The sequence below is a fragment of the Andrographis paniculata genome, unplaced genomic scaffold, assembly GCF_009805555.1.
Source record: "Andrographis paniculata isolate CXL003 unplaced genomic scaffold, ASM980555v1 Contig80END, whole genome shotgun sequence".
Lineage (NCBI taxonomy): Eukaryota > Viridiplantae > Streptophyta > Magnoliopsida > Lamiales > Acanthaceae > Andrographis > Andrographis paniculata.
This window is the reverse complement of record NW_026137618.1, coordinates 3,820,900-3,882,599: the sequence shown is the minus strand read 5'-3', so window position 1 is coordinate 3,882,599 and position 61,700 is coordinate 3,820,900. Positions and strand designations below refer to the sequence as shown.

Genomic DNA, 61,700 nt, shown 5'->3' with positions numbered 1-61,700 from the left:
CCAACAGCGGATGTGGCATTCCTCCAAGCCGGTGATCGCCTTGCCATAAAAAAAATCCTCATTTCAACCATGCCCATCTTCAAGACAACATAGTAACGAAACTCGCTAATCCCAATCCACATTCCAGACCTCGTATGGTCATGTCACCGGCAAGTATGGTGAGCAGTGGCGCCGGCAAGGATTGGACAAGGCGATTCTTTTCTCCATCCAAGTCTTCAACCTTCAAGACGCTGTCCTCTCGGGGTTTGAGACCTGGAGGTGGGTGCGTTCCTTTTGCCCTCCGGCCCCATTGACCCAATACTGCTGGTGACCGAAGATGAGCACGTTGCCTTCCTGCGCATCTTCGAAATGCATTATTTATACACAATTGGATGTTGCCATTCACTTGGCCGACGGCCGAATTTTGTCCGTCGAAAACCTTTTCTTGGCCAACCTTATTGAAGGCCTCGCGAAAGTCAGTGTCGGTCTGTCCGGTAAGGCCAAGCTAGACACTGTCTGCTCGGGTACCTTTTGGTTTCTAACTCTGGTTCCGTCTCTACTTCTCTTCCATCTTTTTTGGCCGTGCCTCCATCTTCCCGGACCCCGGCTGACTTTTTGATCTTTCTACTCTTCAACTTTGTCACAACCGTAAACACTTTCTTCCTCCTTAAGCCACCATTCATCGCATCATCTAGACCGACCCGACTGACATCTTATACCATCTTTACTGAAATTACAACATCTATGCCACCGGACCATTTTGGCCTATTCGTTCAGACAATTTTCTATATCCCATTCCTTCTCCACTTTCACATCCGACCTACAAATTCTCTTGAGACGCCGCCCTTAAGCCCCAAACGCTCTTCCCTAGTAAAAAACTGGAAAAAGATAGGAAAGTTTACACCGCTTACCATTACCAGCCCCAATATCTTGCCCTTCAACTTAGTTGTCGCCAGGGCTTCCCGGGCCCTGTTTCTCCACCTCACTTCATCTCAACAACCTCTAAGGCCTGGCCTGATCATACCAGATCAAACCTTACATCGATCAGCTCTCCGTCTACATCACATCCTACTCCATCCCAGTAGACCAAAATTTTTGTCCCGTTAAGATGCGTCGTGTGCTTCAAACATCATCAACTGGTATACCCCCTTTCTTCACTACCTCAAATATCGATTCTTTGTACAAGTCTAATGGTATTCTTGTGACAGGTTCTGCCGATTCTCTTTCTGGTCCGACTAATCCTGGGCTGAATTTGGATGCTGCGGCATCAACCACTAGACAATCTTCCAAACAAGTTTCCAAACAAATAACAGGATAGCCTGTCGACTTTCCTATCGAACCGGCCCTTGAAACTGCTGAACGAATAATCACCCCTGCTGATCCGACCGATGACTGGGTCGCAGCACTGACACCTCCGATTGCTTTCTCCGTCCATTACTGAAACCGGAACTTTGTATGCTGCGGGCAGTCTTGAGGTACTTATTTTTACTCTTCCAGGACCTCAATGCCGCAGAGCGGGGCGCCTCACGACTCCTCTACCGACACAGCCGCCAATGAACATGTTGGAAAAAGTTTATTAGCGAGATATGGCGAAATCTAAAAACACAAATTAGATAGGATGCGAAATCAAATCCGAGCATCGCTTAGAGGCCGATTTCCTGAAGTGAATTCAGTCCTGCCTCCCATAATAAAACGAATCAAAACAGAATAACAGATGCAAACCAAACTAGAAAACTTTTAGAAAAAAATTTGCAGAGAATTTTCCGATTGTATTTAATCACTTGAAGAGAAAAAATTGCTTATGCACGTTGCATTCAGTTAACAGAATACTTTTATCCTATTATTTATTTTTTCAAGTCAAAATAAATTAATCAAAACACCTTAACAATTTCTTAAAACTTTTAACTCAAAATTGAACCAGAATCCAGACCCACAAACAACAAATATCAAACTTTTATATATTTTATTCAAAAGTATTATAACAAAATATAAAAAAATAAATTAAAACAAACTCATAAAAATATTTTCAATATAAATATATTATCAGAAATTATTGTTATTATTTTTAACGTATCAATAAAATATTATTAAAATATTAATCTAGTATGGATCGGATCGGATCGGATCCGATAGATCCAACCCAGACCCAATTAGAACACACAAATCACAATATTCGACTCATACCTGACTTGATATTTGAATAATTGAATTCCACCCCAAATAAATATATTGAGTCTGGCTCGAATCTCAGGTCTACCGGGACTCATTCCCATCCCTACTGCGCAGGAAAGACAGGTGTTGACATAAATTGGATCATTATCTAACATATCCTTCTCCCAAAGAGAAAGCAAGAGAGGGCAAGGTTTACACTTTACACATAAGTATATGCAGTTGTTAGACTTGACATTTTTGAATGAAAAATGAGTTATGAGTCTAGTATAGTTGGATGAAAAATAACTAAATAAGATATGAAAAGCGATCGAGCAAGAAAGAGAGAGATAACATATCCATGTTGTCTTGAAATATATTACATGCATGCATGTTCATTCTTGGAGTTTTATTTGTTTACTTAAGAATTTACAAATTAAAATATTTAAATTTTACCTTGTCACATTCATCGAATACCCTCTCGATGTTGTGTAAATGTATGTGTACATAATTCATGTGATATTTGCTGTTTTTATGTGTTTGTTTGCGATTTTTTATTTACAAAATCAATATCGATATTATCGTAATTATACAAAATTGATTTCATTGTTATAAATAGAAAAATAATAAGGGAAGAATCCGAACTTACTAAAATATGTTTATTAAATTTTCTCTACTATAAATATTTACTTGGCATCTCTGCATCACAATAAGCTATTGATTTATTATTATTATTTTTAATTTTTTAAGCTCTTTGATACAGGTCATCTTGATTGCATGTTATGAAGAAAAAAAAAAAAACTTTTATATAATACCTTATGTATCTTATATATTTTTTAAATATATATATATTTAAACTTTTAAATATTTACATATTTCCAACTTCATATACAATATTAGGGCTATAATTTTTCAAAAAAGTCCTTTTTTTCGTTTATAAGTTGTGCTTTGTGCTATCAAATTACTAATTTTTATTTTTTTATTTTTTATTTTATAAGTTTGTTGGCATCTTTGTGTTTCATTTTTCCATTATTCAATATATTGTGAAGTTTAAAATATAACATGTTATAAGTCCACTATTGATTTTTTTCCCCCCTGAAAATAAGGGCATAATTAAAGTGCATTTATTTGTGCTAAATTTTTCTATTTTTGTTTTAATTTATAATGAAGCTTTTAAAAATAAAAAATGGTGATATAAAATTTGAATGGAAAAAAAATATTATGTAGTAAAAATTATAAAGAAAAAATTATCAATGCAGCTCAAAGTAAAAAGTAACACTATCACAGTGTCATAATGTTAGTGAACATAAGATTTTCTAACAAATATTTTGAAAAATGATATATATACAAAATTAATTAGCCATTAATAAGAATAATAGTTTTATTTTTATGATTAAGTTTGCATTAACTAAAAGTAGGATTATGCCTTCATTTTAATTTTCCAAAAAATAAAAAATGTAGAATGTTTAAACTAGTATAAATATTCGGATATTCATCCATTAAAAAACACAAACAAATATTACCCATGCGTGTTTCTTTTGTTTGCATTTTTCTTGTCTAAAATATTGCAAATCTACCCTGTTTGCCTATCATTGACATCATCAGTATGTCTGGAGATCAATCTGGATCTTTGCGGAGAAAGCTCGGTGGTTGCAGTATCCCAATGGAAAAGATAGAAAAAAAGAACAACCTTCAAGTGACTTTCTCTAAGCGTCGAGCAGGGCTTTTCAAAAAAGCAAGTGAGCTTTGCACTTTGACCGGTGCAGAGGCCGGTGTCGTAGTGTTTTCTCCCGCTGACAATGCTCATTCGTTTGGACATCCTAATATCAACTCAATTACCGATAAGTTACTCTCCCCGAAGAACATCGACATAGGTAATCAATGGAGGGAAGGCCGTGATTTGGCCAGGATACGGCAAAGCGAGCTAGATTCTCTGGCCCGAGTCGAGGCAAGGCTAGCTGCTGAGAAAGTACGGGGTGGAGCTGGAGAAGTTTAGGAAGGAAAGTATGACACCCTTTGGAGGTCCGGGTCTTGAGGGACTTGGATATGAGCAACTACAATTATTGAGTGAAGCTATAACTAATTTTGGAAAGGATTTATAGAATGTGACTGGAAAAATGCCGGTTGCTCCTCCAGCACCTAATGTGAGCTCGAGTTATCCATTTGGAGTGGGGTATAATCAATTGTTCGGACAGAGTAGCAGTGGGAACGGAAGTGGCAATATTAGTGGCTACGGCAACAACAAAGACAAAGGCAAAGGCAAAGTCAAAGGCTACAACTAAGAGAATATCAGTTGGTTGGTAAATGTGTTGATGCTTGTGGTGGGGTTGATGCGGCCTGCATGGTTGTGATAATTAATCATGAGTGAAATTTAATTTTATGTTCAATTTAAAAATAATGAGTTTATGTATCCATGTTGAAGATAGTTAACATTAATAAATTATTGGTGTTTGTTTGTGTTTTTTATTATGTTGTTGCAATTTATAATATTTCTTTAAATATTATCATACTTCACATTAATTATTATCTTAACAAAATTTAACAACCAACACCTCATTTTTACTAGAAACAACACATTATATCAGACCCTCACTTTTATCTTAAAATTTTAAATAATTTAGAGCAATTAAAAACATGAACACAAAATAAAAATGCATCTAAATAAACGTGGAGTTCACATTGATGGAATCTTATTTCATGAAATGATTTTTGGAAATTTGTTCTCTATATTTGAAGCTATGGAATACAACCAATATGTATATATGAATAATTTTCTGTTTTTAAATGCATGCCCTTTCATCAAATCGGAGATAGTAGTGTATACTGAAAAACATATTATAAGTAATTGAGCTGATTGTAAGTTGGGCTCTTTTTTTTATTATATATATATAATTATAAGATTTGACGAAATGGGAAAATAGTGAGTTCGTTATACGAGAAATTTGAAAAATTATGCAATTTGTACCGTACTAAAGTGTTAAATTGTTATGTAGATTTATTAAAATAGTTATATATTATATATATATATATTCTGATGTAAATATGGTATTCCGTATAAGACATTGTTGAATTCCTGCTTGAGATTATTTCTAGACAAAATTGGTCTAAACCACAACCAATTCATTGAACTACATATTAAATACATCAAGCAATGGTTCAATAACAAATCTGAAATGATAATAATAATACATCAATGTACAGATAAAACACTAAGACAACGAAAATTTGTTATTAGACTTCAGAGTCTCGTTATTTCAACAATTTGATCAAGTTTAGATACTTAAAAATAGGAGTATTACTTTATGTAACTATTTAGCCTTAGTTATTAACGCAAAGTCTTAAGTAAACAAACATACTTCCTCCGTCCCATATCTATCTATTCATTTGTCTTTTGCACGGAATTTTAAATATAATTGTATTATATTAGGATGTAGTAGAAATAAAAGTAAAAAGACTAAACTAACCTTATTAGTATTGTATGATATAAAGATGTATTTGTAATGTTAGGTGGATAGTACAATTATTAAAAAAGAAAATGGATATTTGTTATCAGATGAACCAAAATGAAAAAATAGATAGATTGTTAAGGGACGGAGGGAGTACGGCGTTTAAGTTTCAGAAAAGACATACATATGCATGTACATTGTTATGTTTTATGGTAATGAAATTCCGAAACAAAGAAATTTAAAGTTACCCGGTTCACTACTAGAAAAAGGATGATACTTACGGAAATTTGTTGTGGGTTTTAATTTCATGACAATTAAAAATCACCGATAGCTATTTTGTGACAAAATTATATCACAAATTTTTATTATTACTAGTTTGTGTGTAATATATGAGTAAAAATTACAAATAACTTTCGGTGATTATCTCAAGTGGCGGATTAATGAAATTTTCCAATACATTTCTATTTTGTGTCTTTTGGCTATTTTGCCACGGAATTTTTTCGTGATTAATTTAAGTTGAGGTACAACGTACAAGTAACAAAAAGATTCCCATTATTGGAAATTGTTACAACTATTGACATTGATAATTTCGGTGATTTTTAAAGTCACAACATAAGTAACAAAAACATCCGCAATATCTTCATTAGCATGAAATACAAAACAACTATTTATATGAACAACAAAAGTAATAAAATCATCTTTAATATCTTTATTTTGTTTCTTAAGGATACAATAATTCAATAATTATTGTGACTAATTATTATTTTTTAATATCATGACATAATTGTACCAAAATATTCAAAATATTTTAGTTCTACGTATATTTTCATAAAAAAATATGTCTACCTATAGTTACATTATAAATAACTTTATTTAAGTTTTATGCTATTTAATATATATTAATTTAATTTATTCCAGATATTAATATGACCAAATATTTAACTATTTATAGTTATCATATAAATAATAAAATTAAATGTATTGGTAATTCTGAAAATTTATATGAAATATATATTAAAAGAATGAATGTCTTAGAAAAAACTAAAAAATAAAATAATTGATGGACAAATTAATGAAATTCAAGAAGTCACATGCAAAATAAACAAATATGTTAAAAAAAAATTATAATTTTAGATATTAAATAGACAAGATCAAATTTGTTTGATGAAAAATTATTAGTATATATTAAATAAATTAAATATGTATATATTGTTAATAAACAAATTTGTGACCAATAATATGTATATATCTAAAATGTAAAAACACACAAAAATAAGTACTTTAAAGGAGATAGCTATGTTGGCGTGATAGATAATTAATAACTCAAAAATAAGTACTTTGAAGTGGCTTCATTCGAAATCTTCTCAAACAAATTATCATCTAAACCTTGATGAATGATTGTAAGAGTACATTGATCTTTCTTACATAGGTTCTCCCCTCATTCTTCTCATTTTGATTGAGAGTTCCTTCATTCTCTGGAACCGTGTAGCCATTCTCAACACTCTCCCAAACACCGTGTGCACCAAGTTTAGCTTTCATACAAATTTCCCAAAGTTTCATAATTGTGTTTAGTGAGTTGGGGGTATTGGAAAGAAAGAGCATTTTAAATTTTTTCCATACTACCGAGAAGCCCGATATGTCTCTGATAATACTTCGTAGGAGGAAAATGAGAAAGAAAACGAAAAAAAACCTAACAAAGCATGAAGACCTTTGATGGAGAGAAGAAAAGATTATTAGAATGAAACTCACTTTGATTGATGATTGCTTATACAATTAAAATGCCTATTTATACACAAACCGAGAAGGCTGAAAAAGATAAAGGAACAAAATTTCTCCTCAACAATGCAAGCTAATGTCTAGCCATGATTTTCTTCTAGAGATTTTGGGAGAAAAATGGTATAGGAAAAAATTAGATATGAAAAACGAGCAAGTAAGAGAGAGAGAACATATCCATGTTGTTTTTAAATATACTATATGCATGTTCATTATTGGAGTTTTTATTCGTTTACTTAATTGAATTTTAAAATTATTTACACTTTATCTTGTCACATTCGTCAAACACCCTCTAGATTTTGTATAAATGCATTTGTACATAAATCAATTATATATTCCATTTTCACGTGTTTGTTTGCGACTTTTTATTTATAATATCTATGTCGATATTCTCGTAAATATATGAAATTAAATTAATTGTTATAAATAGGAAAAATAATACAGAAAAATACGAGCTTAATAAATATGTTTATGAACTTTTCTCCACTATAAATATTACTATATATTTATTTGGGATCACTACATCACAATAAGCTACTGTTATTTTTCCCTCTTCCTTTGATTGACGACTTCTTGGTTGCATGTTACGAAGAAAATGCATCTTTAGTTGTGTTCTTGTGTGATTTTATCACATATTTTTACTATTAAAATTCTTTTTTTCTCCAAAATATCAGATCAAATTATTATTATTTTTTTTATTATACTACAAATTTATTTTACATTCGAAACATCACATCAACCTCTATTTGTATCATATCAAACAACTATTTAAATTCAACTTTTTACTATTCAAAAGTCGAAACCCAAAAATTAAAACCCACAAACAAACACACCCTTTATGTTTTTTAAGTATATATATATGAACTTGTAATTATTTGAAACATACTTCCAAGCTTCAAATACAATATTAGGGCTATAATTTAATCAGAAAAATCTTTTGTGGTTTATAACATGTGCTTTGTGCTCTCTCAAATTACTAAATTCAATTTCTTATTCTTGAAAGTTTGGTGCATATCCTTGTTTTCGTTTTTGTATTATTCAATAAATTGTGAAGTGCCTATATTTGTGCCCAATTTTCACTAAAAATGAGGGCAGGATTAAAGTGAGTTTATTTGTGCCCAATTTTCTATTTTTTTTAAAAAATTTATTTTTGAAGTTCTAAAAAAAATAAAATTAGTTATTTTGTGTATAATTAGAATGGAAATAAATACGATGTAGTAAAAAATTTAAAGGAAAAAATTATCAATTAACCAGGTCAAAATAAAAAGTAACACTATCACAGTGTCATAATGTTACTAGAACACTAAGATTTTCTATCAAATATTTGGAAAAATCATATATCCAAAATTAATTAGCCATTAATAAAAATTATAATTTTATTTATATGATAAAGTTTGCATCACCTAAAAGTAGAATTAGGCCTTCAATTTAATTTTCCTAAAATAAAAAATGTAGAATCTCTAAACTAGTATAAATATTAGGATATTCATCCATTAAAAAACACCCACCAATATTACTAATACATGTTTCTTTAGTTTGCATTTTTCTTTGCTTAAAATTTTCCAATCTACCTTCTTTCGTATCATTTACATCATGAGTATGTCTAGAGATCAATCTGGATCTTCACAGCGAAAGCTCGGCCGTCGCAGTATCCCAATAGAAAAAATAGAAAAGAAGAGCAACCTTCAAGTGACTTTCTCTAAGCGTCGAGCAGGGCTGTTCAACAAAGCAAGCGAGCTTTGCACCTTGACAGGTGCAGAGGCCGGTGTTATATTGTATTCGCCTGCTGACAATGCTCATTCGTTTGGACATCCCAATATCAACTCAATTGCTGATAAGTTCCTCTCCCCAGAGAACATGAACATAGGTGATCAATGGAAGGAGGGTCGTGATTTGGCCGAGATACGACAAAGTGAGCTAGATGCTCTGGCCCGAGTCGAGGCAAGGCTAGCTGCTGAGAAAGTACGGGGAGAAGAGCTGGAGAAGTTTAGGAGGGAGAGTATGATACCCCTTGGAGGCTCGGGTCTGGAGGGACTCGGATATGAGCAACTACAATTGTTGAAAGAAAATATAACAAAGTTTAGAAATGATGTGAACAATATTTCTGGGGAAATGCATGTTGCACCACCAGCGCCATTAGGAGTGGGGCCAAGGACCAGGGTGCCTATTAATCTATTATCCGGACAAAGTGGTAGTGGCAACGGCAGCGGCAGCAGCAGTGGCAACCAAAATAACAAAGGCAAAGGCAAGGTGTACAACCAAGACTATCATAATGGTTGGTAAATGTGTCCATGCTGGTGGTGGGATTGATGTTGCCGTATATGGTTGTGATTATTAATTATCAATGAAATTTTATTTTATTTTCAATTTAAGAATAATGAGTTTTGTATATTTTGAAGACTGTTGACATTAATAAATTGTTAGTGTTTGTTTGTGTTTTTTATTATATTGTTGCAATTTATAATTTTTTTTTTAATATAATCATTTCTTAACATCGTTTGTTATCTTCAAATATAAAATTCCACGCTTACATTCTATTAAAATATAACTATAATTGTTGTTAGCACTAATTTCATTTTACATGTGTTCGAGGAGACCTGAAAAGTTTCGCATGATCAAGAAAGAATAAACTCCGCATAACTAGTTACAACTATTCAGGGTTTTTGGTTGATTTTGACATAGAAAATGAGAGTTGTTTCTGGTTGTACTTTCATTTTAATTTTTGATATATTCAATTCCAAAGAATTTCTATTTTATTTCAAAATTTAACATCCAACGCCTCATTTTATTAGAAACAGGACATTACATTAGACCATCACTTTCATCTTAATTAAAAGTTTAAAAAATTTAGAACCAAAAACATGAAAAAAAAAGTGTCTAAACACACGCAAAGAGAATCACCTTGATGGAATCTCATTTCATGAAATGATTTTGGGAATCTTGTTCTCTTGCTCTAAAACTACAAAATTTTTCCAATATTTATATCTGAATAATTTTCTGTTTTGAAATTGCATATCCTTTCATCAAATCGGAGATAGTAGTGTAAACGTCTCGATAATTCCTTAGAGTATTGAGCATATATATATATATCTAAAGGGATATATCTATAAAAATATTCTGAATAAACTTTCAAACACTGAAAAATATTTTATTGTGCATATATAACAATAATTGAGCTGATTGTAAGTTGAATTATTATTTTTTTTATAAGATTCAACAATATGGAAAATATTAGGTTATACGAAAATTTTTAAAAATCATTCAATTTGTACTGTACTAAAGTTCTTAAATCATTGTGTAGAAATCGTTAAATTTGTTCTTGGATGTTCTTTTCAAAAAGAAGTTTTTAGCATAATATATATATTTAGATTAACCTATATTTAGATTGAATACTTAAAATATACACACAAATGAGCATAGTATACCCATGTTATTTTAAAACAACTTACACTTATGTTGATCTATTCTAGTATTTTAACAAAATTTTTACTATTCATTTAATTTTTTTTCTTCAAATATATGAAATTGACAACTATTTTTAATTTTTTATATTACTCTAAAAATTAATGTTATAGTTAAAATATCACATAATATATATTTTTATCATATCAAACAAAAAATTCAAATTCAAAAATTTACTATCCAAAATCAAAACCCAATAGGTTAGAAGTTGGAATCCTCCATGGCTCTTCCACTTTTGATGCCCAACAGTTTCCCCAGCTAAATGTGCAAATGCTAGAGGTGTTCTCTCACCTAGATCAGGCTGAGTGGTTCCCGACTAAAGACACCAACAAATGGAAGAGGTAAATCATACCTTGACGGAGGATTAGGCCAATGCAAGCTACTTGCATGTTGAAGTAATCGTCTAGGTGTTGTCCTTGTTGCCTTAGGTTTTTCGTGCGTTAGTAATTTATGTTATGTTTTTTCTTGGTTCGTGCATCTTCGCTACCTGTCCTATATTTGAAACTCTATTTCTTAGTTTCTACCATCACGTTGTGTGGTTTACTTTCCCATGTTTTACTGACATGTTAATTGATTATGTGCCAAATTTTATGGGGTTTGTTTGGTTTTGATTTAAGCATGAGATTTAGTTTAAATGGTATCTTGATGTAATGTTTTATCCGAGAAAATAGTATAATTTTATTGGGAAACATGAGTGCTAAATAATGGTGATCTTTATTTGGAATATAGTACAAACACACCAGATGCTTTCAATTAAATGTTTGTGAAAGTTGAGTGTAATGCTTCTTATTACTTCTCCTTTCTTTTTAAACCCACTGTCTTTACGGATAAATTTTGTGTTTTATGTACTTGGTCTGATCAATACTCCAATAGTGTGGAGTATGGTATCTAGGTTCGGGGCAGCCTTGTGTACTACTGTGCAATAGGGATGGCAATGGGTCAGGTCTAGCCAAACCCGAAAGCCGACCATAATACACATTGTTAAACCTATCATTAAAATCAGATCCGAATACATTTGGACCCAACCGATGTATACCCGATAAGATTCAATAGACCCGAAATACCATAATAATTCTTAAAAATTTAGCTAAAAATTGGACATGAAGTGAGACGAACATGTGGCATATATCAAAATTTAAGTATTATATTAAAACATATTATAACAAAAAAAAAAAACAAAAAAAATATTTTCAATATAATTATATTATTAGAAATTTTATTATTTTTTTACATATCAATGAAATTTCATTAATATATTAATTGGGTCGGTAGGATCCAAATGAGGTCCATCAGACCCAATTAGGACACACAAATCACAATATCCGACTCATACCCGTCATGATACTTGAATAATTGGACCCGACCCGAAATTGATAAGTCGAGTCTGGGTCGAATCGCGGGTCTGCCGGGACCCATTCCCATCCCTACTGTGCGGGAAGGCCATGTGTTGACAAAAATTGGACCATCTATTAGTATATAACATATCTTGCTCCCGAAGAGAGTGCAATAGAGGGCAAAGTTTACAATTTCACATAAGTAGATGCAATCGTTAGACTTGACATTTTGAATGAAAAATGAGTTATGAGTCTCATATCTTTCGATGAAAAAAGATAAAGTGAAAAATTAGATATGAAAAGCTAGCAAGCAAGAGAGATAGAGAGAGAGCATAGCCATGTTGTTTTGAAAGATATTACATGCATGTTAGTTCTTGGAGTTTTATTTGTTTACTTAATTGAATTTACAAATCATAATATTTAAAATTTACCTTCTCACATTCATCAGACACCTTCTAGATTTTGGATAAATATATTTGTACACAAATAAATTGATATTTTCTGTTTTTACGTGTTTGTTTCCAATTTTTTATTTAAATATCAATGTCGATATTCTCGAAATTATATGATTTAAATTCATTGTTATAAATAGCAAAATAACAAGGGAAGAATCCGAGCTTAATAAATATGTTTATGAACTTTTCTTCACTATAAATATTATTATATATTTACTTGGCAGCGCTGCATCACAATAAGCTATTGTTTTTGTTTTTGTTTTTCTTGTGTGTTTTGATTGACAACTTCTCAATTGCATATTATGAAGAAAAAACTAACATTTTTGTAATACCTTATGTATCTTTATGTTTTTTTAAAAAAGTATATATATATATTTAATCTTTGAAATATTTGAAACCTACTTAAAGCTAAAAATACAATATTAAGGCTGTAATTTTCTTAAAAAAGTCCTTTCATAGTTTATAACTAGTGTTTTGTGCTATCTAAAACTACTAAATTCAATTTCGAATTTCAAAACTGGTGGGGATAAAAATTCACAACAAAAACGTTTGTTGGAATATTTTGTTTTAGCTTTATCATTATTCAATATATTCTGAAGTTTCAATTTTCCACAAAAAATATATAGTATCTAAACTTAATTTTTCACCTAAATTTTTTTATAATTCGAAATAATTGAAAATCTAAGTGCAGTATAGGCCCACTATTGAATTTTTATTTTTATTTTTCAGAAAATGAGGGCAGAATTTAAGTGCGTTTATTTGTGCTCTATTTTTCTATTTTGTTTTAATTTATTTTTGAAAATTTAAAAAATTAACACTAATTATTTATGTATAATTAGATTGGATAATAAATAATATGTAGTAAAAATTTTATAGAAATTTTTTTTCAATTGAGCAGCTCAAAATAAAAGTACCACTATCACAAGGTAATAATGATACTGAACGCAAGATTTTTTATCAAATGTTTGGAAAATTCATATTTCCAAAATTAATTCGCCATTAATAAGAATAATGATATTATTTATATGATAAAGTTTGAAGAACTAAAAGTGGAAGGAGGCCTTCAATTTAATTTTCCTAAAACAAAAAATGTAGAATGTACAAATATTAGAATATTCAACCATTTAAAAAACAACACCAATATTACTGATGTATGTTTCTCTGGATTGCATTTTTCTTGTCTAATATCTTGCAAATCTACCTTCTTGCCTATCATTGACATCATGAGCACATCCGGAGATAAATCTGGATCTTCGCAGAGAAAGCTAGGCCGTCGCAGTATCCCAATGGAAAAGATAGAAAAGAAGAGCAACCTTGAAGTGACTTTCTCTAAACGTCGAGCAGGAGTTTTCAAAAAGGCGAGTGAGCTTTGCACTTTGACGGGTGCAGAGACCGGGGTCGTAGTGTTTTCGCCTGCTGATAATGCTCATTCATTTGGACATCCTAATATCAACTCAATTACCGATAAGTTCATCTCGCCGGAGAACATCAACACAGGGGATCAATGGAGGGAGGGTCGTGATTTGGCTCGGATACGGCAAACTGAGCTAGATGCTCTGGCCCGAGTTGAGGCAAGGCTAGCTGCTGAGAAAGCACGGGGAGAAGAGCTGGAGAAGTTTAGGAAGGAGAGTATGATACCCCTTGGAGGCCCGGATCTGGATGGACTCGGATACGAGCAACTACAATTGTTGAAAGAAGCTATAACAAACTTTGGAAAGGGTTTGAAATATATGACTGGGCAAATGCCGGTTGCTCCAATAGCACCCAATGTGGGCATGAATCATCCATTTAGAGTGAAGCCAAACACCATCATGCCATACAATCAATTCTCTGGAGAAAGTGGAAGTGGCAACGGCAGCGGCAGCAGCAGTGGCAATGACAATAACAAAGGTAAATGCAAAGGCAAAGGCAAAGCGAAAGGCTACAACTAAGACTATATATCATGGTGGTTGAGATGTGTTAATTCTAGTGGTGGGTTTGATGCATCCGTCTATGGTTGTCATAATTACTCATGAGTTAAATTTTATTTTGTTTTCAATTTAAGTATGATCCGTTTTGTATCCATGTTGAAGACTGTTCGTATTACTAAATTGATGGTGTTTGTTTGTGCTTTTTTTATTATGTAGTTGCAATCTATTATTTTTCTCTAAATAACTATCACATCTAACATCAATTGTTATATTAAAATATAAAATTATGCTCTTTCATTCTATTCAAATTATAACAATAATTGTTGTTAGGACTCATTTATTTTTACATGTGTTTAAGGAAACCTGCAAATTTAAGTTTTGCATGATCACGTTCGAACTCAAACCCGCATTAGTTAAAACTATTGATTGTATTTGGTTTATTCCATAATATACCAAATGAGAGTTGTTTCCAATTGTACTTTCATTTATATTTTTGATATATACAAGTCGAAGGCATTTCGAAATTTGCTTCAAAATTTAACATCTAACACCTCATCCAAAATTAAATGGTCACGAGTTCACCCCACGCCACTAAACCATCCTTTACGGGACAACTTATTCTCTGTATTTGAAACTATGGAATAATGTCAATATGTATATATTAATAATTTTTTGTTTTTAAATTGCATATCCTTTCATCAAATTGGAGATAGTAGTGTAAACATCTCAATAGTTCCTTAGAATAATGAACATATCTAAATGGATATATCTATAAAAAATATTCTGAATAAACTTTCAAACACAGAAAAATATATTATGTTGCACATACTAGTATAATTAAGCTGGTAGCAAGTTGATTTGTTTTTTTTATAATTCTAATATTCAACATTATGTGAAAATATTGAGTTATACGAACATTTTTGAAAATTCTGCAATGTGTACGGTACTAAAGTGCTTAAATCATTGTGTAGATTAATTAAAGTAGCTATATATTAATAGACAATATATACATATTTATACATATTCTGGTGTATATCTGTTATTTCATAGAATAAATTGTTGAATTCTTGCGTAGGTTTATTTGTAGACAAAATTGGGCTAAACCGCAACAAATTCATTAAACTACATATTGAATATACCAAGCCATGGTTCAACAGCAAATCTGAAGTGAGAATATAATAGAGCAATGTACAAGTAAAACATGACTAAGACAAGGAAACTATTTAACTAGACTTCATAGTATTACTTTTTGTCACTATTTAACTTTTGTTATTAACACATATACATTTTCATAAAAAAGAAGTCTTACATAAACAAACATAATACCTTTAAGTCTCAGGACATACACATATACGCATGTACATTGTTATGTTTGATGGTAATCGAAGTCCCAAACGAGGAAAATTAAAGTCGCTTGCTTGCTTTATCGGAATCAACCTATCTCGCAATATCAACAAGTTAATTACTATGTTCATATATTGAGTGAATTGTCTTGTTCAAAGGTTAAGTTGGTTGCTCACTTGCTCCCGGAGTAAAGTTATCACCTGATTTTAATTTTTGTTCGAGTGAGCTCCACCAATGATGTCATGCGAACTTGTTTGTTTGGTTTTGGTTTGAGTTTAAATTTTTAATTGAGTTTTGGTTTTGATTTTGTTTTTTGTTTTTAGTATTTCTAAGTTTGGAAATTATTTTTATGCGTACATGTAGTATGGAATAGAAAATATATGCTGAATATAATATTTTTTATAAGAGAAATACACAAATATACATAGTAGAACACATGTGGTTAAATTGGTTGTTGGATGTATTTTTTATAGATAAGTATTCAACAATATATATATATATATATGTATATAAATACACTTAGATTAACTTATATTTAGATTGAATAATTAAAACATAAACACAAATGAGCATAATATACCCTTTTTATTTTAAAGAACTTACCGTTCTCTTCTGGTTTTCTCACAAGAGTTTTACTATTTTTTTTTTAATTTTTTTTCACCAAAAATATCAATCAAATAACTATGTTTTTTTTATATTATTCTAAAGTTAAATTTCTATTCAAAATATCACATCAACATTATATTTATACTGCATTAAACAATAATTCAAATTCAAACTTTTACTATATCCGAACCTGACCTAATGTATACCCCCTCAAGACTTGATGGACCTGAAATACCTTAACAATTCTTAAAAACATTACTCAAAATTGAACCTGAAGCAAGATCCACACACAATGTATGCAAAATTTATGTTTTTTATTCAAAAATATTATAACAAAATAATAATAAATAAAAAAAACTCAAAAAAAAATATTTTGAATATAATTATATTATTAAAAATTATTTTTAATTTCTTTTAACATATCAATAAATATTATTAATATATTAATAAGGTATGGGTCGGGTCGGATCCGAGTAAGGTTCATCATTCCCTAGATCCGACTCAGACCCAATTAGGACACACCAATCACAATATCCGACTCATACATGATCCGATACTTAATAATTGGATCCAAATTCAAACGAATAATGCGAGTTTGGGTCAAGTCCGGGTCTACCAGAACCCATTCCTATCCCTACTATGCAGGAAGGGCATGTGTTGGCATAAATTGGATCATTATATTATCATATAACATATCTTGCTCAGAGAGGGCAATAGAGGGAGAGGTTTACACTTTACACATAAGTAGGCGAAGTCGTAAGACTTTACATTTTGAACGAAAAATGAGTTATGATTCTCATATATTTCGATGAAAAATGGTATACTGAAAATTTGCATATGAAAAGCGAGAACCAAGAGAGCAGGACCAAGGGAGAAAACATATCCATGTTGTTTTGAAATATATTACATGGATGTTCATTCTTGGATTTTTATTTGTTAACTTAGTTGAATTTTCAAATTAAAATATATAAACTTTACCTTGTGAGATTCATCAAACACCTTCTAAATTTTGTATAAATGTATATATGTAGATAAATCAATTTATGTTTACCATTTTCACATGTTTGTTTGCGATTTTTTATCTATAATATCTATGTCGATATTCTCGTAATTATATGAAATTAAATTCATTGTTATAAATAGGAAAATAATAAGGGAAGAATCCGAGCTAAATAAATATCTTCATAAACTTTTCTCCACTGTAAGTATTGTTGTATATTTTCATGGCTATCATATCACTACATCACCGCAAGCTATTGTTAGTTTTTTTATTTTCTTTAATTTTTTTTATAACGTGGGAACCCGCAACCGCTTTTGATTGATGATTTCTTGATTGTATGTTACGAAGGAAAAACAATTATATGTGATACCTTATGCATCTTTATAGTTTATTATTTTTATTTTTAGTATATATATTTAAACTGTAAATATTTAAAACATACTTCCAAGCTTCAAAAACAATATTAGGGCTATAATTTTCTCACTAAAGTCCTTTTTTGTCGTTTATAGGTTGTGCTATGTACTCTCTCAATTTACTAAATTCAATTTCATATTTTAAAAAGTTTGTTGGCATATTTGTTTTCGTTTTAGTATTATTCAATATATTATGAAGTTTCATATTTCCACCAAAAATAATATAGTACCTAATGATAATTCTTCACCTTAAATTTTTAAATTCAAAATAACTTTAAAATGTAAGCCCAGTAAAAGCCCACTATTGATTTTCTTTTTCTTAAAAATGAAGGCAGCACTAAGGTACATTTATTTGTGCTATATTTCCCTATTTTATTTTAATTTATTTTTGAAGTTTGAAGAAATAAAACTAGTTATTTAATGTATAATTTAAATGGAAAATAAATATTATGTAATAAGATTTAAAAAAAACAAAATCAATTGAACAAATCAAAATAAAAATTAATATTATCACAATATTATAATGCTATTGAACACTGAGATTTTCTATCAAATATTTGGATAAATCATATATCCAAAACTAATTAGCCATTAATAGAAATAGTAATTTTATTATTATGATAAACTCTGCATCAACTAAAAGTAGAATTAGGTCTTCAATTCAATTTTCCTAAAATAAAAAATGTAAGATGCTTGAACTAGTATAAATATAAGGATATACATCAATTAAAAAACACACACCAATATTACTCATGCATGTTTATGTGGTTTGCAATTTTATTGTCTAAAATCTTGCAAATCTACCCTTCTTGCCTATCTTTGACAACATGAGTACATCAGGAGATCAATCTGGATCTTCGCAGCGAAAGCTTGGCCGTCGCCGTATCCCAATGGAAAAGATAGAAAAGAAGAACAATCTTCAAGTGACTTTCTCTAAGCGTCGAGCAGGGCTTTTCAAAAAAGCTAGCGAACTTTGCACGTTGACGGGTGCAGAGGCTGGTGTTGTAGTGTTTTCGCCTGCTGACAATGCTCATTCATTTGGACATCCTAATATCAACTCAATTACTGAAAAGTTTCTCTCCCCAGAGAACATCGACATAGGTAATCAGTGGAGGGAAGGCCGTGATTTGGCCCGGCTACGGCAAAGTGAGCTAGATGCTTTGGCCCGAGTCGAGGCAAGTCTAGCTGCTGAAAAAGTACGGGGTGTAGAGCTGGAGAAGTTAAGGAGGGAGAGTATGATACCCTTTGGAGGCCCGGATTTGGAGGGACTCGGATACGAGCAACTACAATTGTTAAAAGAAGCTATATCTCACTTTGGAAAGGATATGAAGAATATGACTGGGAAAATGCCCGTTGCTCCACTAGCATCAAATATGAGCATGAATTATCCATTTGGAATGGGAGTAAGCACCATGGTGCCATATAATCAATTCCCAGGACAGAGTGGCAGTGGCAACGGCAACAACAGCGGAACCAGCAACGACAAAGGGAAAGGCAAAGCTAAATACTACGACTAAGATGACCATAGTGGTTGGTAAATGCGTTATGCTGGTGGCGGGTTTGATGCGACCGTGCATGGTTGTGATAATTAATCATGAATGAAAGTTTATTTTATTTTTAATTTAAGTATAATGTGTTTTGTATCCATGTTGAAGACTGTTGGTATTAATAAATTGTTGGTGTTTGTTTGTGCTTTTTGTTTTATGTTATTGCAATTTATAATTTTTTTCTGTAAATAATTGCCGTATCTAATATCAATGATTATCTTAAAAAATAAAATTCTACTCTTTCATTCCATTAAAAATATAGCAATTGTTATTGCATGTTTGGACTAATGTCTTTTCACACGTGTTCAAGGAAACCTGAAAAGTTTCGCATGATTAACTAGGTTCGAACTCCGCATAACTAGTTACAACTATTGAGGGTATTTGATTGATTCCATAATATACAAAATGAGAGTTTTGTCCAATTGTACTTTCATTTATGCTTTCGATAAATTCAACTTCAAGGCATTTCTATTTTTCCTTTACTGTTTTTTTTTTTCCTCACAGAATTTAACATCCAATACCTTATTTTTATTATAAAAATCACATTACATTAGACCCACACTTTCATATTAAAATTTTCAAAAATTCAGAACAACTGAACACATAAAAAAATTTTTAAAAAAAAAAATGCATCTAAAGACACTCTGAGGAAAGCACTCTGATGGAGCTTTATTTCATGATAAACTTTGGGTAGCAATACGTGGGAGTGAAGAAATTTATATATCTGAAAATAATGCCAATATGTATGTACGCATCTATTCAACATCGAAAATCAAGAAGATAGGAAAAATACATAATAGTCTTCCATAGATACAATATGCAGAAGTGAAGAAAATAATATTGGAAAATATTTTTTTTTTCTTTTTTAGATTGCATATCCTTCATCAAGTCGAAGATCGGATTGTATACATCTCTCTACTTCCTTAGAATAATGCACATATCCAAATGGATATATCTTCAAAATATTCTTAACAAACTTTCAGATACAGCAATAACATATTTTCTTGCATATATAAAGATATTAAGCTGATAATAAGTTTAATTTGTTGATAAATTTAAGATTTAACAATATTGGAAGATATTGAATTATACTTGAAATTTGTAAAATCATGCAAAAAATATGTATTACTAGATTGCTTAATCATTGTGTAGATTTATTAAAATAGTTATATACTAATAGAAAATTTTTATTGAACTCTATGTAAAACTGTTATGCCATATAAGAATTGTTGAACTCCTGCATTGATTATCGATAGACTAATTTTGGATAAACGGCAACAAATTCAATGAACTACATATAATATACATCGAACAGTTCAAAATGAATCCGAAGTGACAAAATACAGAATTTACAAAGAATACACTTGGACAACCAAAACTTTTATTAGATGTCATAGTTTCATTATTTCAATGATTTAATCAAGTAGTACTTATATGTCTTAGAGTAGGATTAAGTCTTGTGTCTTTCAGCATATCTTCAAAATGTTGTAATCATGATGCAAACCCTAGCGCCGATGTTGGTTGGTAAATGTGTTATGCTGGTGGTCGATCGAAACGGATGATTTTAATTCGAACTATTTTAGCAAGTTTAATTTTTTATTCTTCCCTTAAATAAGTTTTCATTTATACAATGATGCAAAAAAACAAATTGATACGTTGATAAGGAACATAGAGAGTATAATTCTTGATATTATTTCAGACACATAAAATTTTAAAATATTTGTAATTTTTTAATTTATATCTTTATTTCTCTTCTCTTACTAATATTATTACAATAAACTATTAAATACATATTTAAAAAAGTAAATAGTTATTAACGATATAAATAAAAATAAAATATTTTTAAAATTTTGAGAATCAATTGAAATCTTATGTTATTACTAGAGATTTTATACAATGTAATTTATTAATAATTTTACAAGAAAATCCAATAAGATTTGTAAATTATTAAAGTGGATTGTTGAATACGTCTAAAATATTTTTTGAAATTTTTTAAATTCTGTATTGAATAGTTCAAAATTTTAAAAAGTTTCTAAAAATTTGTTGAATGCACCGAAATTTTACAAGACCTTTAGAAATATTGATTAAATACACCCAAATTTTGAGAATTCAGTGAAATCCTATATATTTCTATAGATTTATGAAGTTTCCATATCATTAATATCAAAATAATTAATCTCATATCTATATTCCTCATATGTAGATATAATAACAAAATATGTGAATTTAGCAAGGTGTTGAAAAATATTGTATCAGCACCACCAGATCGGCTGCCATAATTATAACATAAATATGATGTTATCCGATCCAAGTAAATAAATCAATCGATAATCATTTCTACTAGAAACTTATCCAATTTTATAATGACAAGGAAACTTATCCATTTAAAGAAAACTAAAATGAAAAGGTGCAATACCTATTCTTATCCAATTTAATATAAATATAAATTTTTTCAGCAGTTAAAATTACGACATTTGTCCCACCTGAAATGATACATTTGATTAAGGAAACGATTTTTCGGGTGTTTTAAGTAGTTAATAATAATAATAAAAATAAATAAATTATAATATTATTTTTTATTTTATTTTATAGAAGATGTATTTTCATAATCTTAAAATAAGAAATAATATATACGATTAAAAATTTTAGAATACGTATTTAAATATTTTGAAAATTATATCTAAATAAAATATATGTAATATGAATATCACATATTTTGTAGAGAGTAAAAACTTATATAATACGAATAAGTATGATTAACATAAAGTAATTTTATAAAAGAGTGTTTTAAATATAGATAATGATATTTATTTATTAAGGAGAGAGACACTGAGATAAGAATATGATGTTATATGTTATAAAGTTAATTAAATTTATTGGTTATATATGTATTATATTAGTAAAATTTACTAAATATAAAAAAATATTATTTGTTATGAAACAATCTAAAATGAAAATGATAAGACTGAGGGAGTACTTTCAATACTCTCCCTAATTCTTCTTTTTGTCTGCAAGTACACTTTAATCCCTATAGAGTGCCACATCTCAAAAAATTTCACCCTTGCAATGCCTTAGTTTAGAAATAAACTTTTTGTTTTTCTCCAGTCACATGTTGCACACAGACGGAGCCAACTTCAATGCATTCTCGAAGGAAATGAAATTTTGTGTCAATATGCTTAGTTCTACCGTGAAATACCGGATTTTTTTTTTTTTAGGATATAGTGGACTTATTATCTACTACAACTTAACAAATTGACCTTTCCATCCAGTCAAATCCACCAAAAAATTATGTAACCAAAGTGCTTGACACAATGCCAATGTTACACACAGCCATCTTGAATTCATTCTCGAACAAAATGAAATTTTGTGTCAATATGCTTACTTCTACTGTGAAATACTGGATTCTTTTTTTAGGATATAGTGGACTTGTTATCTTATGTACAAATTAACAAATTGACCTTTCCAACCAGTCAAATCCACCAAAAAATTATGTAACCCCAATGCTTGACATGTTGCCAATGTTCAGCAATGAATTCAGCTTTGCAGGAGAAGAGTGACACCGGACGTTGCGTTGTGAGCACCAAGTGATAATATTTTCAGAGAAAAAATAAATGTCATTGATTTTGTACTCTTACGATCTTCAAGATCCATGTCATGACTACTATCAATGTACCCAAGCAGTCTTCCATCACTTCCAAAATGATAAACAAGTCCATTATTGGTCGTCCAGCAATATATCTCAAAATTTGTTTAGGTGCCTTAAAGTGACTTTCATTTGGTGATTTTATATACCTACTCACAAATTCTACCAAGTATCCAAGATTTGGTCTAGTATGAGTGAGATATATTAGGCTCCCAATAAGGTGTCGATATTCAGTTGCATTTATTGGTACACCTTCTTCACCCTTCGATAAATTTAATCTTGGTTCTATAGGATACTTTGACGGATTATAGCATTCCATTCCTGCTGCGTTGCAATTTTCTATGCATACCCTCTTTGATCAATCATTATCTCACCGCTACTTTAGTAAACCTCAATTCCAAGATATTATGAGAGCAAGGTCACTCATTTCAAATACACTTTGCATTTGCCTTTTGAATTATCAAATCTTTCATCGGTTCCTATCACAATCAAGGAGTCTATGTACACACCATTTATCAACAAGTCTTTCAATTTTTGTTATGGGTAGACAGATTTCTCTTGCGGGTACCGCTGATATTCAAGACCGGTAAGTGCTTTGCCAAGATGAATATTTCACGCTCTCGCTGTCTGGCATTGGGTCAGCGGCTTCCACCATTTCAATAATTTCACCAGTACCTTCGCCCTCTTCTTATTACACTTGCGTTGTTGCTCTCTCTCTCATCTTTCAAATTCAGCGAGCAGCCGAGCATGTTGCTCCTTGTAAACCTTTTCCTCCTCATCCTTCTTATCTTCTCGTATAGTTCGATCAGAGTTTATTGATGGCGGAGTCAGAGTTTTTGTCGGTGTCGCTGTTTTTAGCGTTTGGGAGCTGTCTTGGAGGGCTCTTCTTCGCTGGCCCCTACAGTTGCTCTTTCTGCAGCACTTGGCGATACTGCGAAATGGGCATATTTGTTATTACTGCCTCGACATCTTAAATCTAAATTCATTGCATTAGCCGCGACTGGTAACGAAGCATAATGGTTTCGAAACTTATTTGTGAGATTCCATTATGGTCAAAACCGATACCCCTCATTTAGGTACACTGTGACACTGAAGTTATTATGTCTAAAGCTTACAATCGACAAGTGGCTATGAGACATGGTATGGTACGAGAATTTATTACAAACGGTGTAGTTATTGTAGTCCATATACAGTCTCAGTGTAACTTATGGCTAAATTAACTATGGAGTTGACTAGAGACTTAGTACATAAGTCTTCAATCATAATGGAAATAAAGTCCAAAGAATCTACGTCACGTAACACACCCAAAACCCTCCTGGTACGATGCTATGAATTCAATTTGAAAATCTTACATGTAGTAGATTTCAATGAATGCATTTATATATTTTAATAATTCATTTGAAAAATCATTGTGCAGGGGCAAGAGTGGAATTACCTATACAAATATAAAGTTTTTATGTTTCAAAAATGGTCTAAATTTGGCTTTTGATATATCGGTGAATGGATTGGGACACGACTTTTAAAGTGTCAAACGTAAATTGTTGAAAAATTGTATGTACATTTACAACATGTGTTCACTATGAGTGTTTAGGTTAAATGCTTGGTATATACCTAGACTCTCGAACGCTTAAAATGTGTAATGTACTAAGTTAGAAATCCAATATTTGCAATATTTTCATATATGCTTTAGGTTGTTGTGTATGTTGCGGTTTAAACAAAAATCATGGATAGCATCAAAATAGGGGATGATTTTTGGTTATTTTATTGTTATTTGATTTATTCGAAAATGAGGAATGTCGTAGTCAGCTATTTTCAAGAAGGGTCGTCGTTTGAGGATGCCTGTGCGACACTGCAGATAAAGGATGGTTTATTCATTATATTAGATATTTAAAATATGTTTACAGAATCATTTCTTAGATATTTGACACATTATACTTAGGTTACAGAATCATTTCCTTAGATATTTGACACAAATATAATTTAGGTTATATTTTACCAACTGTTAAGCGGAAGTGATAAATTCTTCATACAATTAAGAGAAATCATAGAATATCCAATCTCGTCGTTCTAATGAAAATAAACCAGATATTATATTTTCTTTCATAAAAATAACATTAAACCCCTTGTTCATCGAAAACCAATGGTTTGCGGTTATGCTTACCGAAATAGTTCGAAAGGTCGTTTCTGATTTAAATTACGATTTTGGTTTGTATTTGTCAGTTTCGATTTCAGTTCCGACGGTTCCGATTTGAACCACTTTTTTATATTTATTTATTTTCTTAATTTTTCCTTTTTATTTTCTAATTTTTTAACTTCAATTATTTTTTACAAAAACAATAAATTTTTATATATATGTTTATTTTTTGTGTAAAAATTTATTTTTTAAAAATATGCTTATATTTTTTGGAAGTAATGGATTTTTGATATTTCTGTTAAATAATTTTAATAATTGTTTTATATGCAATTGTGCTTTTATATATTTGCAGCACTGATTTTGTATATAAATCAATGAAAAGTAGGAGTATTATATAATCCTATCAACTTTATGAAATTCATGTACATAATTAAATAATCCAATAAATTTTGTGAAAATTCATGTAAATTAATAAAGAAAATTAATCAAACTCTCCGTGGAGTCTATAGATTTTCTAAATCTACGTAAATTCACGGACTTTTTAAAAGTCCAAAGAAAATTTAATAAACTCCTAATTAAATAAACCCTCAAAATCATTTTAAATTCAAACTTATTGAAATTTGAATTGACAACTTTAATAAAGTGATCCTATTCAATTAAAATTTTGAGTTGATATATTTGAGTTACGGTAAGATCAGAAAGGTAACATTTTTTTTTTTTTTTTTTTTTTTTAAGTTTGTTGGTGTTTTGAAATCCTAGTAAACCTGATGATAAGTTATAGTAGGCGTTTCTTGGATTTACGTTCCAATGTGTAAGTCTTTACACCGAACCAAGTTAGCAAATCTTTCGAGTTTTTTTTTTTTTTTTTGTCTTGTGCATCTTCACAAGAAACCGTTGTCGTTATCATGGAGCAACCATGCGTATAACAGTTATTTTTCTATTCGTAGTTTCATAATTTCCGTTTGCATATACTTAGAGGAGATAGCATCTGAAGCATTTATTTTGCAATAGTAACATTACAGAATTTTACAAATAGAAAGGAGATATATAAGGGAGGTTATGGCAGGGTTGGCCCTAGGCAACCAGAACCCAATATAAATAGGAGGCCTATTTAATATTTATATTATATATGTATAACTTTTACATATAGAACATATTTGATAGGAAAAATTGCAAAAAATATCTTACGCGTATACCCTATCATTATCACTTTCGTTCTTTATTTATTTCGCTGACAAAATATATCACAAATGTTTGCAAAAGTCGTTATTTCTATCATTTGGCTGCGTGTGGCCGCATGTGATCGCGCATAAGGGCGCATGGTGTAAGTGTCATGCGCGGGTAAAGGACATAAATAACCGCTTTTGTAAACATGTGGATATATTTTTCCAGTGAGATAAATATAAGACAAAAGTTATAATAGGATATAAATATATTTGATATGTGTAAATATAAACGCATGTAGTTTGGTGGTTTTGGGTGGATCTACAATGGTGTGACCTTGAGTTAAAATCCTTAGTGCCTCAAATTTTTTTAATATTATTTATATTATATTATAGATAAAAAAAATATTCATATAAATTTAGCGGCCCTTATTATTATGTCGTACCGCCTCTCGAAAGTCACGACAGGCCCTGTGTTATGGCGATGAATTTGGACACGATAGACTTCATCAAAACCATGCAAATCAAAGGTCGCATGACTTCTTTGGTGGAGTTCACTCGAACTGGCTCGCTAGAACCAAAATGAAAAGAATTAGTTCTCTCAAGTCCGCACAAATAAGATCACTTGACTCCGGGAGAGCAGAAGAGTGAGCGACTTAATTAAGCATTGAACTAGACAACTCACTTAAGTATCTAAACTTGATCAAATCCTTAAAATAATTAAACTATGCCATCTAACAATAAATTTTAGTTGTCTTAGTGTTTTCTTTGTACATTGCTTTAATATTATCAATTCAATGAATGTGTTGTGTGTTTAGCAAAAATTTGTGTATCGATTAACAATGCAGGAGTTCAACACTTTCTTATATGGCATTAACAGTTTTACATCAGAATTCAATAATTTTTGTGTATTTATATATGACTATTCCAATAAATCTACTGACTCAATAATATAATTAAGAGAAAAAATCATTTTTAGTCTCATTCAATATTATAATTATCAATTTTGGTTCCATTCAAAAAAATTTATCAATTTTGGTTCAACTCAAATGAAAATTTATCAGTCTCAGTCAACCATTTCAGGACTAAAATTGATCAATTTTCATTTTTGTTGGATCATAATTAATAAAGTTTTTTGAATGAGACCAAAATTGATATTATGATATTGAATGAGACCAAAAATGATATTTGCTCTATAATTAAGCAATTTGGTGCCGTTTGGATGTTTTGCATGATTTAACAAATTCATTGCATAATTCAATATTCTCCTCTATCTACTGTTATATCTTAAAATTATAAACAAAATTCAGCCTTTGATCAACTCAATTGTATTGATATATATGGAAAATAATATGATATGTCCGTGTTTGAAAGTTTATTCTAAGGAATTATGTAGATGATGTATACAATCCGATCTTCAATATGACAAAAGGATATACAGTTTCAAAACAGAAAACTATTTCCCAATATAAATTTCTTCACCCCGCTAGCTCGAGTATTGTAATTATCGAAAACTATTATGCATTCGCATTCTTACTATCATCTTGATTTTAAATGTTGGATAGATACATATATACATATTTGCATTACTCCATACTTTCAGATATAGAGAACAAGTTTCCTAGAATTATTTCATGAAATAAAATTCCTCAATGTGATTTTCTCTGCGTGTGTTTAGATGCATATTTTATTTTGGTTCGATGTTTTTAGTTGTTTTAAATCTTTTAATCTTTTAAGATGAAAGAAGTGGTGTATTATAAGGTGTTGTTTTGATAGAAACGAGGGGTTGAATGTTCAATTTTGTAAGAAAAAAATAGTAAAGCCAAAAAGGAAGCCTTGAATATATGAAAAATATAGATGAAAGTACAATTGGATACCGCTCTCATTTCATTTCGTATATTATGGAATCAAGCAAATACCCTCAATAGTTGTAACTAGTTATGCAGAGTTCGAACCTAATCATGTGAAACTTTTCAGAGTTCTTTGAACAAGTATAAGAAAATGTTCGTCCAAAAATAATTATTGTTATACTTTTAAATTTTAATAGAACTAAAGTGTGGGATTTTATATTAATTTTAAGATAAAAATTGATGTTAAGATATGATAATATTTAAAGAAAAATTATAAATTGCAACAACATAATCAAAAAACACAAAACAAATACCAACAATTTATTAATGTCAAAGGTCTTCAACATGGATACAAAACTCATTATTATAAAATTGAAAATAAAATAAAACTTCACTTAAGACTAATTATCACAACCATGTAGGGCCGCATCAAACCCACCACCAGCATAACACATTTTCCAACCACCAAGACTAATTAGTCGTAGTATTTAGCTTTGCCTTTGCCTTTGTCATTGCCGTTTCCATTGTTGTTGCCGCTGTTGTTGCCATTGCCACTGCCACTTTGTCCCGGAAATTGATTATATGGCACCATGGTGCTTACTCCCATTCCAAATGGATAATTCATGCTCATATTTGGTGCTGGTGGAGCAACGGGCATTTCCCCAGTCATATTCTTCATATCTTTTCCAAATTTAGTTATAGCTTCTTTCAACGATTGGAGTTGTTCGTATCCGAGTCCCTCAAGGCCTGGGCCTCCAAAGGGTATCATACTCTCCCTCCTTAACTTCTCCAGTTCTTCACCCCGTACCTTCTCAGCAGCTACCCTCCCCTCCAGTCGGGCTAAAGCATCTAGCTCACTTTGCCGTATCAGGGCCAAATCATGACCCTCCCTCCCCTGATTACCTATGTTGATGTTCTCCGGAGAGAGGAAATTATTGGTAATTGTGTTGATATCAGGATACCCAAATGAATGAGCATTGTCAGCGGGCGAGAACAATACCACACCAGCCTCTGCACCCGTTAAAGTGCAAAGTTCACTAGCTTTGTTGAACAGCCCTGCTCGACGCTTAGAGAAAGTCACTTGAAGGTTGCTCTTCTTTTCTATCTTTTCTATTGGAATACTACGACGACCTGGCTTTCGCTGCGAAGATCCAGATTGATCTCCAGACGTACTCATGATTTCAATAATGGATAAGAAGGTAGATTTGCAGGATTTTACACAAGAAAAGAGCAAACCAAAGAAACATGCATTGATAATATTGTTGTGTGTTTCTTAATGGATGAAAACCCTAATATTTATACTAGTTTAGAAATTATACATTTTTTATTTTAGGGAAATTAATTTAGAAAGTCTAATTCTACTTTTAGTTGATGCAAAATTTATCATATAAATAAAATTATTACTCTTATTAATGGCTAATTAATTTTAGATATATAATTTTTCCAAATATTTGACAGAAAATCTTAGTTTTCACTAATATTATGACATTGTGATAGTGTTACCTTTTATTTTTAGTTGCTCAATTGATAATTTTTTTTCCCTTAAAATTCATACTACATAATATGTGTTTTCCATTCAAATTATACATCAAATAACTAGTTTTATTTTGTAAATCATCAAAAATAAATTTAAACAAAATAGAAAAAAAAAATAGAGCACAAGTAAACGCGTTTTATTCTTACCCTCATTTTCTTAGGAAAAAAAAAATCAATAGTGGGCTTTTATTGGGCTTAGACTATAAAATTATTTCGAATTTTAATTTTTTAGTGAAAAATTGACTTTATATACTATATCCATTTCCGTGAAAATTATAAACTTCACATTATATTGAATAATGCAAAAACGAAAACAAAGATCCAATAAACTTTTAGAAATAAGAAATTGAATTTAGTTATTTCAGAGAGGACAAAGCAAAGTTATAAACTAAGGAAGGACTTTTATGAGAAAATCATGGCCCTAATATTGTCTATGAAGCTTGGAAGTATGTTTCAAATAGTTAAAACTTTAAATATATTCTTAAAAAAAAAAAAAAAAAAAAGGTAAAAGATGCATTAGGTATCACAAAAAAAAAAAAAAACAAAACAAAACAAAACAAAAACAAAAACAAAAACAAAAAAAAAAATCAAAACAAAAATGCAAAAAGAAAAAATAAAAAAATTCTTTCTAACATACAATCAAGAAGTCGGGGTCGGAAAAAATAGTAGCTTATTGTGATGTAGTGATACAAAGTAAATATATAATAATATTTATAGTAAGGGAAAGTTCATAAACATATTTATTAAGTTCGGATTCTTTTCTTATTATTTTCCTATTTATAACAATGAATTAAATTTCGTATAATTACGAGACTATCGACAAAGATATTATACATAAAACTCGCAACCAAACACGTGAATATGGAAAATATCAATTTATTTATGTACATATGCATTTATACAAAATTTAGAGGGTATTTCATAAATGTACCAAGGTAAAGTTTATATATTTTAATTTGTAAATTCAATTAAGTAAACAAATTAATAAAACTCCAAGAATTAACATGAATGTAATATAGTTAAAAAAAAAAAAAAAGAAAACATGGATATGTTCTCCCTCTGGCTCTGTTTTGTTTGCTCTTTTTCCATACCTAATTTGTTACTATACCGACATAATTCATTTTTCATTCAAAATGTCAAGTCGAAAATTGCATCTACTTATGTGAAAACCTCTGCCTTTTCGCGCTCTCAAACTTATCACATTCATTTTCTATGTTCTAAAGCATTTTCTATAGCTTAAACTCACCGGAGAAGTCACCGGAGAAGTTATTTTTCGGGAAGGTTCATCTGGGGTACGTGTCCGAGAAAGCCTATACGATATCGAATTAAGTATGAAATAATATAATGAATGTGAAAATTATAGTACATATTATTTAAAAATTATTATTTTCAATATAGAAATTAAATTACTTTATTCATGCATTTAACCTTCAAAAATTTAAATTTAGTTGATTTTAAATTCGAATTGACAACTTTAATAAATAGATTGAATTAATCTTTTCAATTTAAAATTAAAGTTGTATATTTTCATGTAAAAATTATCTTTTGAATTTAAATTAAGTTCAAATGTTTTCAAAAAAATACACTTCCAAATCTATTAATATATTCTTGTGAAAAAAAAATAAATAAATAAGAGAGTGGCAGAAAAGTCCCAAAATCTTTGAATTACGTGTAATCTTCTCTCTTCTTTCTCCAGCATTGTTTTATTCTCGTACAAATTTCGTGTAACATGTGACGTTAATAGGGTTGAAATATCGTATAAGGAAGCGAATCTACGCGACTCAAAGTATATCCAAGATCATGTATATCCTGAAAGGAGAAATCGGAGAGTTAATCAAAGATGCAGACCAACTCGTTGACTACCTTACTCCCTGCTAATAGATTATTGTTGGTCTTATTGCAGTGTAGTAATGACCGGTTAGTCCAAAAATAATTATTGCTATACTTTTAATAGAATTAAAGTGTGAAATTTTATATTTTAAGATAAAATTTATGTTAAGATATGATAATATTTAAAGAAAAATTATAAATTGCAACAACATAATCAAAAAACACAAAAATATACCAAAAAATTATTAATGTCAACGGTCTTGAACATGAATATGAAACTCATTATTCTTAAATTTAAAATAAAATAAATTTCACCGAAGATTAATTATCACAACCATGTACGACTTCATCAAACCCACCACCAGCATAACATATTTAACAACCACCATGACTATCTTAGTCATAGTATTTGTCTTTGCCTTTGTCATTTCCACTACTGGTGGTGGTGGTGGTGTTGCCATTGCCACTGCCACTCTGTTCTAACAATTGGTTATATGGCACCATGGTGCTTACTCCAATTCCAAATGGATAATTCATGCTCACATTGGGTGCTGGTGGAGCTATCCGTGCCTCGACTCGGGCCAGAGCATCAAGCTCACTTTTTTGTATCCGGGCCAAATCATTACCTCCTCCACTGATTATTTATGTTGATGTTCTCCGGGTAAAGGAACTTATCGTTAATTTTGTTGATATTAGGATGTCCAAACGAATAAGCATTGTCAGCAGGCAAGAACACTACGGCACCGGCCTCTGCACCTATTAAAGTGCAAAGCTCACTTGCTTTTTTGAAAAGTCTTTCTCGACGTTTTGAGAAAGTCACTTGAAGGTTGCTCTTTTTTTTCTATCTTTTCCATTGGGATATTGCAAGGACTGGACTTCCGTTGCAAAGATCCAGATTGATCTCCAGACATACTCATGATGTCAATGATGAATAGAAATGCAGATTTGCAAGATTTTACACAAAAATAGAGCGAACTAAGTAAACATGCATTAGTAAAATTGTTGTGTGTTTCTTAACGGATGAATATCCTAATATTTATATATACTAGTTTAGTCATCCTATATTTTTTATTTTAGAAAATTTAAATTGAAGACCTAATTCTACTTTTAATTGATGTAAACTTTATTATATAGATAAAATTATTATTCTTATTGATGGCTAATTAATTTTGGATATATGATATTTTTAATTATTTGACGGATAATCTTAACGTTCAGTAATATTATGACATTGTGATAGTGTTACTTTATTATTTTTTTTTTTTAAATTCTCAATCCATAATTTATTTGCCTTAAAATTTATACTACATTATATTTATTTTCCATTCGACTTATACGTTAGATAACTAATTTTATTTTTTTAAAACATCAAAAATAAATTTAAACAAAATAGAAAAAATAAAGCACAAAATAAACCCACTTTAATCATGCCCTCATATTGGAATTATATTTTAAAGTACTTTGAATTTTAAAATTTTTAGTGAAAAATTGTTTATATATTATATTATATTTGAAACTACACATTATATTGACAAAGCACAAGTCATAAAATACAAAAGGACTTTTCTGAGAAAATTATGACCATAATATTGTATATGACGCTTGGAAGTATGTTTCAAATATTTAAAAATTTAAATATATATTTTTATATAAAAAAAAAAAAAAGCATAAGAATGCATTAGCTACCAAGGTAAAGTTTAAGTAGTTTAATTTGTAAATTCAAGTAAGTAAACAAATAAAACTACAAGAAGTAGCATCATGTAATGTATTTCAAAACAACATGGATATGTTCTCTCTCTTTCTCTCTCTTGCGTGCTCTCTTTCCATATCTAATTTTACACTATACAATTTTTCATCCATACATATGAGACTCGTAACTCATTATTCATTCAAAACGTCAAGTCTAATAATTGCATCTTTTTATGTGTAAACCTCTCGCTTCCGCACTCTCAAACTTATCCCAGTCATTCTCTATGTTCTAATGAGTTTTCTATCTCTTACACTCACTGGAGGAGTCACCAGAAGAAGGAGAAATCAGAGATGTCGACCAACTCGTAGGCTACCCTACTCTTAGTTAGTAGATTATTACTAGTCTTGTTGCAGTGCAGTAATGAACAACTACGTATGTAGTATTTAGCAAGGTCAATAAACTCCTTAGGAGTGTTTTTATTGATTGAGTCCTTGTAATCTAGATATGTTATAGTGGACATACTCTTTAATTGGTCTCCTGCAGATGTAGGTTGTTTATAACTGAATTGAGTCAACGAATTCTTTATTTCATTCATTGCTTCGCTGCATTCGCATTCGTTACATTGACACTGATTAGTACTTACTGTGAGTTTACTACGATGTAAATTTTGTGCTATTTCAAAGTATGCTATATAAAAATGTTTTTCATTGGTCGGAGGAGTTGGCCTTTTTCTAGAGTTTGATCAAACTATTTTTTCAACATTTGGTATCAGCAGTGTGTTCTACCATCTGAGTTGATCAACTCGCAGTTCAACATGAATAAAGAAAGAAACTCAACAACCATGTCTCTCTTGTTGGATGGCTCAAATTACAGGTTCTGAAAATATAACATAGAAGCTTTTCTAATATCCCAAAGAGATGATGTTTGGGAAGCTATTGAGTTCAAATGGTTTGCTTGTACTAAGACCGTTCAAGGTGAAGGAGATATTCCTATCATGGTGCCAAAACTGAAGTGAGAATAAAGTGCGAAAGAAAGAGCTGCTAATATTGGAAACTTATAATGACATATTCAATGTTGTTGATGAAAACCAGTACAAGGTTATATCAAACTACAAAATATCCAAGAAGTATGGGATATAATGAAAAGTGCATTTGAAGATTCAGGTAATGTTCGGGAAACAAAATTGCAACGAATGGAAACTATGTTTGATGGCCTTAATTGTATTCTGGTTAGTTATGAGATGAATCATATAGAGCAAGATGTACCGAACGCATGGCGTTATTATCTGAAAGTGGTGTAAAAACAACTGTATCACAACATAGTTACGTAGAGCAAAAGTCATCAACTTATAGCAAACCGAAAGGGAACTTCTACCAAAAGAATATCGGTGCTTCTACTTCCAAAAGAAGATGCTGTGGCATCAATGGATGATAAAAATGAATCTATCAAAAGTAATGATGGTGCTTCTACTACCAAAACTATTGAAGAATCCAAAGAACTCAAAGTTGATGAGTAGATCGAAGCCTATGAGGAAATAGTTGCAGAACAAAAAAAAAAACTCATTTGTAAAAAATAATGAATTTCATGAACTTCAAGTAAAATCTACTAAATCGGATGGTTTGAAAGATGGAAACAAGTGAATGACAAACTTTAAAAGGGCAAAGAAAAATTAGATTAATGTCATAATTGGCCTTTAGATGGTATCTTCCGTATTTTGTGGAATGTCGTCGGCATTTTTATTTTTTATTTTTTTACTTTTCACTATTAAAAAACCATGTGTTGTTTGATTGGTTGGTTAATCATCTGAACCTAGTTGCTCTTGTATGATTCGAATGGCTTCCTTTAGTGTTTTTGCGGTTGCGACGAGAGAAGCAATATGAGATCTCTGTTCTTGGAATTTGATTTGTGGAGTCATTGGCTTTGCTTTGAGCTTATATCTTGGGCAATCCAATACTCGATTTAGTCTGCCTGTATACTTTTGACAATTGCACATTTTCCCCACTATTTTATGTTAAACCTTCGCCGCAACACATTGTGTTTATCATTATGAAATTCAAACTTCTTAAGAAAATATCCAGGGGCATAAAACTTTGTATAGAAGTTTGTTAGTGGGGTGAAATAGGTCTTTTCATGTTCGATCGGACAATATTTGCTGGAGAAATTATCAAAAGATTTTGGATGATGGGTGGAAGAATTTATGGGACAGACCCAAAGTATTCCCACTAAGTAGACTACCAGATGGGGAAGGAATTTATGTAGTTGTTTGGTCAACGTAAATGAGCAATGTGTGGGTTTTTTATTTGTTAGTGAGCTAGAAGAAGTTAAACCAGGCTTCTTGGTATTCAAAGTAGTTGTAGTGTTTTCGTTCAAACGGTAGGTTAGAGAATTTTTCTGCGAATGGAATAAGTTTAGTAAGCGATAGACCATACCAGTCGGACGGAGAGATTACCTGAAAAACTTTGCACTTGGAGTAAAGAATTTCGGAGGGGTTTGTCTTTCAAATTTCATGTTTAATAAAGGCAAAGGCAGTGTGTTCGAAGATTGATTGATAGTAGATAATATATTTTCCATAGTCAAAAATTTTGTAGAAGTTATTTTCTTCACAAAGTTCTTCAGCTGTTTCAAAAGGGTCAAGGGAATCAAACCCCTTTTATATAGTAATAATATTTTGGTAGGTAGATTTAAGGGACTATTCAGTTCGAGGGGTTTGGGTGAGCTGGATTGTGAAAGTAGATGAAGAGGATTTTGTAAAAGAGGTGTTTTTAGAGAGTTTAGCTAAAGCAGAAGCAACCATAGGTTTTCTGAGAAGAGGAAGTTTTTTCGGGAATCTACAGGGATTTTGGGATTGTGGTTCAGGAACTTGTTGTAAGGGTTTTGGTTGAGGAATTTGTTGTAGAGTTTTTGGCTCGGCCGAGATAGGTTTTTTGTCCGAGTCAGAAGTCTTGTCACTAAGAGTAAAAAAGTATTGAAAGTTGCCATTATAAGAATATTTTTGGGTCGCCATCTTCAAATCTCGGTTTTAGGGATTTTTGCATTGATCTTACTGATGATGGATTGGAAGTTGTTGTATCTTCAAGTTCATCCTTGGGTTTAAGTTGTGTTTGGTGATCATCCTTAGTCTTGTCAATGTGGAGCTTGACTGGTTTCAGCAGCATTTGTCCTGTTCTGTAAGAATTCTCGGGTTAAAAAATCAGAAATATAATTAGTGTCACTTTTTATGTATTCAATATCAAAAGAAAAAATGCTTAGTATTCCTTGCCAGCGGACAAAGATCTGTTTGGAGGCAAGATTTTGAACGTCTTTCTCTAGGATTTCTTTTGAACTCTTACAATCTACTCGTAAGAGAAATTTTTTATTGATTAAATCACTTTTAAATTTAGATATGCAAAGAACAATACTTAGGATTTCTTTTTTTTATAGTAGAATAATTTATTTATTTATTTTGTATCATTCCAATTAGCATAAGTAAATTGGATAATAACTTCCCTATTATCTTGTAGTTGTTTTAGTATTCCTCCATAGCCAATATCAGAGGCATCTGTCTCAACTATTTTTGGCAGGTTGGGGTCAACTAGATGGAGACACAGTATTTCAGTAATATTTCTTTTAATATCTTGTATTAATGTTGTATGTATATTTGTCCAAGGTGTCGGATTCTTTTTTAATCTATCGTGAAGCAGTTTGATTTTTCTATTTATGTCTGGGTAGAAATCTAAGACGTAGTTTAGGCTTCCTAGAAACCTTTGTAATTGGTTTTTGTCAAGAATTTATCGGAAACTTAACTAGCAAATTGAAGAGATCTTCCAATTGTTGTAATAGTGTCTTCTGTTATATAGTGTCCTAATAATCTTATTTTAGTTTGAATAAGACTTATTTTAGATTCAAAAAGTACTAAACCATTTTTCTTTTTTATTGATAGAAAGGTACGGAGGTGTTTAAAATGTTCTTCTGTAGTTTTTAAATAAATTAAGACATCATCATTATAGACAACACAGAATTTATGGAAATCATTAAATATATCATTCATAATCTTTTGGAATTCGTAAGGTGTATTCTTTAATCCAAAAGACATCATGTTCCATTTATACTATCCGAACGGGTCAGTAAATGCGGCTTTATATCTATCTTTCGGATAAATTTGTGTTTGTTAAAAAATAGTATTTCATATGAAATTTTGAGAATATATAAGCGTCATATAATTTTTTTTAATAAATCTCTTTTATTAGAATAGGATATCGAATCCATTTTAAAGCTATGTTTAATGGTGTGTAATTTATTATTAACCTTGGGGTTCCACTTTCAAATTTAGAGGCCTTGTTAACATCGAAGGCGGCACAGCTCCATCGTGATCAGGATTTTGATATTAGTTTTTTATTTTCTAAATTTTGTATTTCTTTTCTACAAAAATCTTCTAATTCTCGGTTCATTTGGATGGGTCGAGCTTTAGTTGGAATATCATTTTCATTAAAGGTATGCTCATAAGGAAGTGTGATAACATGTTTCTTTCATTCCCAAAAAGCATTGGGAAGATTAGAGCATGTTTGGTGTTTTATTAATTCAAGCATATGAGAGATTTTGTTTTGTTTCTGGATTTTGTAGTTAGTTTCAATTCTTTTATAATGAATATGTTTTTTTTAACACATTTAGAGTAAATATCTTTGATTGTACAATATTATGTATTGAAGTTGAATAGATAGAGCTGGCTTCTAATAAGTTGATTTTTGTTGTTTGTGATTTTCCTATAAAAGTAAAATATAGTTTTTTATTGTTCATTTTGAATGAGATTGATTTCAGACCAACTGTATAAAGTATAATTAAATTAAGAAGGGGGTTCCTAAGATAACCATATGATGTATATCATTTACTACAATAAATGAGGTTCTTAAATGAATTCCTTCATTTACTACAGAAGCTTCAATCCGAGAAGAGACGTTTAGTATTGAATTATTTGCTGCTTTTATTTTTGCATGAGTTTTGTGAATGAATCTGGTAGGGGCAAATCCATCTTTTATACAATTTATGTCGACTCTAGTATCAAATAGTGTTATAGTTTCTAGAAAAAATCCTTTAGAGAATTCAATTTGTATTTTTATGATATATTTTTTGGAGGTGATTTCTTTTAAAACAAAGAGAAAATCTTGTGGTATGTTTTGAATAGATTGTATTTGGTCTTGTATCGTCTCATTAGATGTTTCAGCGACATCAGTAGTGTTAATTATTTCGATAATTTTTTGTATTGTTTGGGAGTTTTGGGTTTGTTGTTCTTTTAATTTTTTTGATTTCACATTTTAATTCTTTTATTTTCTTTTGAAGAGTATGAATTGTAGGCTTTAATAATATATCTTTTGTATTTCTTAGTATTTTGGTTAGATAATATGTTTGTGGACTAGAGTTATGTTGGTGTGTTGTTTTTTCTGGATGTTGGAGTAATTTTTCAAAACATGTTTTTTGGACATTTGGATTATCTATCTGTTTAATAATATCAATTAAGTTTTGTTGTTCTTGTGTGATTATGTTGATAGATAGATTAGAGCTAGAAGAATCTAATGAAGTTTTATCATTTTCTATGTTACATATATTATCTTTTTTGTCTTCATGAGATGAGTCAGAAGATTTTATTTCTGTTTTGAATTCATCTTCTTCGGATGATGTTAAGAAAATATTATAAAATTTATCAGTAATTTCTTCTTCAAGTTGTATCTTGAATATTTCTTCGAATTTTACAATATTTAGCTATATGTCCTGCTTTGTTGTTTCTATAGCATTTTATGTGATATTTGTTCTTTCTTTTGTAATTATTATTAAGAGGTTTTGTATATCTTTTCGCATTGTTGTAATATGTAGGGGTTTTAAAGGGTTTGTGGTCTTTTTTATGATAATCATTTTCGTGATATTTTCTATTAGACTTAGACGTTTCTTTGCAATTGCAATTTTCATTAGGAGGTTTAGGGCTACAAGCTTCAAATTTCTTACAAAAGCTTCCTAATTCTGTTTTTGTTTGTTTCCGTTCCCATTTTAGGTGTTTTTGTATTTTTATATATTGACATATTCGAATTGCTTATTCTGTTATTATACTAATTAACTGGTCATAGGTGTAATTAATTATCATAATCTATAATCTGTAATTCTCATGAAGTTTTAACTTTATTTCGGACTTTCTCTCCTAATAAAGGAAATTTTTCTTTCCAGAATGGTTGGTTTGAGTAGTTAGTAGACTGTCAAGAAAATCTCTTTTGTAATAAGGGAAATCACTAAATTTTTTACATCTAAAATTTGTTAAGAGTTCAATGTTTCTATTTTTAATATGGGTGGGATCTCCTAGAAAATGTATTGATATGGTCTCTAAAGTAAAGATGATACAACATCTTGTATAGTATCACCTAATTTATTTAAGATCGAAGTTTCGTATTCATCTATTTTAATAGTCGTATTCATCTATTTTAATAGCATCTAATATATCTTGTTGTTGATATATATCAGTTAAAAATAAAAAATTTTTTATTATTAATTTTACTATAAAAAGTTAAAAAAAAAAATCATATTCACATTAAAATCTCTGCCTAAAAGTTAAAAATGTGAGCATATTTTTTAACACAGAGAATTACACCCATATTTCAATTAATACATAGGTCAACCCAATCGAAAAGACAGTAGTACGTACACGAAAAAGACACCATCATGAATGTTGTAAAGTTTGAAACTTGAGTGTTTATCCTCTCACAAACATACCAATTGTCAAACCACGACAAAACTAGTGTAGTATGAGGAACCTTTTTTAGTTTTGTCGCGTGAGTGTGTTCTTTTGAAAGTTTCGATTTTTTATCATTATTATTATTATTATTATTATTATTATTATATTTTTGTTTGAATAATAGTTTCAATAAGTTAGGAATAAAAATAAATTTTTGTGAGGTTCCAACTTAAATTTTTCAAAAGGCCTTCAAGCCTTTTATAAATATGATGCGCTCAAAGATCAAACGGTATGAGTTTCGCTAGAACTTCAAAGGGTCTTTCCGTCGTCGGATTAGGAAACGGCTCTAGCGGTAGAGCCACTGTACGGCTTCAAGCCTTAACGGCTGAATTTGAAAAAATAAAGCTAAAATCTACTCTAATTTGGTGCGAGAGACTTAAATTAACATAAGTATGTTGGAATTGATAAAATACAATACCAATTAAGACATAATTGGATAAACTCCTAAAAGGATAAAATAGCTTGCGGATAATATATGTCTTGCGTGTTCTTCTTCTTCTTTTGCGCATGCATTGATTGTGTTTTAAATCCTAACAAACCGTCGTTTCCTATAATCAATAAGATGGTTGTTTATTCCTTCAAGCACTTTCTCCCCACTACCCGACATTATGTCTATTTTCCTTTATCTCTTGGAGTAGCAGTTAGTACTTAACTGATCACATCCTGTTGACGAGCCTTATACCGTGAAACCTCATCTTCTAGAACCGCTTCCCTTGAAGCCCGATCTTCTGGAGCCTTGCGGTGTAGCGATTATAGGCTACAGAGAATTAGGATGCTCTTGTAACCTACAGGGTCCTGAAACCTCTTCCTAGTTTTGCTTCTGGTCAAGTCTCCTTCAGCTGACACAATATACTACTTTATTAGATGATATGTTTATAAGATTATGTTTACATAAAAAATTAAAAAAATATATATATATTTTGATATATATAAGAAAAAATAAAATTAGCTTTTGACAAATTAAGTTACGTGGACTTTAGTTGTTCGCAATTTTAGTTGACAAAAATGCTGGAATTTAGCTATAAAAAATTTTGTAATAAAAAGTAATAAACTCGTAACAAAAAGGTTTTGCGATGAAATGAATTTTGTTGCCTATACCGCATTGGTAAAGTTTTTGACGACAAATTTTTGTAACGAAAGATAAGGTTTTATTTTGCAATGAAAGTTAAGAAGAAAAATATAGTTACGAAAATATGATTTCGTAGTTAAAGCTCTTTTTCTATAAAAATAAAATTTGCAACAAAAGAATTTTAACAATAAAATATGCATGTATTTTTTAGCCAAATAGATTTAGCTATGAAAGATGATTTTGTAGTTAAAAATCTTTTGCTATGAAAACAAAAAATTTTAGCAAAAAAATTTTAGTGACGAAATTAATTTTGTTGTACATAATTTATTTTAGCCATAAAATTATTTTTTGTTGCTGAATGACACGTTTTGGTTACAAATATTATAGCTAATTAGACATTTCTTTTTGTAGTGCCTTGATTCCTTGTTTTTTTTTTTTTCATTGTGTTTCGTTTATCAATTTTTCCGAATAAGACTCAAATCTTTTTTTGAAGAGATCGAAGAACGACCCACCCGAATTTCGATTGACTCACTCCGAGAAGTCACTAAAAAATATTTCAACAAATATATATTTCAATTTAGTTGATGGAACATAAACAGCTAACTGATATAATGTTTTAAACCAAAAAAAAATAATTTTTTTATATAATATATCAAATGAAATATAACTATATGATATAATGTTTTACGGAGAAATAATCAATAAATTACTTTAAATATACTGTGAAAAGAAAATGTGCAAAAATATTATATGTATATTACTCCCTCCGTCCCATATAATTTTTTTCTATTTTTTTTATTTTCGTATGTTCACCATAATTTGTCATTTCCTTGTTTGGAAAATTAATTATACACTTTAATCATATTTTAAAATTTAAAATTTAATTTTTTTTTAATTTTAATTAAACTATTTAGTTATCTTAATTTTAATTTATAGTTATTTTTACTAAATAATAATTATTTTTACTAATATATTTTTTAATTATTTACTAATTATATTTTACCTAAATTCCCGTGTCTACAGTAATAGACGATGCGACGGAGGGAGTACTAAAGAATGGATAGAAACTTTCATGCATGCACTAGCAGAAGATGAAGAAAAAAAAAAAGAATAATAATTAAAAGAAAGAAATCTGAATATAGTGGGGTGCATCCACAAGTGGATTTGGTCGGTTTAATTTGTACCCATTGGATCGGATTGTTACCGTAATCGTTGTTCTCATTCTTTATAAAACTTTTTATGTATAAGTAAATAATTATCTAACATATTTATAAAAGGTTTTTGTAGTTTCCTAATTTTAGAAATTTTTAAATAATACTCCATCGGTTGCACATACCATGTCCATGTTACCATTTATGTCCGTTTCATATACCATGTCATTTTCTTTTTTTGAAAAATGATTACATATTTTAATTTCATTTTAAACTTTTTAAGTTTTTTTTTTTTTAATTTTAATTAAACTAATTAGTTATCTTAATTTTAATTTATAATTATTTATATTGTAGAATAATTATTTTCACTAATATATTTTTAATTATCTACTAGTTACATCCCTCCTAAAATACCGTGTCTACAGTGTAGCAGCCACGGTATGTGAGACGGAGGTAGTAAAAATTTAAAATATTTGATGTGATAATTTATGAAATGAAATATATTTTTGATATAATATTTTTTAAAAAATGATTAATAAATAGTGTGAAATTTCTCAAATATATATATATATATACACATAGGGCATGGATATCCGGTAAGTCAATGTGGTGGTGATTTGACCAGATATGTCATATGAATGACCAGCATATATTTATACGTATTTCAGCATAAATATGGTTGACGAGTATATATTTATACATATCTCAGCATAACTATATTGCTGAGACGTGTATAAATATATGTTGGTCACCATATTTATGCTGAGATATATAAATACAAATATGTTAAGATATGTATAAGTATATGTTGATAACTCGTATGTGTTGAGATATATATAAATACAGATATGTTAATATATGTATAAATATATGTTGATCACCCATATGTGTTGAAATATCTATAAATATGTCATTCATATGATATGTATTGATCTAATTAAATCAGCATTATGCTAACTTGGTCGGATCAGCACGAGAACCGCAACCAACAATCATATAATAAATTTACAAGGCTACTTTTTCAAATTAGATAGATTCATTTTTATAATGTTACATCAGTATTGGGTTAAGTTGAAATACTTTTTTTATATAATTTAATATGTTAAACTCATATATGACATATGGTAGTACGTCATTATATTGACCGTAATTAATCAGCACACAAACTGTTATTGTAAAATAAAATCCAACACAAACTATAATATATACGAGGAATAAATTGATAGACAAATTATATACTTCATACTTCGTCTGTCTCATATAAGATTGGTGTATTACTGTAGATGCGAAAATTTAGGTAAAATATAATTAGTAATTAATTAAAAAATATATTAGTAAAAATAATTATAGATTAAGATTAAAATAACTAAATAGTTTAATTAAAATTTAAAAAATTCTAAATTTAAAATTTAAAATGTGATTAAAATGTATAATTATATTTAAAAAAAAATGACAAATGATATGGAACAGACAAAAATAGAAAAGATGGATAAATTAGGTGGGACGGAGAAAATATTAATATAACACAGATATAAAATTTAAGTTGATAATATAAAACAATAATCTACATACTAAATACTATAATTAATTAGAGCACACAATTATGCTAATACAACAATGTGCCGACTAATACTTAATCAACATGCACTCCCTAGACAATACTGTAACTATTTCCATGACATACATTATTTTGATATATATTATTATTCCTTTTGTCGCTCAAATTTATTATTATTATTTTTTTTTGTCATATAAATTTTTTTTAGTTTTTATTTAATAAAAATATACTATTTTTTTCTATTTTTTATCCTAAAAAAATTTATGTTCTTACTTATTTTTCGTAAAGCATGTATCCAATCAATCGGCACTCTTTTTTACGACGGGGGAGTACTTGTTTTACTTGATTTAATATGTCACAAAACTAATATTATCTCCGTCCCAGAAAAGATGTTTTATTGGAAGAATGGACACGAGAATTAAAGAATAATAGTATTTAATTGAAAGTGGGTACAAAGTAGAAGGTAAGACTAAAATACCCTTATTTTTTGAATGATTTTAAAAAGTAGGTTAGAGTAATAATTATGGATAGTTTGGAAAAATATGAATAATTTTGTTATAAAGTGGGAACCACAATTACTAACTAAAGAAATAGGACAATTGTATTGGGACGGACGAAAATGGAAAAAGAAGACAACTCTATTGGAATCACTACCAAAAAAACTGTTTTCTATTACGGCCGGAAAATCGTAACAAAAAGTCATATTTCGTGCAATTTGCGTATTTGCTACGCCTTTGTTACGACTTTTTTCCGTAATGTGTACTCGCGTAACGAATGTTTTTTGCCACGCCACTTTTCGTAACTATTACGATCGGTCAACGCTCCCTGAAGTATGGTATTTGTTACGATGTTTGTTACGAATTTTCTCTCGTAACGAAAGGTAGATCCTTCCGCGCGTGTGGCAGGACTTTTAGTTACGGTATTTGTTACGGAAGTTCCTCGCGTTACAAGTGTTTTTCATTGACCGATTGTCAGAACTTGGTTTTTGTTACGACTATTTGTAACGGCATTGAACCCCGTAAAAAAAATATTACCTACTTATAGTCACGAAACCGTCTGTAACAACAAATATCCAAAGACCACTTTTTGTTACGATTTTCTGGCCTTTTGTTACGGAAAAATAGCGTATTGTGAAAAACAGGGGGTACGCTGCAATTGAAATTGTTCGTAACAAATGGAACTGCTGTGATGCGTATGATACGAAAATAAATTACGAATACAAAGATTGCTATAAACATCATCATCATTACGCCCCGCGCAAACATTAATTCATATTAAAATCTGAATTCCATACCTACCAACAAAGTAAAGCAACCCATAGAACAAGCCTACTAGTATCTACACATCAACAACATGTTCCGCAAAACGTGCTTAACAGTTCAAACACAAGTAAACAACGCAATAAGCAAATACGGTTATCCATCAATCCCATTAGGCACATTTTTCACCATACGAATTCAAACCACAAAGGTCTACGCATCAATTCCAGACATAGTTCAACAAAAACTCAACACAATCCATCCAAAGACAGGTTCGACATTCAATCCATATGACAAACGGGGCAATTAACATGGGTGTATCGGTACCAACATTTCAAGCCCGGCGCATGAGCTGCAATTGCCAACACAGAGATTACTTTAAGTCATACTTCTTATAAATTTCGGAAGGCAATACAAGAAAGGTATTAAAGTAGATACTTACGTCCTTGTAGCTCCACTCAATAGGATCTTCGCCGACGACATCGCGAAGGGTAGTCGCCCCAGAAATGGTCGGCAAAATAAGGGGTGTGTCCGGGACTGACGCGGATGTCACGAAGACCTTGACCAAGGAAAGTGTGTCACCTACAGCATTCACAAGAGCAATTTTCGATTACATTCAAGCATATATATCAACAGACGTTCGAACTGTATATATAACATGTCATAACACAGACATTATAAGTGTAATACTTTGGAACTAGAACAAGAGGAGTACGTACATTCAGACATGTCGTACAGTACATGGTATTACATTCATGAGTTAGGTAGCGAAGCACATTATACCCTAATTTCCTATGTAATTGCAGCTTGATCTTTAAACCAAACATCCTTCAATAAACATGGGTCGTCATAATAGCAGTTATTTTACCACCCCTACATTAACAGTCTACATCGCTTTGGAAATCCACGGATCGTATCATTGTATACTTCTACACTTAGTGAATCCATGCTAATACGCAATATGAGGCCTGAACAGTCACGAAAACCTACGATATCTCGCTGAGGCATATTAAAAGTTTAATTAAACATCCTCAAAGATACCGGACCAACCTGGCCCAGGGGGGCAGAGCAGAAGTCCCTTTGCAACAACTTTTTTGTCACCGGTGCGGGATAATAGAAGCACATGTGTGCCGACCTACAACAGACAGGGCATATGAGTTTGATAAGGTAGTACGCAGTCAAGAGTAGCCTAAATTAGACACTGCACTGATTTCTAAGAAACTCCAGGGCGTCACGGAATCATACCGTCATGCTTGGCTCGGACACAGGCCTGGGAATCTCAGGGACTGAATCAATACGAGATGTGCCCTATCATATAACATGCCGATCATGGTAAATTCCTTCGCCATCCAAATCTCATGGGATACTCATACCAAACAGGTCAGGGATTATGAATACTTACTGCCTGGCCAGTAACCGCTCCGGAGTTTCTGTGCATGAATGCATACACATCAGCCTTGATGGTTTTGAACTCATCCATCATTGCCTTCAGCTCCTCCATTCCATTCTGTAGTTGTTCCCACCCATGCTGGAATGCTACACTGTCTGTTAAACCAGTTGACTCGCTGCGGGGATGAGCTGAACTTGCCGCACTGTCGACCTTTGACCGCTTCTTAATCTTTCCCCCAAGGGCCCGTCGGTACAGAGTCTCCCGAACAGAGGGAGTCCGCCCTTCAGGGGGAACCTTGTTTAGCTCATTCTGTAAATAAGTCTACAGGAAAGATTTAAGTGAGGCCGAACTTGCTCTTGTTGTTAGAGATGTAAATACTGACTGAATTGTAACTAAGTTGGGAACGAATTTATTCTACCAATATCTCCTCGGTTTCTTGGTCATCCTTTCCCTTGCCTTGTGTGCGACTGGAAATCCAAATCTCCAGATTGTCGGGGTCCTTCCCCTTTGCCTTGATCTGCAGCAATACAAGGCCTTCTGTCATCGAAAACATAATGAAATACAGGAGAGGAAAATATGGGGATGGAGCATGACATGACTAATTACTTAATTGTAATAAAAGGTACCTCCTCTGCCAGAGTCGTGAATGACTTCCGCCCAGTACGATGTGGAAAGCTTCTTTTCGCTACGTTCGACGCATTTTTCTTGGATTGAAGCTACGTCAATCAAAGTTATTTAGTTCTCAGTCCATGCCCGTGCAGATTTAACGTATATTAATTTGGCATGTCCCTATGCGTACCTTCACCTTCTCGTCGCGCCAATACTCAACCAACTTCGGCCACTGATCGGGCACAATCCTGCTTGAGGGAACCTTCTTCAGTGCTTCTTCATCGTCCTCGATCGGATTGAAGTAAGTTGATTTGATGCTGTATTTCCAGTGCCTCCAAACTTCCCTTAGGTCACCTTCTCGTCGCTGAGTCTGGTAATCCGCTGTTACTCTGGAATGCCGTTTCACACGGTTTCCACCAGGTCCGGAGAAGATGGTAGGGCCATATATAAGAATCTATATGAAATAAAAGAACTTTCAATTTAATGAAGTTTGCATCACCTGAACCTCCATCCATGCACCCTGTCTCTTCGTCTCCGGTATCTCAGCGAACGTGGGGTAATGTAGAGGAAGTCGAGCTCCGTTGCGTGCAATGACCCCAATGGCTGTCTTGTACTCGTTTACGTCGGGTCCGACGATGCTTTTACCATCCGGCGATGTGAATACAAGCATCCTGTGATCTTTTCCCCATCCACGCGGCATTCGTGCCGCCCCTCTCCCCTGCTTTTTCTTTGACGAACCAGCTGACAAACAGGAGATTACATGTTCTAATAAGGATATTACATGCAAAATATGAAGTCACTAAATGTAATCGGTAATCTTTGAAGGCTAATTTCCAAACCGTCGTGCGATGTCATCTCGTCCAATGGTGCCATATTGCCCGCCTCTGTTCCTGTCATCAGAGTGGGGTCGGAGCCTGGCCCTTCATCCAAGAGTGGCATATCACTCTCTGCAGTCTCCATGTCCTGCGTCGGCGGAAGTGTCTCGTCATCCTGTTGTGTGGGGGGGATTGTATCATCGTCATCCTGTGTCAGTGCCGTCGGATCAAAAAGTGATGGAACATCCCTATCATCATGTTCATGTTGGGGTTAACAGTGTCAGCCTATTGTAGTGTTATACTGAGAGTTCAAATAAGGACATGCTTTCGGCAAAGGAACCACATTACCTCCAAAGGGCCCTCTGAATCCTGAAGCACTGCCCTTCGAGTGGAAGATGTTGGCTTCATGCTTTGACCACGAGCATCGCGCTCTTTCTCCCACTCTGATGTGATGGACCGGAGTCGCTGGAGCAGTGGCGAGACCCGAGATCCCTTCCGTTTTGTCACTTTCTTTGTGGGATTGCGGATGGGCGATGGATTCCTGCTTGCGGGATGAGTTGCCTCTAGGGGGCTGTTACGTGCGGATGCTCGGGTAAAACGTCTTGCGGGAGAGACTGCCGGATCCTGTGACCCTCCAACGGCACCACGTTGAGATTTGCCCATAACCTGCAAGACACCAGTGTTAGTTGGCAGTATGAAAACGTATATTAGGAGAAAATCAAAACACACTTATCACAACAAAGCTTATGAAGTGACATATTACGAGAAATTCACATAATAGTTACTGCAATTAATCAGGGTAAATTGCTTCAGCATACGCAAACGGGGGTAAAGAGCTTATCCGCGTTGACATATTCGGAAAAAATCATAACATCCTGCGCGCGCATAATGGATGCAAAGTGCTTCAGCAAATCAAGCGAAAACAGGGCCTATGAACGATGGCATGCATGTCCGAAAGTGGTTACCTATTACGTACTTCAATCACCGACCCCCCCTCCCCACATAGATGACCATCTGTTGAGATGTGTAATTTATTCTGAACTGCGAACTCAAAAAGGTTGCGTGGTTGCCAAACCATCAAAAATGGGCCAATTAGGCTATATTCGCATACTACCAAAAATGCCCGCTTATTTGATTCTGCGCTAAGCACCATCATCTTCGGAGGATTCCTCCGAATCCGAAGGCGAAGTATCGGCATGGTCCATCTGCCCTGCATCTTCTACTACTTGCCCCTCAATACCTTCCCTTAGCCAGTAATCGGCTGCTCCTCTAACATTGCCTCCGTCATCTAAAGGTAACCCTGTGCTGAATCTATGATCGATCGTACTATACACGTCATACGTGTCTCGCCGTGACACCGGAACGACAACGCTCCAACCTTCATCAACCGGGTCTGCAATGTACCACACCTGAGAGGCTTGGGTCGCTAAGATGAAAGGCTCATCCGTGGGCAAGTTCTTAGGGTACATCAAATACTTAAAGTTCACACATTTATATTTGAACTCATCCTCTTTAACGCCCCTCTCCAGATCCACCCAGTCACATTTTAAAAGGAGATACTTCTGTTGATTGCTATAGTACACTTCCACAATGTCCGTAAGAATCCCGTAATATGCCACGGAACCTTCTCGTGGGTTATGGTCCCTAGCTGAGGCATAACTCACTGTATCTGCCGTAACCATAACACCTGCACACTGTGTCCTCTTCCTTGCATCCCGGTGTTGAACACGATAGCGTATTCCTGACACAATGCACGAAGAGTACCGTGTTGCATTGCATAATGGTCCACCCGCCAATGCACGGATCTCCGCTGAGATTGGGCACTCATCATTATTCGTCGGATCATCTACCTACATTTGATGTAAAGTAGTTCATGAACACTCGTGATTTCAATGTTTTTTGGGAGTGTAGTCAAGATACCACGTACGGACGATGTAGGCGGTACTCACATATGATTGAAACCAAGACACAAATTGTTCGTTGTGCTGCTGGTGCACCTCACGTGGGGGTGCGCGAGTTCGACATGACCTAATAGTATCAAGGTGAATCCTACAGTGCAAAAATAAAAGTCGAAGATATTCAACACAGGTCGGATACGCATACAAGTATTGTTAAATTGATGTGAAAAAACCTTCGCAACGGACTGATTTCATCTATATTTCCTAGGATGTAGCAATGAATTTGGTGCATCGTATTGTAATCAAGATTGAACCTACAACCAAACAATCCTTTCCCGTGTTGTGTCCCGTCCTCCTCCCCTCGAGCAGCCCGGTTCTCTTTGGTCTCTATGTCTCCAAGATATCTTGAGCAGAAAGTCACGCATTCTTCCATGAGGTATCCACGTGCAATCGAACCCTCAGGTTGTGCCCTGTTCCGTACGTACCTCTTCAGAGTACCCAAGTACCGCTCAATGGGATACATCCACCGGTACTGCACCGGACCGGCCACCATAGCCTCCTCAGCCAAATGGATAGGCAGATGCTCCATTACATCAAAGAATGAAGGTGGGAATAGCTTTTCAAGATGGCATAGCGTCAAAGAAATTCTTTCTTGGATTCGCTCCAGTTCACGAACTGTGTTATGAGCTGAGCACATCGAATTGAAGAAGTTACAAAGTTCAATCAACACGAGCACAACATTTTTGGGAAGACACCTACAGGAAGTGTTGAATCAGCACCTTCAGTTATATTTAGAGGAGGCATATATCATGTTAATTAAAATAATTGCGTTTCAAGGGTATACCGTCGGGCAGCAATAGGTAGAATTCGTTGCATAAGAACATGGCAATCGTGGCTCTTAAGTCCCCATATTAGTTGTTGTTCTACCTTCACACGACGCGATAAGTTTGAACTGAACCCATGAGGTGGTCGGAGGTCCTTCAACACAGATAGGAAAATCCGTTTTTCGGGGTTACTCACGGTGTACGTAGCTGCCGGCAAATATATAGCGCCCCTAGGACCCGATACCGGGTGTAAAGAACTACGTATTTGCATCAACTGTAAGTCTTTCCTCGTGTTCAGATTGTCCTTTGTTTTCCCCTTAGTTCCCAACAATGTATACAGTACATTCTCACACACATTCTTTTCAATGTGCATCAAGTCGAGGTTGTGACGTACCTCATTCTCAGACCAATAAGGGAGCTGAAAGAATATGCTCTTTTTTTTCCACACCCGTTGCTGCCCGTCCACCCCCCGGCGACGCTTGCGAGACCCCTGTGCAATGCGTTTCTCAATCAAGTCAACCGTACGATACTCAGTAGGCATATCCTGAAGCTGCTGCAGAAGTTCAGCGCCGGTCAAGCGAGAAGGCTTTCCGTCAAAGCTCATCGAACCGTCAAATGCATGTTTATCAAAGCGCATTCTATGCCCAGCCGGCAGGAACCGTCGATGCCCGCAATAGCTATACTTATGTCCATTTTTCAGGTATCTGGAATGAGTTTTTAAACCACAAACAGGGCATGCATTCGCCCCACGAGTCGGCCACCCTGACAACATACCGTAACCGGGAAAATCACTAATAGTCCACAGCAATGCAGCTCGCATCTGGAAATCCTCCTTAGTACTCGCATCGTACGTCCGAACACCATCATACCAAAGCTCCTTAAGCTCATCGATCAAAGGTTGAAGGAAGACATCAATCCGATCCCCCGGGCCATGCGGGCCGTCTATAATCGTAGAGAGGATGAACGATGGTTGCTTCATGCACAGCCACGGAGGTAGGTTATATATCACAAGTACGACGGGCCAAATACTATAACTCACACTCATATTCCCAAAAGGGTTGAAACCGTCAGTGGCCAGACCGAGGCGTACGTTGCGAATCTCCTCAGAGAACGTCGGGTACCGATGATCGAAACTCTTCCACGCAGGACTATCTGCTGGATGACGCATCTTGCCATCGTCTACACGCCCTTTGGCATGCCATCTCATAGAAGATGCAGTTTTGGAAGATACGTACCATCGCTGCAATCGCGGAATTAATGGAAAGTACCTTAACTTCTTCACTGGAGATCTATCTTTACCCTGTGTAAATCGCTTTTCCCCACACACAACACAAACCTCACGGTCAACATCTTCCCCGGTAAACAACATGCAATTGTTGATGCACGCATGGATAGTCTTGCATGTGAACCCCAAGTCCTTGGTCAGCTTATTAGCCTCATAGAAGTTCTTCGGAAGGACAACATCGTCTGGAAGTGCATCCCGTAACAGCTCTAACAGCAAATCAATAGAATTATTAGACCAGTGGCACAAAACCTTCAAGTGCAAAAGCCGTGCGATAAACGAGAGTCTACTCATCTTCTTGCACCCTGGTATGAGCTCTTTCTCTACATCTTCTAACATCTTTCTATACCCCTTACTGCCATGATGTATATGTTCATTTTCGTCATCCCTATGAGGTTCATTTCCACTGGGCCCCGGATCGGTGTGCTCTGTATATGCACACTCTCGCAATAGAAGTTCTAGTTCCTCCTCCCAACGCATTGGCATATTGTCGTTTGCAACAGCAGGGTTCACCTCTCCTTCTCCGTGGCAAGTCCAAACCTTGTAGGTTTGGTCGAATCCATAACGAATACAATGGAGCAAGACATCTCTACGAGATTTTGTTAAGCGATTTCCGCAAGATGTACAGGGGCAATAGATGCAAGATTCAGAGCTACGATCTTTAAATGCGAAATCTAAGAAAGCCCTGACCCCGTCCAAATATTGAGCGGAGATATGGTTCGCATCGTCTATCCAACTCCTATCCATCTAGCAATATAATATACATGCGATTCCATCAACAAAACATGCAACCAAAAACATATAAGTACAACATAACCTTCACCGATATAATAGGAAACATGGATGCGCTTCATGACGCTAGCATTATAATTTATCACAACATTAAGGCACATGGACCAAAATCAGCAGCCCTCACCACTTAAAAATCTTCCATAGATGCAATGTAAATAGTATTATATGGATATATTTCCCGTCACAAATGCTGGGCCGTCACAAATAGACACATCAGCAGCAAGAGAGAGTGAGAAAGAAGTGAAAAAGTTTCTGAAATTGACAAGACATGGGGAGCATGGGGGGGACATCCGTGTGTATGCTGCAACCACTATATCTATCTATCTATCTATATGGGACTGGAAGATGGAGATTGAGATGGAAGACGTGTACTATAAGAATTTTGAGATAGATATACATATATATATATAGAGGTACAGAAATGGCTCTCTACCCCAATTAGAGGGATACAAATAGGAATAGTACACAGCACCAAAGCCACAAGATTCACTGTATCTGTTTCCACCAAAACTGCATTTGCATCATCTTCTTCTCACATTACTACTCTCGCCCTCATCCTTTACTCTCTACTCTCTACTCCCTACTCTCAATGCAAAGTGTAAATAAGCCCGGGATTTTATCCTTAATTTATAGAAATGCTATAATGAATATATGTATGGGTGACTGTATGTGTATACGCATACTACAAATGCAGGATAACGAAATCTGATAGTAAATTACCTACGATCAGAAAACTGAACTGCAATTCAAGAAGCATGCAACTTGAGGTATTTCGCAATTCATAAATCTTGTTAAATGCTTCCCAACAGCCGAATTAAGTTTCCTGACGTAATGTATTACTTTGTATTCTGAACAAATTAGCAAGAGGATTGAGCTAATATGTTTTAATCTAACATTTAAGCTACCAGAACAAAGAAATACCTCATAAATTTAACATACAGTAAAGCATTGCACTTGGTGTTTAACTATAAATTAAAGATAAATATCAAAAAAATAAATTCAACCAAAAAAACTCTCCTTCTGGACAAAGGAATACAAATTCACCTCAAATGTAACACACGATAAAGCCCAAACAAATGGAGTTAAAATGTAAGACTATATCCATACCGAGAAATAGGCGAAGAACTTTGGAGTAATACCAAATCTTTCGGGAGAAAACTTAAAAACCTTACCTAGATGCCGGAGTAGATCCCTCGTTTCCGTTGATTTCACAATGCTCGTCGTCCTGCAGGTTCAGAGGAAGGAAACTCGATCGAGTTTTCTACAAGGGAGAAATGAGATTATGCCCTAATTTGTCGAAGATACCTCGCGTAATACAAAATCTTTTTCGAGCTACCTTCAAAACCTTACCTGGGTGAGGTGCGCCGGAGTAGATCCCAGGGACGGATCGATTTCACCACCTGAAAATGAACAACAAGAAAGAAAAAAATAGAGCTTACAAATCGAATCACGGAAAGCGAAGAAAGAAAGATCAAAACATAATAGCAATCACACAAGAAATGAAGAGAGGAAAATGATGTACCTAAGGAGCAGGAGGCGGCTGGTGCGCGACGAACAGTGGAGTAGATAGAGGTAGCGACGCTTTCTGGAATGGCTGCTAGAATTTTAGGGTTAGGGAAGAGAGGGGATAGAAACGGAAATAAGAAACACATTCAATGGTAGAAAAGGATTTTCAGGTAGGCATCCGTACATTTGTTCATTTATAAGTATTAGATATATATATTTTTTTTTTTTTTAAAATTTCAAATATTAAAATTTAAATAGAAAAAAATAAATTAATATCATTAGTTACGAAAATTGATCATAACTAATATTACTTTGACCAAAGTTTTCAATATTCTTAATTGTTACGTAAAATTCTGCGTAACAACTGTGCCTGAAACGTTGACCGAACAAAAATTCTTTTGTCACGGATTTTATCGTAACCAAAATATCTATTTGTTACGATGATATTGTTACGAACCCTCAGCCCGTGGTTAATAGCCTGTTTTTTGGTAGTGAATGGAGAGAGTATGTTATTAGTCTTGTATATAAACTAATACTCTCTCTGTCCACTTAATAAGTTTACATTTACCTTTTGCGTTATTGTACTTGACATTAAAAATATTCTTATATTTGTATAATTTTTTACACAAATGTCATTATATTTGTATTATAAGACACTAATAGAAATATTTTTGTCATTTTCCTTTGATTTGTACTACGTTTTGATATAATAATTAATATTCAAAATCAACACGTAAAAAACGAATGTAAACTTTCAAAGTGGATGAAGACTGTAAAACATTGCATTAAGGTACACAAAATTTTGGATTGTCTTAAAAAATTTAATTATATTGTGTTTGTTTGTTGAGTGAAATAAAAAAAAAAAAAAAAAAAAAAAAAAAAAAAAGCATTACAAGAAAAAATCACTTTTGTAATAAAATTTTTTTGTCTCTAAATCTACTTTTTTTTGTTACTAATGACATTAGAAACGGAATTAGTAATGAAATTACGTTAGCTACGTGAACTTTAGGGACATAATTCCGTTACAAATATATTATTTTTTTGTAATGGGGGGCAAATAATATAAAAACAATGAAGTTGTGTAACATATTAATTACGTTTTTAGATAAATATATTTTTCGAAAAAAAACACATTAAGGTACACAAAATTTTGGATGGTCTTAAAAAATTTAATTATATTGTGTTTGTTTGTTGAGTGAAATAAAAAGAAATAGATAAATAATATAAAAACAATCAAGTTGTGTAACATATTAATTACCTGTTTTTTAGAGATATATTTTTCTGAAAAAAAAACACAACCATTTGTTGCTCAATTAATGGTAAAGTTATTCATATAATGTTGTCCATTATTATATATAATTACTGTAAATATACAATATATTATTTACATAGTACAAAGAGTACTTTATTAATCATATATATTATCACTCAGGGTGGCTTTTAGTAGGAGTAGGGTAAGCAATTGCTGAGGTTTATATTTTAAAATTTTATTATACACTATTATTATTATTAAATTTTAAATTTTAAAATTATTTTTACTTTTAGCTTATATATATATATATTTTATAATCATTCAATTTAATTTGAAAATTAAATTTTAAATTCTAATAATATTTACTTTTCTATCTCTTCTTTCTGACTATATCTTACCCCATATTTACAAATTCAATCATTCGTCTACGCTTCTCTACCTCACACCCTGTCGCACTGCGTCCACCCTCTTAAACCCAACCCGCCCCACCTTCTCTATTGTCTATCTTTCACTCTCACTCAATCCTTGCTTTTCAAACTTCCGGATAGTCCGTCTTTCATCTTCTTTTTTCAAATCGACATTATCTAGACTGTCGCATTCAACCTCTTGTCCAATCGATGTCAATTAGTGATATTATTTTGAAAATATATTTTAATCATGTTTTTATAGGGCCTATAATTAATTTTCGCTCACGGCCCCAAAATAGTCCGAGACTGCCCTGTTATCACTCCGTTTAGCAAGCAGATTATGACATTCGGATTAGTTATAATTCCTTAAATTAAAAATTAGTCGAATAGTTGTTAAAATATATTTTAAAACAATATACTCCCTCTGTCCCATAAAAATGATGTCATTTTCCATTTTTGTCTGTCCCAAAACAAGAATACCATTTTTTTATTGTACTACCTACCTAATATAATTAATATCTTATAGCTTCTAATATATTATACAAATTTCATTACTTTTACATCACACAATCTAATAGGGGCATTTTTGTCTTTTTACTATAAACCAATATAATACTAATATTAAAAAAAATCTACCTGCAAAACTAAACGTTACTCTTCTTCCGGGACGGAGGTAGTATTATATTTATTATAGTTGTTTTATGTAAGAGATTCGGTGTGGGGAGAATACCGGAAGAAGACCAAAATGCAAACCAAAATCATATACGATGTACTCCTTAAGCATGGTCACGCCTAAACAGGTTGTTAAAACTGTTCCACCAAAACATTTCCCTTCAATCAATTATCTTTTGTATCAAAGTACGATGAATGATAACCATCAATCAACAACGAAAATAATAATAGGAGACACCAAAACTTTTAACGTGGAAAAGTCCTTCAAAGTGAACAATAAAAACCACGAGGCCTATCACCAGACCCAAGGCAAAATCCATTATATCAAAAAGTTTGTACAATCAAAGATAACCACAACCAAAAAGGGCTATCAAACTCCACAGCCAATTACAAGAATCGAACATCAATCACAAGAGATCTCTCAACTACTAACAACCCATTTCAATTCCCAACCAATAAGATTCAACATTAAATCCAAACAAATAGTGAGAAATCAACGATACAAAAAGGAACACCTGAAGATGACGAGACCGTTGATCAAAACCGAGTTGAAGAAATTATCTCTTACTTGCCGATTCTCTCGCGTGCGTGGATAACGATTGTCTTTCTCAAACCCTACACCCAAAATGACCTCACTCCCAACAATGAGGGCTAGGGCAACAATTGGCAAAAAGATTTTAACTCTTTTTGGGCTAACTTGAATTGTTGGATCTCCTAAATATAGAAGAAACCCAAACCCAACAATTTTCCCCCTTCTGACTATGTGAAGGAGGCAACCAACCCTACAACCATCATGCAGAACTCGAACTTATCTCTTGGAAGACTTTTAGTGCACACATCCGCACCATTTTCATTTGTGTGGATTTTATCAACTTCAATCAGCTTAGAATCAAAACCTCTCGAATCCAATGATACCTTGTATCAATATGTTTCGATCTCCCATAAAATGTCGAATTTTTGCTAAGATGGATCGCACTTTGATTTTCGCAATACAAAATATACTTTTGTTGAGCGAAACCTATTTCACTCACAAAAGTCTTCAACTATAATAACTCCTTGCAAGCTTCGGTAGCAGCAATAAACTCCGCTTTGGTGGAAGAGAGTGCAACACATTTCTGCAATCGAGACTGCCATGAAATAGCTCCCTCAACATTAGCTATCAAGTATCCAGAAGTAGACTTTCTATTATCAATATCTCCGTCCATATCAGAATCTGTATAACCAACAAGCTCCGGCTTATCAGTACCAAAGCACAACCTCATACTCAAAGTTCCTTGAAGATATTTTAGAATCCACTTCATTGCACTCCAATGCTCTTTTCCAGGATTCGAGATGAATTGGCTGACAACACTAACTGCGTAAGCTATGTCCGGCCGAGTACACACCATGGCGTACATCAAACTTCCAACTGTTGAGGCATAAGGAATCCGCTGCATATATTTCTTTTTTGCTTCACACTCAATTTAAACGAAGCAGCAAGCGGGGTAGAAGCAGCTTTGGCTTTGTCAATGTTGAACCGTTGCAACACTTTTTCGATATATTATTCTTGGGATAACCATAGCTTTTTCTCTTCCCTATTCCGAGAAATATACATCCCAATAATACTTTTAGATGGCCCCAAATCCTTCATCGCAAAATGCTTGCTCAACTCTTTCTTCAAATTATTTATTTTCAAGGCTGAAGAGCCTACTTGGAGCATATCATCTACATAAATAAGTAAGATGATAACATCAGTACCTGAGAATCACTGCACGAAAACACAAGGGTCGACATCAGTCTTCTTGTATCCTTGTTGAATCATAACAGAATCGAATTTCTTGTACCAATGCCTCGGAGCCTGTTTAAGCCCATATAAGCTCTTTTTCAATCGACGTACATGGTTCCCCTTCTCTTTCACCACAAAACCTCTAGGCTGCTCAATATAAATTTCTTCTTCGAGGTCACTGTGAAGAAACGCCATCTTGACATCCATTTGTTCCACTTCTAAGTCAAGACGAGCAGCCAAACCAAAGATAACACGAATAGAAGTCAGCTTGACAACCTGTGAAAAAATCTCTTCAAAATCAACACCATATTTTTTTTAATACTAATAGAAGAATATTTGTACAAAAAATTATACAAATATAAAGATATTTTTAATATTAAATACAATGATGCAAGTTAAATATGATCCTTAGATGCAGACAGAGGGAGTATATTATTACTCTCAGAAAATATCGTATCAAATTCTATATAAACCTAATCTCAATTTTGTACAGCTTTCAATAAAAAATACATTATTACTCTCATAAAATATTGTATCAAAATACTATATAAATCAAATCTCGAATCAAAATTTCAATTTTAAATTACAACCAAAACAAATTATTGAATTAATAATGTTTAATATATATATATATATAGTTAACCTTAATAATTACTTTAACAAATAAATAATTGAAGGTTTAACTCATTTTTTATTTTGTCTCAAAAGCTGAACCTGGTTTCAATTTAGGCAGCCTTTAATAATAATAATAAAAAAAATAATAATTTAATTTAATTTTACGCATGCCTTGTTTAAAGATGAAGCCGAATTTTTTATTTATTAAATAGTCGAAATTATTTTAAATTCTGAATAGTTAGTTATATTTTATTCGAGCTTCGACAGCAATGTAATTAATTAATTGAAGTTGTATTTGTGGTTAATAAATAATTATGAGTTCCATTAGATGTAAATTTGAGAATCTTTCAAGTAACGAGGAGTTGCCAAAGTTTTTGAACCAAACAATAAATAGCATCTTGTTGACTGACTGTGACTGCACTGCATTTGCTGAAATTACTTCATAATTAAATTTATCGATTTACATCGCTTAACAATTTCTCTTTTTTTTTTTTTTTATTTTGATTCGTCCCATAAAAAAATATTCATTTTCTTTTTTATCAACTATACTATTTACCTAACATTTTAAATATCTTTTCAATTTACAATATATTACACAAATGTCGTTAATTTTATATCATACAATACTAATAAAGTTAGTTTATTTTTTTTATCTTTATTTCTACTACATCCCAATCTAATACTAATATTTCTAAAACTCCGTGTCAAAAGCAAATTGATATAAGACGGAGGGAGTATGATTATTATTATTATTATTATTATTATTATTATTATTATTATTATTATTTTCAGGTCTTTTTAAAAATCTTGAAACATATTTAAAATTCCAATATTTGAGATGATACAATTTTGTTTCTATTTATAAATAAGTGCAATTATTATGGGATTACAGTTTTGAATTAGCACATTGTGCTAATCGCTTGTTACTTAGTATTTCATCTGTCCGCCTCTATAATTTTTTGTACAAATACTTTTTTATTAGACGCTAATGGAAATATTTTTGTAATTTTTTCTTAATTTGTACTATGTTTTGATATAAGAATTAATATTGAAAGATTAACACACAAAAAAGTAAATGAGACTTTTAGAGCCGAAAGGAGATAGCATGTGTTTTTCTCTTTCAATAGTAATTATTATTATCTATAACTTTTATTTTATAATTTATTTTTGTGTTAGCAAAATAAAATAGAATTCCAAACATTTGTTTGCTTTAAATTTTTGGATGAATTAAGTAATAATTAAATGTGATGTTTTGTATGATAAGTAGTATTAAACACTATAAAAAAAACCTTTGGTTTGGCAGAGAATCTCTCACAAGTTACGAATGACAAAAAGCTAGGTTGGTCTTTAGTTATTTGTGAGGGAAAGTTTTCCCTCGCAATTTTAGACCAATTTTGTGAGTAAATTTGCTATTTGCGAGAAATTTTGCATGTGAGAGAATTTTTAGTTTCTTAACAAATTTCTAAATTAAATTCAAATTTACCTTCATTTTCATTCAATCCTTTCGAATTCAGTTAAAGATACGACAGTGACGGTAGCAACGTGAACAATAGCATTCCAACAAGTTTTGGAAAAAAACAAAAAAATTCTTAAGCAATGTGTTCGGCCACCACTCGTGATTGGATTGAATTAGTAGATAGAAATATGTTAAGTCAACCAGAAGTCGACAAATATCAAGAGCCGGTAATTGAAGCGTGTAGGATAGAAGCAATAAGAAGTGGGGAACATGAACTTGGCGTCAACAAACACTACAAAAAAATAATATATTTATAACGGAATTCCATCCCTAAAGTTCACAAAGCTAACGTAATTTCATTCCTAATTCCGTCTCTAATGTCATTAGTAACGGAAAAAGTAAATTTAGAGACAAAAATGTTTTGTTACAAAAATAATTTTTTCTTGTAGTGCAATTCCGAAGTTAGTATACTCCTACAATTACCCGATCATCCTTTAGGAAGCAACTCCCGATGATGCGCAGGTGAGGGATAAGGCAGGTGAGGAAGATATACGTGATTAAGTTGTGATCAACATGTATAAACACATAAAAGGCATAACTATTTCTATTATATAGGTACATCAGTAGCAGCTGCTTCGCTTAGGACTATGTGGGCTTGACACATTAGGTTCATAAATATGATTACTTCAACTATAGTTCCACTTTGACTACATGAAGTTCATATATCGATATATCTTGCAGATTTTCAATCGGCTACAGACGTCAGAGACGACATTTGTGCATAAGTGGAGGTTCAGATAGTTGAAAAGTACATGTTCCGCCTATATTACAATGATACCCTGGAGTTGGGCCGGTGCTAAGCCAACTCCCGTGGATGAGTCGGTGCTAGACCATCCGAAATTGAATAATAATTAAATGGATTGAATAGATTACTCATGTCACAATGTGCACATTTCTTTTTGGAAATCCTACTGAAAAAAGTCTAATGTTAAGTATGTTTACCTTAGAGTAATTTAGGATGGGTGACTTTTGGGAAGTCTCTCAGGTAGGCGTGAATGATGACATAAGCGCACTGAAATGACTCGTGTTGATCTGTGGGGTCAGTCTATGATCCCGACACTTTCGGCTTTGCGTGGCTTGCGGATCGGGGTGTCACAATTACTTTATGCATTTATCTTGTTATTGTATTGTTTTTTAAATTTTATAGTACTTGTAATATCTTTGGCAACGTTGAGGTCCCAAAGCATTTCAAAATAAATTTTAAATCATAATGTATGGAGAAAGTGAGAAATATGGCAACGTACCATCGGATACTCGTTGGTGATATGCGACTGAGATAAAGGTAAAAAATTATTTATACTAGCGT

General features: G+C 32.3%; 6 protein-coding genes and 1 long non-coding RNA gene across 7 annotated transcripts; 4 read left to right on the top strand and 3 right to left on the bottom strand.

Annotated features, from left to right (window-relative positions):
- Window positions 1-3,716: 3,716 nt before the first annotated feature.
- Window positions 3,717-4,155, top strand: LOC127241108 (agamous-like MADS-box protein AGL61). Its single transcript, XM_051260008.1, has one exon. The coding sequence runs from the start codon at window positions 3,734-3,736 to the stop codon at window positions 4,121-4,123; it is 390 nt and encodes a 129-aa protein (XP_051115965.1). The 5' UTR covers window positions 3,717-3,733; the 3' UTR covers window positions 4,124-4,155.
- A 4,784-nt stretch (window positions 4,156-8,939) lies between these two features.
- Window positions 8,940-9,629, top strand: LOC127240981 (agamous-like MADS-box protein AGL29). Its single transcript, XM_051259854.1, has one exon. It carries the CDS (start codon window positions 8,940-8,942, stop codon window positions 9,627-9,629), a length of 690 nt encoding a protein of 229 aa, XP_051115811.1.
- Window positions 9,630-13,820: 4,191 nt separating this feature from the next.
- On the top strand, window positions 13,821-14,528 carry LOC127240980 (agamous-like MADS-box protein AGL61). The gene has a single exon (XM_051259853.1). The coding sequence runs from the start codon at window positions 13,821-13,823 to the stop codon at window positions 14,526-14,528; it is 708 nt and encodes a 235-aa protein (XP_051115810.1).
- Window positions 14,529-18,697: 4,169 nt separating this feature from the next.
- Window positions 18,698-19,387, top strand: LOC127240979 (agamous-like MADS-box protein AGL61). Its single transcript, XM_051259852.1, has one exon. The coding sequence runs from the start codon at window positions 18,698-18,700 to the stop codon at window positions 19,385-19,387; it is 690 nt and encodes a 229-aa protein (XP_051115809.1).
- A 9,295-nt stretch (window positions 19,388-28,682) lies between these two features.
- On the bottom strand, window positions 28,683-29,384 carry LOC127240977 (agamous-like MADS-box protein AGL61). The gene has a single exon (XM_051259851.1). It carries the CDS (start codon window positions 29,382-29,384, stop codon window positions 28,683-28,685), a length of 702 nt encoding a protein of 233 aa, XP_051115808.1.
- Window positions 29,385-45,179: 15,795 nt separating this feature from the next.
- On the bottom strand, window positions 45,180-46,131 carry LOC127240852 (uncharacterized). The gene is made up of 3 exons (XR_007836389.1): window positions 46,102-46,131; window positions 45,494-45,633; window positions 45,180-45,403 (listed from the first exon to the last, which is right to left on the bottom strand). It is a non-coding gene; the product is annotated as an uncharacterized LOC127240852 (long non-coding RNA).
- Window positions 46,132-49,404: 3,273 nt separating this feature from the next.
- LOC127240976 (uncharacterized) lies at window positions 49,405-54,021 on the bottom strand. The gene is made up of 6 exons (XM_051259850.1): window positions 53,834-54,021; window positions 50,608-52,616; window positions 49,997-50,518; window positions 49,815-49,914; window positions 49,530-49,715; window positions 49,405-49,437 (listed from the first exon to the last, which is right to left on the bottom strand). The coding sequence occupies exons 2-6, from the start codon at window positions 52,614-52,616 to the stop codon at window positions 49,405-49,407; spliced, it is 2,850 nt and encodes a 949-aa protein (XP_051115807.1). The 5' UTR covers window positions 53,834-54,021.
- Window positions 54,022-61,700: the final 7,679 nt, after the last annotated feature.

Bases quoted from the DNA above. Each gene is read 5' to 3' on its own strand.
- LOC127240981 (XM_051259854.1), top strand. From the start codon at position 8,940: ATGAGTATGTCTAGAGATCAATCTGGATCTTCACAGCGAAAGCTCGGC.
- LOC127240980 (XM_051259853.1), top strand. From the start codon at position 13,821: ATGAGCACATCCGGAGATAAATCTGGATCTTCGCAGAGAAAGCTAGGC.
- LOC127240976 (XM_051259850.1), bottom strand. From the start codon at position 52,616: ATGGATAGGAGTTGGATAGACGATGCGAACCATATCTCCGCTCAATAT. The intron at 49,915-49,996 runs GTTTTTTCACAT...TTTGCACTGTAG, and splicing joins GAAATCAGTCCGTTGCGAAG to GATTCACCTTGATACTATTA. The intron at 49,438-49,529 runs GTGAGTTATGCC...AGTGTACTATAG, and splicing joins TTATGGTTACGGCAGATACA to CAATCAACAGAAGTATCTCC.
- LOC127240979 (XM_051259852.1), top strand. From the start codon at position 18,698: ATGAGTACATCAGGAGATCAATCTGGATCTTCGCAGCGAAAGCTTGGC.
- LOC127240977 (XM_051259851.1), bottom strand. From the start codon at position 29,384: ATGAGTACGTCTGGAGATCAATCTGGATCTTCGCAGCGAAAGCCAGGT.
- LOC127241108 (XM_051260008.1), top strand. From the start codon at position 3,734: ATGTCTGGAGATCAATCTGGATCTTTGCGGAGAAAGCTCGGTGGTTGC.